The following is a 72,089-nucleotide window of genomic DNA, read 5'->3' on the forward strand; positions in this document are numbered from 1 at the left end:
AGTGCGCTTCAGCCGAGGAGCGCGCGTTTTATACTGTAGCTGCGTGCCCTTTTCCTCCAACCTGCGCGACGCGTTGTCTTGTCGGCGAACTCCGACGCGTGCCAGTTGTTGGTCCTTTAAAGAAATCTATGTAACGTCCGTCATTTCCATGTTTCCTGAACAACCATGCCTCTGCATAACAGCACTCTCTATATTTCATCTCACAAGCTAGTTGCAGCACTGTAGAAGCTACACGAATTCTTAGCCAATAGGAAGACCGAATGCCCCTCATGATGGGCCCAACTGCGCCACGTCGTCTGCTCAGCATCTGCTTGCCATCCTGTTACATGCTCCATGGTTGGTGGATTGACCCAAAAATTGTTTTGACGCCGTAACCCTAAGCAGCGTTTACACGCATGCGACAGCAGGGCTTCACTTTACCTGTACACTTTCCCTGCAGCTACCTGGTAGCCTCCTCAGCAAGTAGTGCGGGCGAATGCCCTTACAGATGTTCACCTGCGCCACAGCGTCTGCTCGGCGTCTGTTTGGCGTTTGCTCGTTACCATTGTCACGTACCATGGTAGAAGGGGGTAGTAAATTAATTACGCAGTGAACAATTAGGCTTTTATGGCATTCCGCATCGTCAAAGCTTCCCCAGTGTTAATACTGTGGCGCCGCATGCGAACTAGGAATTAACCCCGTTCTATGGTTCGGTGCCGTGTGTGTACTCTCAGCAGCGTGAAAACGAACAGCCGAACATGCCTAATGATTTGACCTCAGCTTGAGATGAGACATAGCAATGACAGATTTTGCCGCTTGTTTCTTGCTGACAGGGCGAATAGCCAGTAACAAGCTCGAATTCGGATCGAGGCAAGTGGTCGGCGCTGTATGGGAGCCATGTGGCCATGGTTAGGGTGGCCATGGTTAGGGTGGTTAGGGTGGTTACCGGCGGTAACTGCCACAGTAATTCTCGGTATACGATGTGCATGCGCAAAGGTGCTAACATGTCACATATCGCTCTACCGTATCTTACAGCGAGCAAAAATAAAACTCTCTAGTGCAGCCAATAATCAGCTAGTTACGCCCGGGACAGTATACCGCTGCGCAAGGCCTGTGTACGCCTCGCACCTTTCGCCGTACTGCGACCAGATTGTGACGTGGAGCATATGCGTCACAGCCCGCTGCTTCAATCATATATCGCTGAGGCGGCGGTGTGTGACGTTCGTCAGTTCTTTTGTTTTTGTTTTGTTTGATAATAATGCGCTTGTTCAGCGCATGTGTTAAGTGCATGCGTTGCCTTTTTACAGCTAATGAATACAATATGCTCCTTAACCAGCTTCCCACTTCCGCGCTTTGCACCATAATGAGAAAGCCCGAGTATATAGGGCAAGGTTGTACACACAATATAGAGTGTTGATTTGTAGTTATAGTGTATTGTCATTATTGCGATAGCAATTATATCCCTATTGCAAAACCCAGTACCCCATATCCAATGTCCAGTGCCACGCCGGATTATGGGCCCAGTGTCGCGCGCCGGATACTGAGGCGCTGGGCAGGCACGGCATACTGGCGCGAAAAGCAGGTCTAGCGCGTTAAATACGCGGTGCTTGCCCACTGCATATATTTTTTTAAATACAAGAAGCAAGCGAGAGCGCTTAGTGCAATATAAAGAATGCTTCGACCACGATTCGATTGTAGGCGCCACAGGTCCTAAGCCCGGTACCTTACAACTAAGCCACGCCAGCAGATGGAAATGGACGGATAATTTGCCATGTCAAGATTGAGAAGCAGTTTTAGTTTCACAGAGATATGTCTGGCACATACATGGTGGATGCGCTATCGCCCAGCAACTAAAGCTCACGCCTGTACCCGAAAGAAAGAGTTGCTGTCCGTATTCAGTAGTATGCTTGGAAGTGCCACAACATCGATTTTCACTTGCGATTGGTATTTTAACTTCGAAAAAGGTCCTTAATGAACCGCCGACCCGGGACGCTGTATATGGGCTGTTACTGCCGATTTCGATAGCCGTTTCGTGATCTTCACGCAAGGGATATGTAACGTTGTCTTAGTTCAGTGAAGCGTTTTGATCGACACGTCTGTCTAGTCGTATCTTCGTCAGAGAAGCGTAGGCTAGTGCTGGCAGCCTTCGGCGACAGTACATGAGCTGTCACAGCAATGAGCGATGACAGACAGCGATGAGCGCAGATGTGACGCGTCACATCTGCGCTCATCGCTTCTTGTGCTGGCACTGTAGACACACAAAAAAATGGTTTATTTCAGAACACCGATGCGAAACCTGAAATAAAGAGTGATTTATCCTTGTTAGACTTGTTGATTCCTGAGCCCAGACGCGCCGATAGCGCGCAGACGGACTCGGCGGATACGATAAGTCTAAGCTTCGGTGGGGACTGATCTCGGCGCAGATAACTGGCGAAAGCTAAAATGTGTGTATTTGAGCCTCAGAACTTTTTTAGTACAATAGGGAAAGTGGAAGCGCACCAATCGCCTCAACTCTGTTGTCGGTGCTATATCATCAACCAGCGGTAGGCTTGGAACTCGGCGTCCGTTCGATCTGAACGATTTCTGGATTTCATGTCCACTCCACAACACTGCGACAACGGCGACAACTCCCAGTCATATGTTACGTGCATACTACTAAAAAACACGGCGTCGTTTGCATTTGCGTGGTTTAGTTCAAGAGTTTAGCTATCCGCCCAGTCAAAAGGGAAAATGCAAAAAAGCGAAAGTAATCTTCTGTGTCGATCAAATGTGCATGCATAAACAGGGCAGCCTACGCGCCTTTATTTCAAGTTGCGACACGAAATGGAGTTTTATGACCCCAAGATATACCGTTATTTAGGACGAGAGACTAGTATCAAGCAATGAAATTGCATAAATCATTTAATATTCAGCAACGCTCGTCTTTGTGTACTGCAACCAGCGCGGCACAAACACAACCAGCGCAGTTTCCAGTGCGAACTACCGAACTGCAGCGAGAACCAGCGTCTATACAGCGCAAACTAGTGCGCCCCGGCGTCATAGCAGTGGAACCAGCGTCTCGTTCAGTATGACCCAGCTCTTATCCAGCGTTCCTTCTGGTGTCCTGGTGAGTCCCAGCGAGCGCCAGCATCCCCAGTGCAATCCTGTGTAAAAAAGCGCGCTGGCTTCACACTGGAAGGCACTGGGGGCCGTATAACGTAAAACTATTCCAATAAGTTTTATTCCAATATGTTTTATTCCAATCTCCTGACGTCAAATTTGCGTAAGCGCCGACGCAAGCATCGGACGGTCACCCGCAGGGTTCTCTGAACAAACCAATCAAATGCTCCCCTCGTTCATAGGAGGTCACTTTTGTTTCCTTGAAAAACGAATAACATTGCCTGCACTGTGCGGCTTATCTTATGTAATTGGCTCACAAGAGGTGAGGAGCATGCTTAAGTGGAGAGGGATTCGATGGGGCCGAGCTGCTGCATTGAATATCGATAACCGGATGAAGAGGGTGGTGCCGGCGTCTGTGATTGGTCCGCTTTCTCTTACTTAGCTTGCGCTGACTTGTCGACAATCGCGGCGGCATGCAATTGAAGCTTAAGAATGGCGCTAAAAAGGATCCTCAGCAAAGAAGAGTTGGCAGAACGAGGTCGTAAACGTTCCGAAAGTTCTCGAAAACGTTACACGGCCACGCAAAAAGTTTTATTGCACTCAAATAAGCCCATGCTCTCCGGCAGGAGCGAGTAGGAGTGCCGGAGCGATCGGCGGCAGCCATCTCTTATTCCTTTCGGAACGGGGTAGCCTGCGGCTATTCAGAGGAAAATTCAGTTTTGTTCGGCATATTCATGCATCTTTAACGCGTACGCGTGACTTTGACACGATAAGCTTTTGCGGTTTTGTGACGTCGCGCGAGAGGTAGGTAAAGTGCGTGCAGCACGAAAATTTTTACCCATAGCCGAGGGCTAATGGCAAAAAGCCGTCGAATCAGAAATAACTGTTTCTTTAGTCATGTTATGCATAATCATTATGTACAATCATATCAGATGGGGAGCTACCCCGGTTTTCGGGACGTCGCGTGACAGACAGGTGAAGTGGGGGTGGTCGAAAAACGTTTTTGACCAATCGCGGTGGGCTGATTGCAGAATTGGAATAGAAAAGTTTCGAATAGCTTTACGTTATAGTGCCCCGGAAGACGCTGGTTTTTGCAATATAGGGATGGACACTTCAGATCCATTTCTGCCGTTGGCGTCACCGTCGGCGTAGGCGTCGCCGTGAGGTTCCCGATAAAGTCCACTGGCGATAACGCCGTCGCCGCACGCCCTACGCTGTATCTGCGAGTGAAAGCCTGCGAGCGGAGCCGACGCCCGCGGCTCAATCTCGCTCGCTGGAAAGGGACGAATGCGAATTCAGAGCAAGTGCGCCGTCCTCTCTCGCGCGCCAGGCAGTCAACATTGCGAGGCGCCCGGGGGGGGGGGGGAGCGGAGGGAGGGGCGCGGCGTTCTCTACGGCTGCAACTGCGCATGTGGCGGCTGCGCTCGGTCGCGCGGCTGTACCTCGAGAGCGTACGGCGTTGAGGGGGGTGGGGAAGGGCATAGTCTAGGTGCGTCGGCGGCTCGTACCTTCGTGCGTTCTGTGTTTTCTCACCGCTTGCTTTGCGTTGAAGCGATAGACACCACGAACACGTCACTTCGCTCGCTGCTGCTGCCACGTTTACTCACGCCAGCGTTTTCACAGAAAATGTCAGCAGTCATCGAGTGTGATGTGCTCTTGTTTATAGTGCACGCTGACATCCTGCTTATTAATTGAATTAGCAAGCGGATGTTTACAAGTTAATACGGCCGATGAAAGTACTATCCTTAGTTCGTATGGCTGTTTGCTAGTTTGCTATCGTAATCGATGCTTCGCCTTTCGGGCGAAACTGCGCCTTTTTGTGTATTGCTAAGAGAAGGCCCGGTGTGAAGCTCACCACTTGCTTGCGCTCTCGGGCAATGGTCAGGCGTGGCATCTCGGCAGGCGCCGCTTTGCGCACCAAACTGCGAGACTTTCTGCTCGGCACCTCATGGCGTCTCGCAAACTCCTGGTCCGTCTCATGATCAATGACCAGCAGCTGCACTTTGGTCGGGTCCTCATGGATGTGGCCGAGTACTTCCTGGTACGTCTTGCCGTTCACCGACTTCCCGTTGACCTGCGTCCCGCATGCAGACTGAAATATGCTCGGAATTCTGGACATAGCTCTCATGCAACGGAACACAGTCAAACTCGATCCAACCACAGAATAACGCTCAGAAGAAAGTCAATAGGTCCCCTAAACAAGTAAGCACCTCAGTTGGTCCGGGATCTACATCCGGGACCAGTACGAGAGGGAGGTAGTCTCTCGATCGCCTGAGCTAATGAGGAGTTCAGAAAGTGGCAAAGAGAGACCGTGGACATCTGCTTGCGTCCTGGTCAGCTGAGGCGTTAGAACGAGTCTCACCGTGAAGCGGATGGATTGGTTTCATATCATGGCCAAGAATAATTGTGCGGTTGTGCAATTTATTTCTTTACCTTATTTAAAGTGGATCACTTACAGATGATCCACCGTCATTGTATATTTCTAGACACCGACCGGCTTTCGAAAAGCTTGTTGCTGGTACCTCTCGGTAGAATTAGCGCATAATCCAAAGTCCAACTCTAGAGTGTGTCAGGGCTGTTAAATATATGATCACAGGTCTGTACATTTTGTGGAGTTCTTTCAAACTTAAAGTAAATGATGAGGTTTGTCTACATCGTACCATACGTAACATATGATATCTAATTAACTGATCTCCACAATCACGCAAGAGCATCTTGATAAAATACGTACTTTTTCCTACAACTTTCCATCGTCCTCCTTACCATTTTACTAAGACCGTTTAGTACACTTGTTTTCTTCTAAGCGCATTTGTCCTGTACACATTGTTGTCCTATGAGAAGCAACAAAATATGGAAAAAGATTCGGCACAGCCACTCCACTCACGGTACCATAACTTTCATCTAGTATGTTCGCACAAAAAATAAGTCAAAATTAGGGTTGAGATGTCTTCCCGCGTCCTATTTTGACAGCCTTTTGCCGAAGATCAGTTCCATGACCACCGCCTCAGCGGGAACTTGGCGGACGATGATTATCAGCACGTCGCAGTACAAGAGCTTCTTTCTCGCATTTTGCCCGACGGTTGTGCGCCTTGTGCGTAGTGCGAAGAGACACCAAGGCGTTCGAAAAAGTAATTACGGTGTGTTCGATTAAATGGTGCGAAGGGAGGCTAAATTTTAATAATGCAGCAATATTTCAAGTAGAAAAAAAGTGCGGCAGAAACCATCGTCGATGATTACCCAGGTCAATACGAAGCATTTCTCCGCTTGTACGTGGAGCAAAGTCCGAAAGAAATTACGTTCTCCCGGGGAAGCACTCGTTCGAGAACCATGTGCGGGCCGTGACACCCTGGCGACGTGCGATAAGAACCAGAGGGTCGCAGACAACAAATTCCGGACCAAATTCGTCTTCAGCATATACTCTTGAAAGTATGCATCTACGTTCCACGCTGTCTAATCGGCGCCGCTTCGTCTCGGCCGCCTGTTCATTCACAGGCCTTTCGCTTGGTGTGCCGCTGTTCTTCGGCCGCACGTAGCATTTCTTGCTGCTCGCGCTTCACGGCCGCACGTATCTCGTCGATCCGTCGCTTCGGTACGCATCGGATACCTTTGTTGCCTCTGTAGAGCCTTTGCTTTCTTACGCTCGTCTTACGCATAATACTTTCTAATTCCAATTCTTATATTTCAAGGCACAGTCATATTTCCAACATAGCGCAGCTAGCGTAACCGAGCCACGTCTCTTTGTGGAGCGCGAACCCGCATCGGCGAGTGGAGCAAGGAGAGTAGGCGCCCAGAAAGCAGCGGAAGTAGCGGGGTGGAGGAGGGCGCGATGAAGAGCGCGTGCATGTGCGTGCAGCAATGAGGGGTCGAGCCAACAGCGGCCAGCAAGTGGCCGTTAGCAAATGCGAAAGACCTTCGTGCTGTTACCTCACCGCGGCGCATTGAGGCGCGTATTTCCATTCTTTTTTTTCAAGGACACAGACACGCGAGGGCTGCACCAGCTTTGTCCGACGTTTGTGCGCATGTGTGGTTTGTCACATATAGAGAATTCTGCGATGATTACGATACTCCCTAATGCAAAATTTTAGCGCAGCTCCATACGCGTTTTTATTTCGCGTGTCAATATTTTGTATTATGATTATATAGGTACGCGGTTTTGTTAGGAAGGGAACGCTATGAGTAGCGTAGGTGCGGACAATTCTTCTCGTGCGGCACGTTGCAGACAGGGCGACGTCTGGCGCCACTGCCTCGCTAATCAGGAGATCGCGAGAGGCAGTGCGTGGGCAACGCGTGGGCGCTATTCATCGCAGCCGCCGCAGACAGAGCTCCGCTCATTCAGCGCCTTGTTTCTATACAGAAGACGCACGCTACCCTGACGCCATATCGTAGCCGTCGCCTCCGCACAGCCCGCCTTGCGCGACCCTATACTTTTCTTCTGACGCTTTCGTTCCACCAACGACGAGAGTGGCCCGTCAACGCGGGTAAATCGTGCCACCAGTGTCAGCGGCAACAACATCCAGGGGAGCGTTACATCGAGCTTTACTCGCAGCCGCTCGCCATCACCCCTTTAAGGAACAGTGATCCGCGTTACACACGCTGGTACCGCAGACCGACCTCATCAAGCTGACGACGCGGACGAGCGTAGCGCTCCCCACCTCACGCCCCCGTGACCCCTCCTCCTTGGCAGCGTAGATGAGATCACCCACGCGGCTGCGGATGCTGTGGCCGCCGGGAACTCAGCGCATGCGCAAGCCATCTCCCCTCCGCTCCTCCTCCGCTTTCCACCTCATGGTTTCACTGTAGCCTCCTCCTCCGCTTCCCACCTCACGCTCTCTTCTTTCATCTATCGCTGCGCTCCACGTTCGTTTTCATATTTCGCTGTGCTCGTTGGCTCGGTTACGAGGCACGCCGACACTCAACGGAGGAACGGGCGCCCAAGAGCTACGCTATAAAAATATTCCGAACGCGTATTCGAACTACTCGAACGAGCTTGCTCCTGGGGCCCTATAACCTAAAACTATTCCAATATGTTTCTATTCCAATCTGCTGACGTCAAATTTGCGTAACCACCAACGCAAGCACCGGGCGGTCACCCGCAGGGTTGTCTGAACAGACCAATCAAACGCTCTCCTCGTTCATAGGAGGTCACTTTTGTATGCTTGAAAAACGAATAACATTGCCTACACTGAGCGGCTTGTCGTATCTATTTGGCTGACAAGAGGTGAGGAGAACGCCCAAGTGGAGAGGGATTCACTGGGGCAGAGCCAGTGCACTGAAAATTGATAACCGGATGAACAGAGTGCTGCCGGCGTCTGCGATTGGTCGGCTTTCCCTTGCTTAGCTTGTGGTGGCTGGTCAAAAATCACGGTGGCATGCAACGGAAGCTTAAGAATGACGCTAAAACTGACCCTCAGCAAAGAAGAGTTGGCAGAATGAGGTGATAAACATGCCGAAGGGGCTCGAAAACGTTACACGGCCACGCAAGAAGCTTTATTATACGCAAATACACCCATGCTCTCCGGCAGGTGTGAGTAGCCAGCACCTCAGCGATCGGCGGTAGCATCTTTTATTCCTGTCAGCTTGCGGCTATTCCGAAGAAAATTCAGTTTTGTTCGGCATATTAATGCAACTTTATCGCGTGCACGTCACTTTGACGCGATGAATTTGTGCGGTTTTGTGACGTCGCGTGACAGGCAGGGGAAGTGGGTGCAGCCCAAAAATTTTTTACCAATGGCCGAGGGCTAATAGCGAAAAGGGGTCGAATCAGAAATATTTTTTTTTCTTTTTTCTGTCAAATCATGCATAATCAGTGTGTACACATCATATCAGATGGGGAGGTATCGCGGCTTTCCTGCGGTCGCGTGACAGACAGGTGAAGTGGGCGTGGTCGAAAAAAGTATTTGACCAATCGTGGAAGGCTGATAGCAGAATTGGAATAGAAAAGTTTGGAATAGCTTTACGTTATAGCGCCCCTGCAACCGCTCCGCCACAGAAGACGAATGGAGGGATAGCTCATTCTGGAGTATATGGATCGCTTATTCTGGAGTATTTATCAGTGGCAGCGTTGTGCAGCTCGGCTATGGACAAACGGGCCTTGGCGTGTTTTCCTCCGTAGTACCTAGGCGCAGTCCCCACACTTTTCTCTCGCAGGTCACGCATACGCACGGGTGTCAGGAAGACGGCGCGTATCTTGCATGTCTGCGCCGTTGACAAAGCGGAAACACGCCACTGGCACCAAGCGCAAGATTGTCACCCTGCTCGTCCCAGCGCGTTTAGCCGTACAAGACTATGGGGCTCACGAAGTTAAGCGCATGCTTCATGATCGGCGGATTTCATTCAAGCTCAGGTCAATACAGCAATGTTCAATGCCTTCAGCGCCAGTGGCTTGCTGCATATAGAAATTAGGAAAGAAATCTGGAGGGGAGAGGAAACCTAGAAAGTGAATTGGAACCCACAAAATGCTACTAAGAGAACCGGCAGTCGTCGCTGTCCTTTTCGAAAATAAAAGGCACTGGAAATTACTATTCATTGCGTGCTTGTAGCATATATACCGAATGGATCAGGCACAAAACTGTCACCGGCCCCGCCTTAGAGACGTTGTCGTCAGAGTGCGACGTTAAGAACTATCCTGGCATAACCTCTACCCTCGATATAGCTTTCTTTCGTTTTTGTTTTTAATTCCTTTATAAGATACGAAATATTTCTATGAAAAGCAACGAAGCGATGTGTGGAGCGAGCAACGGTGACACTTGGAAGGCGTGTGAAAAAGCAAAGAGGTTCCGCTAAAGTGGTACAGGCTCCGCCGTATGTCGGCGGGCAAGGCCTTCACAAAATAAAGAACAGACGCATCAACCACCCGACTGCCATTTTAATTCTCCACCCAGTCCTCAGACGCATGCTGCGTGCTCTCCACCTCTCCCCTTCTTGGCATTGAATGTAGTCTTGAAACGAGTTTCAAAACAGTGATCAAACGTTTGCCGGCACTACTGAAATCGATTATTTCTTTCTAACGACATCGGTTACGCGTATCTGGTGCCCTTCGATGGGTTACGCAATATATGAGTGAGAAAGTTTTTTCAGGTTCTGGTCAAATGCCCCTGAAACGTTGTCGCATAACTGCGTAGTCATCGTGCCTTGGTTGGCGCCTACCTTCATTCTGGCCAACATTGCTAAAAACGCTCACCTTCACTGCACTTGCCAGCCTTCGTGCATTAACTTAATCGGTAGAACGTGTGGTATACGGACTACTACAGCTTGACATGCGACTTTTTGTGACGCAGTTGTCCGCGGTGGGTCATTAGTTTTATCCGTACACCTTAAGATTTTTCCAGAACTACGAAATCAACGCAATTTAACTGCATAAAGCGACGTATTACTTCTGAGCTTGCTAAGAATTTATTCCGTAAGAGCAAAATATCACGCTCTTTGTGCTGTTCTGTTACAGGCGACTTCAGGTACTGTCGCTCTGTAAATTTGCATTTCGCCATGCTGGCAGCGGTGCACGGTTGAAAACTACAGATAAACAGCTCTAATTTTCGCGACGTTGCTGTTATTTCGTCCGCTATCAGGGTTACTTCTAAAGCTATCGAACCTAAAACTACCTCTTTTGAGAGAAGGAGTTACGGAAAATTCCAGTAAAATGACTATCATCGGGGGACATATATACGCCTTGCCTTACTGTTATATTCCTTAGAGAGAAAAAAAAAACAAGGCGGGCAGGGGAACACGTAGGTAGTACCTCAATGATCCTGTCGTCGTTGCGCAAGCCGCCCATATCAGCAGGGCTCTGGATGTCGACTTTGGCGATGAGGAATCCGTGGCCCTTCTCGTCGGTTTTTACCTCGAAGCCGTAGCCTTTGAAGTTCGCCCATTTCTGAAGATAGCAGAGGCGAAGCCCGCGAACAACATCCTGTAGGCGCATATAGAAGAGAATGAGTAGGAATAATTCGTGCAAAGCGAAGAAAAAAAATGTTATCCAGATCCAGCGCGCACTTCGAAAACCTCTTTGTGCGAAGTTTTTGTGCAGTGGTTATTCAAATGCTGAATTTTTTTTTTTTAACGCGACAGCGTTAAGGAGCTCGTGTCGCAGAAAAGCCGGTGTCGTCGGCCGTGAGCGGAAAATGGCGGAAGGCAATTGATAAATAAAAACAACTTGCAAGATGGGAATCGAACCAGGATCTCCGGAGTGTGAGACGCTACCACTCAGCCATGAGCATTTTATTTATTTATTGCCTGTTTTGTACTACTATATCAAACAACAAATGACATTTGAGAAAACAAGATAAATTAGCAAGTTTTGAGCACCAAGTGTCAGCCCTACAGGGCTGACTATTTTAGCATTCCTTGAGCGCGGTCAAGGGTTCCACCCTTGACAGCCACGCAGGTACACAATCTTGTGCTTTCTGAATTTCTACAAATCTCGACATGCATTCTCGAAAAAGCATTCGTGCAGGGCGAGCATCTGGATCGCAGTGATACCCCGCCATACGGGCACGCCATAGACAGTGAAGGTCAACTAGCATAATAAGGTCAAAAGGTAGTCCATCATCGTTTCCTGTAGCTAAATATCTATTACCCTGTGGATCTCAAGGAAAGAGTTTTTTGATAGTCCTCTGAAGTACATTCCAAAATAAGACACCCGCCCAGCAATCTAGAAATACATGACCTATAGTTTCTGGTTTCTTACAGCTCAAGCAATGCGAGCCCCTGGGTAAGAAAAAACCACTATCTTCTAGAAAGGTTTTCACATTCAACGTACCCGTGTGAACCTTAAAAAAGAAAGACTTGGTCCCTGGCGTTACTCCAATTCTTTTCAGCTGCTTAAGCACGTCTTGCCCCTGGCCTCCACTGTATATGGTGTATATATGTAGGTCTCCCTGTGCATTGGCACAGGGAGACCTACATCGCATACACCTTTGTACAGTGTTTTACGTTTCACTGAAAAATGTACATTTGAAAATCTAACGGACAAGAACCGCGCACTTAAAATAACTTCTTTAAGAAATCCACAAACAGGACCGCTCATATTCTCTGTACAGACTGCAGAGCCAGGTAACGCGCTCCTTAGCCTCACTTGGCACACCGTGCCCAAGAAAGGATCGTTTAAGTCGTGGAAAAATAAAAACCGGTTTATGCCCTGTCTTATAAAACGGTGCGTCATTCCCAAACCTCCATCTTTAACTCGCCTGAACAAATTCGTTCGACTGCATTGTTCCCAATTCGAAGCCCACACAAATACTGCAAAGATTCGGTGCAACTTCTGTATATTTACCCTTGAACAATGCAATACCTGCATTATGTACCAGAGTTTTGCGACAAAAAAATAGATTGCAAACTGTAGCTCTTGCATACATCGACAGATGTCCCCCTTTTCACTTGTTCGCTTTTATCTGTTTCTCTTGTTTGATCTTTCCAATACTCATCGTTATTTTTGTAATATTCCTGCGGGACGCCTAGGTATTTAACGGGTGTCTTCTGCCACTAGACGTTGGCTAAAGTGGGTGGAAGGCCATTCTCCGTGCCAGAAGCCAAGGCACTTTCCCCAGTTTACCATGCTTCCAGTTAGCTTGTCGAAACCCTTCACTACAGCGATAGCTGCAGCTACACTCTCTTTATCTGTACGACAAACTGCGAGGTCGTCCGCATACGCCAGAATTTTAACTTCCGATACATTTGATCTGAAGCCGTGAATACTGCTGTTTTCATTGATGGCTAAGCACATTGTTTCTACATATATACAGAATAGAAGGGGATTCAGGGAGCAGCCCTGGCGTACAGAACGCTTTAGGTAAATATGGGGGGGGGGGGCGCACTGTCTTGATAACAATTAAACGCGTAGTGCAGTTTCGGTACGCCAAAGCTACCCCATCTCTAATGAAGGATCCGACGTTAATGTGGTCTAGGATGGCAAGTAAAATACCATGTGGTACACAATCAAACGCTTTCTCTAGATAGAGCTGTAGAATTGCTACCCCTGCTTGCATAATGTCGCAGTACTTCAACACGAACATCTTATGTATATTAGTCACAATCGACCGCCCCATAATGCCAGGTTTGGTGAGTACCAACCAATTCCTTAATTATTTCTGTAGCCGCCTTGCTAGCACTTTCATCAAGATTTTATAATCACAATTAGTGATATAGGCCTGTATCAGGAAACCAATTTTAACTTCTCTGTCTCTTCTGTCTTTGGTATTAATACAGTATGTGCTTCCCCAAATGAACGGGGCAGGACATCTAGTTTATAAGCCTCATTAAAAAGAACTGTAAGCAGATGAGACAATTCTTTTTTAAACGTCTTGTAAAACGAAGCGCTCAGACCGTCAGGCCCTGGCGACTTGCCAGGATTCAGGTCATCTACAGCCTTTTCTACTTCCGTTCGTGATATGGGTGATTCCAACTCTGTTCTGGTGTCATCTTGCCGCCGTGGCATTCTCTCAAGAAATTGTTCTTTAAACCTCTCTGCGATTTACAGGTCTAGAAGCAAAAAGCGCTTCGTAATATCGAGCAAACGCACGTCCTATGCTGTCATTGTCTGTCATTACTATCCCATTATCTTCAATAACATCTATATGGTTCCGCCGGGCGCGACTTTTTTCGAGCCCAAGTGCGCATTTCGTTGGACGTTCATCTATACCCATCGTCTAGAGGCCAGACCTCGAACGTCTAAAGTGGCGAGTGTAAAAGACGTTTGAGAAACCGTCGATTTCTAGAAAAGGTAGGTCGGAGCATGGCGCTTACATTGCGCGTCTACCTCAATGCTAGACGGCTCCGGCCCAAGCAACAAAAATACCGTGGCAAAAAGTCGGCCCGACGTCTCCGGCCGACTGCAAAACGGCTGGCCCGACCTCGGCAACCAAGGGCGGCCCAGCTTTGGGGATTGACATTGGCCTAACGTCGGCCGATCGTCGGCAATCGATGTAGGCCCGACCACTGTGGCCGACTTGGCCGACGGCGTCCCATACGAGGGCCTATCAAGGCTTTAGGTACGTAGTCAGTCGGCCAGCCGTAGGGCCATTCTATTTGGCCAACGCAGCCGAGCGCATGCCACACGCGGGCCAGCCATGGCCCTGACGACAATAATAGTCGGCATTGCACCGGCCCGGTGCTGAAAGCCGACGTTGCTTTTGACGCCCCGAATAATCGTAGCTTTTGCATCATGCATTTACAACAGCATGCGCATCATGCATCATGCTTGTGTGGTGGCCGGCATAGAAGTACCACACGAAAGCGAACGCTTTTTTGTACTTTTCATGCCACATAAATGCCAGGCAAAAGATTCTGATACAGGTCTTTATTTCTTGTAATTGTCTTAAATTGGATATGTACACCGACACGTTCACAAGTTTCAAACACTAGTTCATATTTGGTGGGCTTGAAGCAGGGTCACGGCGCCTTCTTTCATTCCGGCCTCCATCCCTGTCAGCTGCTCCAACCAACCAGCGTTTTGCGACTCCAGCCACTGATGCTAGTGAAGCGTCAGGGAACGTGCTCCTCACAAATGCTGCAAAAAAGCGGCACATATAAGAAAGCTGCCCCCGCTCTATAGTTCAGTTGGTGAGTCGCATTCCATTTGAAGAAGTGAAACAATCAAAAAGATCGTAAGTTAGATATTCACGAAACATTAAAGAAACGACAACAAAGCAATATTAGTGACGTGCAAATCAGTATCGAAGCTGTCAGGAAGAGTGGCTGGACGACACAAATCGTGTAAGTACCGGATAGTTGGTAATTTATATGTCGTTAGCAATAGGGGGAACTGAACACGGAACCATAGCAAAACACGCATACACAGTGGCTACTGTGTCTATAGGTAGCGCGGCTATTTACACCACGATAGGTCTTGTTGCTTCCCGTGAGCACTGCATAAAACAGCCGAGTTGAAACGCTGAGACAAAGAACGCGCCGGAGCCCGGAGCGCGCCAAGCGGCACAAGGAGGTGAATAGGTAAATGTGGAGAGGCAAGAGGGGAAGCTTATGGCATGATACATATACTTGCTGACATGATGGCAACGATTATAGGTCTATGTTTTGCAGAAAACAGTTAGCATACATGGGTTAAAGCAGAAACAGCATATACAGCATATATTATATGGTGAAGCAAAACAAACTCCTCAAAAGCAGTGGCAAAATATGGACGCCGCAAGTAGAACTCACTTATTACGGCATTATTTTATTAAAGAAAATGCTAATACTGGACGCAGCAAGATGCAATAAGCAGCAGCTTGTTTGAATGAAGAAAAAGAAACTAAGCATGCAATTGGTACCGATGTTCGCAACGTGCACTAGAAAGCTGATTGTTATGCCATATTTCTCACTTATATTCGTGATGGCCATGAGCTTCACGATGGCGTGCTTCCTCCCCTACGACCCTTTCCAGCTGAACTGCAGTGCAGCTTCATTTGTAAGTATGCCCTGCAGAATAGTGCTCACGGCACGACCGGTGTCCGTTCCTCCGTATCTGGAAAAAAAGTTCACCTGCACGAACCAGCGCACGTAGAGTTAAACCAGACATCCAAATACGTGGTTATCGTGGTCTGTAAAAAATAATGGCCAGGATAAGAAACGCTCTCGTTTTAAATGTTTTAACCACATAAAACAAATATATCTAGAAACAACGTTCTATGACAGAATGGCATATGGCTGCGGTATTGTATGAATGACAAAATGAAAATCAACCAAATATTAAACATGAATACATAGTTTCTCTAAAAAGAAAACACAGCATGTCATTCACCATCTGTTCCATGCTGGAATCTGAAGCTAAATATTCCTCTAAGATACGCTTTAGAGCCGCCCAAGGAAACATGAGGACAGGAAGGATAGGTTTACCGACTTTGGTCGGAATATCAGTGAAAAAAAAAAAACCATCCAGGCAGCGCGATAAATGAATACAACACATAGTTGCACAAACAAAATAGCACGCAGACTGCCACGAGACAAATGTATAGGTATACATAACGTCGAGACCGCGGTGACAAAGTATTACACGTAAACTACGAAAATGCAACAAAAGAAAAATTGAGGAAGAACTTACATATGGGCTATCCGCAGGGTTTCACATACGTGTCTTCTTGTCTGATGCTCCTAGGTCTACTCTAGTCCACATGCGGTGAAGCGCGCCACACACAATCCATTCTTACCTGCAATGCACCAGACGTATATCATACAGGTATTTACAGTTATGTTTTTTCATCTGTGGGAAGGAACGAAAGCAACTTCTAATTAATTATGACTTTTCCGCAATAATAACCAGACAAGCGTCTTACCCGATTTCTTCCCGAATGGTGATAACAGTTCCGAGCGTAGCAGGTCATTCGCACACTGTCCTTCAATTTAAGCAGTGTCGTTCCAGTGTTTCCTAGAGAAAAATTGACGAGCATACAAGACGAAAAAATAATATTAGAAATATATACATGAAAGTACGTCTCACATTTCCCTGTCCCAACTCTCGAACGCTTGATCCGTTCTCATGTAAAGCCTCTTTTTTTTTCTTCCTGTCAGAAAAAATAAGCCCGAAAAACAAGGAGTTTATCATACGTTGCAAAACCATTTACACAATACAAAGCGACCTTTGTTCACTTGAAAAAGACAGTCATGCATTACACAACGTGAAATTAAAATGCCACTTACGAGTACGCATATCTTGAACGGCGAGATACGGCGGCTCCACTGCATGGAAAGGGCTTGCGCTGTTCTTGTCCATGTCACTTTTGTGTAGTTTGCGTTTATATGCGCAGTCCATGATAGCAGAAATGCACCAACTAGTCTACCAAGAGACGCGGAACGAGCTGGCATCCAGAGCCATTTGGCGGCAACTCACGCAACTGCTTGCGCCCCCGCGCCATTTAACGGGAACTCGCCTGCGCCCCTGTGAGCAGGCGGCGTTGGCCTGACGAAGAAAAAATAGACAGCAAGGAAAGCCCCGTTTCGCTTTCTCGCCCCGTCCTCGCTGGTGGGAGCTGATGCTGACAGAGAGAATCGCCCGTCCCTGCTTTCCAAGAACCTCTTCATTCCTTCTGGGAGAGGGAGAGGCGACAGCCCAAGACGACCTCGGTTCCCCACACTTTTCCTTTTTTTTCTTTTTTCAGGCGCTTCCTGTGAGCGCGTTGCCGTTTCCTTTTGGTGTGTGTGCTGTGCACGTGCGTGCGTGCGTGTGTGTAATGAAAATCTGCGTTCTATATTTTGCAGGGATTGGTAGCTCTATACTAATATGTATATACCTTATGTGAACAATAATTTTGACCTCTTCAACGCGTCGAACAGTACTTTGGGTGCTATGTACGTTAGCATGTAGGTTCTGTTTTCTTGTTTGGGAGTATTGTACAAATATCGTATAATCTTGATTGGTTTCCTTTTGTACTTGCTCAGTATTGTATACCTGTTATTACCGGGTGCAATTGTCTTTGTTTTAAAAGTGTCGCTGTAAAGGCTCTGCCAAGCGAAAGGGGGCTGCGGCTTTGTCAATCTGTATCTGACAGCTTTTTCTGCGCCTCTGCTGTCTGTACCTTTACAAGGCAGAAATAAATAATTTGAATTTTAATAAGTATTTATCGTCAAAGCATCACGTCTATATGTGCACGAAGTTCGATAGGTGCATGCATGCATACACAGTCAATACGCTTTCCAGAGAGCTTTGCACGAAAATGGTAGATATGCTTCACAGGAGACGGCGCTTGAAAAAACACTCATGATATACCATGAATTTATTAATTCTTAACTGCTTGATTGTTGAACGTCATTAGTTAATTGAGCGAAAATTGGAAGAATTTGATCTAACTCTAGTTCTTCCCAATCAAATCCACGTCGACAGCAGAAATGCTCTATTTTATGATTTACATTGATTGGCATGCAGCCTTAATTATTCTTAGACGAATCGACAATAGCTAGAAAAATTGCAGATTTTGACATCTCTTCACAATTCGCCTTCGTATAATCGTTTCTTTCACCCTTCCCAGAGAAAACATCCAACTGAAATGTTTCCTAGAACTGTATAGTCCACGAGTCGCCTGCGCTTAGTTCGTTTGAAGATTTTTTCTGTGCTGCGACAGGGCCGTTTACAATTAACGCGCCGTTCGCGAACAATTTTGCTTGACTCTTTCTGCAGTTCAGATGACTATTACGAGAACTGTCTAATGCAATATCCACTTGATTAAATTTTGTTCCCCGTTAAATAGTTATTTTCTCGATAGTTTAACTACAAAAGAAGAAAGCAATAATGAACGACACAATAGTGTTGCAAACATATCCGTTTTTGAAGTATTGAAATCTTGTGCTTTTTGGTAAAGCAAATGTAATACTTACGCGATATGTCTTCTTCTTGCGACTTGCACACTGGTCTCCACGTACTCTTGCTCTCATAATAGTGGTCGTTGCATGCGCACCCGCATATATGGCGAAAATAAATTTGATTCTGATTTCATTATTCACTCTAATTACTAGAGTTCTATCAGTCCAGAACAAAACACAGAACCATCCTTTAGCCGGAAGGTGATCTAACTGCCAGATGAACTGTCACTAACGTCTGTATGTGATGGTTGCTGTTTTTCCCCGTGTGATGAACCGCCGTCATCGCTTTTGTATAGCTGGTATATATTCCGTCATTATATATGTTCGTCCTTCAACATTTGTTACGCAAAAGCAACAACAACAAAAAATTGCTGCCTCTCACTTCTTCAAAGCACTGCGCAGCCTGTCGGAACGCACTGGCGCGTGTGAACGCATGGCCTGAAGGTTCAATTTCAAAGTGTTGTTCAATTGCTGCCTGAACCACTCGTGAAGACCTTTCGTGCCCCGTTACTTTATTATGCTAGCTTTTCTTGTGACCGATGACAAGACATTAAATTTGGCGGCCTCTGCAAGACTAAGCTGCACCAACACAGCTTCTTAAATATACGAATTGGCTCAGCGGCTGTCGGACAGTGTGCATGGTCCCTTGTGGCACGTCACTAAAAAACTAATTAAACGCTTAGCGTACATGCACAAAATGACGCGACCACTAATATAACATGAGAGGGGACTTTCGGTCTCACAAAAAAAAACGATATATATATATATATATATATATATATTACACGAAGTGCGCATGCGCACAAGCATGATGCATGATGCATGCGCATCATGCATCATGCTTCAGGTATCACGCTGTTCCACCAGCTTTTTTGACTTCCTTTTTGTTTTCCAACAAACGTGTTGCTTCTCCTTCCTAATTTCTCTCGTCATTACATTTAGAAGCTCACTGTATTCCCACTTTTTGCTTGGCCATTTGCCGTGTTCTTTCTCGACTCCCGCGGCTATATTTGTTATTTGTTGAGCGTTCAAATTTGGACTGGCCATTCTTCGCTCCGTGCTCTCCTTCACAACTACATATCCCATTTTCAAAATGGTGCGTTTATGGCCAGTCCTTGTGTTACTACAGTCTTACTCGCCAATGGCTCAACTTATCTCAACTGATCTGAACTTATCATAAATATCTTCCGTCATCAGACAGTAACCAATAGTCGATTGCCTATTTCCAACTTCCCATCTGATCTGACCATCAGATTTACGGCCCGCAATTACGATAACGAGGTTACGTTGCTCACAAAGGTCCAGCAATAACTTCCTGTTGTTGTCGGTATAAACGTCTAGATCCTGTATGTGGGCATTCATGTCACCTAACAGGGTAATTTCGGCATTATTTCCGAAAACGCCTAATATCAGCACTTAGGCATTCCGCTAAGCCTTGGTTCTTCTCTCTGCAATGTTTTCTCGTTCATAAATACGTTAAGCCCAGCCAAGTTTTATTTCCACTCATTGTGCCTGAAAACCAAAGATGCCCTTGACACTTTGAATATGCTTTTTCCCATTTGAACATTCCGGCCCCCCTCCCTTTCCTTTCGATTTAGTTCTGTTGCAACCTTCCCAAACATAATTCTCAATGACTGGTGCATCTTTTAAGTCTCTAAGGTGCGTTTTTTATAATCGCATACACCCCGATTTGTTCTCTATTTAACTGCTCCTCAATTTAAAAGCGCTTTTCCTTTCTTCTGGCGCCCTGCATGTTTATGCAGCCTATTGCATGGCGAGCTCGCTTTTTTTTTCCGCCTTTCTCTGTGGTACTAATCTGAGGTACCGCCACCTACCGGCCGTGGCCACTCAGACAGACCTCAAATGGCAGCTAGAAAAGGGCTTTGTCTTTTAGTTTCCGCGTAACAGAATTATGTTTTCCCGCATACTCGATTTGCAATCCGAAGTTACCATGTCTGAAGCTTGTGCTTAAGTTGTATTTTACGCATTTTCTGACAATTTACCCTCAAAGATTCATTTAGTTCCATAAGGCTCTTGCGCTTGGCGGGGGCCATGTATGCTGCACTTCCGTATACATGCGTGCCCGCGTTACGTACGTCGCTTGTGGTGTAGTGGTGGTTGGTTTCTGAGTAACGTCGTCTAACGTCGGCAATCGTTTCGTTGTACATCCACTTTCACAGGGTGCAATGGAGGAGGGCTTTCTTTTTTCTTTTTTTTTTTTTGCTAAGAACACTGCAGGGAACCTGCTGAGAAATATGCGCACAAAGCCACAAACGTGCGAAACCCGCGCACAGCGTAGGCAGAATGTAGCTGTGATACCTTACGTTCACACACTATCCCACAATTTGGAAAAGGTGGCTCAGCGTTACGAGTGTTCGCTGCTCCCCATAAGCTGTAAAAGCTTTGTAGAATGACCGACCCGGAAGCAAGCCAGTAACTTGACTGCGGCATAAAGCACAGGCCGCCTTTTATTGAATACGCATAAGGGGTAGTCTATGAAATTCTTTTAAGGTGCGGAATAGTGTACATTGGCCATACTGGGAGATGTGTTAATGATAGGTTAAGGAAGCACGCAAACAATGTAAAAAAATCCACGTGAAGGAAAAGATTTCGAAGGTTTTCTGGCAAGTCATTGTCTGACTTGCAGGGACTGTTCGCCCGACCTTGTAAACACTTTCGTTATTAAGAAGAGTAAAACTCGTGTTATACGGGAAATCGCAGAATCTGAACCGATTTCTAGAAGTGAACTTGAACTTTATTTCCATCATCGATGGAGGAGAGAAAAAAAAGCTGTGTAAGCATGGGGATGTGTCAACATGGCATCCATCACGCTGTCAGACAAATAGTTGGCATATTAACGAATGCGCAGATGATTACACCGGGCTCGGACAGCATGTATATATTCGTGATTCATTCACAATAAATGTTTTTGGAAGTTCAGCACCCATCCTTGTCCTCTCGTCTCCGTCCGTGTCTTCTTGCGCTACCGCCTTTTCAAATTCTTAGGATATATCACGCACTTTCCACTGTGTGTTTTGCGGGGCAAGGAGTAGTATACGCGCGCCGGCGCGTTTCGGCGGCAGGGAGCCCGCTCCTCTCCCCAGCCCCGCTGTAACATGATCGCCGCCTGCACGGCATGAATGGTCCCCGCCTGCTCTCGCGCGACGTGTTGGTGGGGGGAGTGAGGGGGCTGTGTTCGTCTTTACATTCGGGGTCGCGGAAACCAGGCGGTTCGCTTGCCGCCGAACTCACAACTTTCTTTACCAGTGATCCAAGAAGAAGCTGAAAAAGAAAGAAAAAAAAGGCCAGAACAAGTTTCGTCCCCTCAGGCTCCGGAGAAAAGCATTCCGTCCGCAAGCAGCAGCGCGAGTTCGAAAAGAAAGGAGACTTCACAGTCTCGAGCAGCGCCGCGCCGTCCGTCACGAATCACCCGAAGAAGATGGCACATGCTCAGTCTGAAGGATTAGACTGAATTGCGCGCAGCCAGTGGCACATAGCGAATGATAAATCATGAATCTGAACATAAAGCACTATTCCATTAAGAGGTCGGTGTGCTGTATATGAGCCGAAATCATACGTGTTAGATTTTTTATGAAGGAACGTATTTTTTGTTGCACCGAAGAGAAACGCGCTTACTGCGAGGATACAGTTGTCTGTTATGTATGAGTGCCTAACAGAGCGCTTGCCAGCCCAACTGGAAAACCGGCAAGCGGCGTGCCGAGTGTCAAATCGGCAGCCCGCACCATGAGGGAAAACCTTGCATTGCTATTTGAAAATCGCCCACGCGGAAACTATGCGAGAAAACCTGGGCGAGCGCGAAGTGCTCCTGCAGAAGCGTGCAACAGAGAAAGTCTTGCTGGGACGCACTCGTAAAAAGGGATCCTCGAGCCTTTGGCAAACCATTTCTTGAAAGAAGAAACAAAAATTTAGAGAATGGGTAGTGGGACTCGGTGCCGTAGCAGATGAATTGCGCCGTCGTAGCAGCCAAATCATTTCTACTAAAAGGAAGAAAAGATTGGCTGAGAAGATTTCGAGATTGTGTTGCTGTAGGTGCAACACCGAAGTTATACTATTGATGCATTTACGTTTCACAGTCCCGTAGCAAAGCAGGAACAGAAAACCCCTGGCGCTCCCCAGTCATCTCCTGCAAAATGAAGACATCAGCACTTTTATTAGGGGAAGTTAATTCTTAGTATGTCGCATAACGTTTGCTTGGGCTATTTGGCTCATGGGAAACATCATGGCGTGAAAGACGAGGACACAGGGCTCATTCTGTTTCTAGTCCTCTTTTTTTCTTGCGCCACTGTTTTTTTGTTTCCAGCGGTTTCCACATAATATGCATTTTCCTAACCGTAGTTCTATTCTTGGTTCAATACAATTCGCGTTCGCCTTTTGGCAAATGCTCAGCGTGCGTTCAGTGTTATCACCTCGTCGCGCATGTTCTTCCGAAATTTTAAATTGTGAATTCATATCGGACCAATTCATTTTGAGTAAACAATATATCTGCGCCAGCTGTAGTAAATAGATGTTTAACTAGTTTTCTGACACTTTCCTTACGTCAAATATACAAAAGAGGAGGATACGAATAGTCTTGCCGTGATAAATGAAATAGAAAAAATTCACTGTGGAGCAAGGCCTGCATTAGTTTTTTCTGTTTGGGAATGAAAGCATCACCGCTCGGTACTGCCTGCTGAGCGGAATTCAAGGACTCCTAGCTCCACAGTCTGTAATAATTCGCATAAGTTAACTTCAGGCTGAGCATACGTATGTTCTGGTGCACTTGTCGTTCACACGAGTGAAAGCGCTATTAGTTGATGCAAAAAGGAGCTTGAGGGAGGCAAAGAAAGATGCCAAGCATCGTAAAACGCGTCTCTTTTTAGTGGTGGCTGAATGCACTGGGTGGGGAAGGCGCCTCTGTGTTGCACCTCTTGGCGCGGAGGCGAAGAGTCCGGGTGGAAGAGGGGGGTGACGTTTGTGGAGAGGAGACGCTTGTGGGAGGGAGTAGGAGGAAAACTAGCAGTGCAGCGAATGTGGCAGCGCGCCGAGGGCAGCGGTAACAGAGCGATGCGATGTCTGGTCGCACTAACCGCTTCAGCGCTCCGCCCCAGAGATTCGTCGGCGCTCTATGATGGCATCTCGGAGGCCATGTTTAGGGCGGTAGGTACAAGTTTAATTTAGTGACGTTTGCTTTGTTAAACCCCAAATATTTCTAGAAGTTTAGTGTTTAAATTACAGTAAAAAAGAATTAGCGAAAATTCATAATATATACCACAGCCCACGTGAAATTCCGCATGTTTACAGAATTAATCCTTGCAAGCATCCCGAGAATTTCCCTTAAAGAAGCATGGCAGGTTAATTCACATATTTACGCGTTCAACGAGTTTCATATTGCTTCAGAAAACGGTCCCGCACACATATGTCGCTGTTTCTGAACGCATTGCGCTATAATGCAGCTGTGTATATGTAATAGTCACGAAAAGTATAAATTCTGTAAGCATAACAATGTATTACCTTCACCTATAATAAATTTCCCTAGTGAGAACTTTATAAGTATAGACCGACAGACAGGAATTGATATAAAAATTAAATTATGCTACTCATCGGCCTCGGGCGTCGGTCCGACGCGTTGCCATCGTACCGAGCCGGCGACCAACTGGCGGGTCGGAAGTCAGTCTGACAGAGAGGTTGGCAAGACGCCCTCTGCCGACTGCCCGCCGGTAAAGGCGGCGGCCGTTGTCATACCGACCTCTCGCCAACCTTCGCTGGCCAATATAGTCGTTTGACGATCATTTCCCGACGATCGGCCAAGCAGCGGCAGTTGGCCAAGGTTGCTTGGGGGGACTGCCCGGTGAGACGGTCTCACCACTTTGCGAAAGTGGCTTGTCGTCAACTTTTCTATCCGCCGTGGCCCCAGGCCCTTGCCCTGAGGTTCGTGCGCCTACCCATTGGTGTCTTCGCAGGCGGTCCCTCGACGCTTAGCGCGCCGACCTTGTCTTCTTGGCTTTTAACTGCCGAGCTGACGCCAGTACTCCCCGCGACGCCGTTGGCGTTCGGTGACACGCCGACAACGTGAGCACTTGAACTATGAGGGACGCTTTTCGCGGCTCCCCGTTTAGACACTTCGAGTGTGGGAGCTTCGGCTACTTGAGAACTTACATCTTGTGCAGAATCGTCTGTTCCCTCAACCGTTTTTGCCGCAGAGTCCGGCGGGCTGTGCACTGTCTCTGATCGATTTTCACTTGCTGGAGATGAGCATCGCAATGTGGTCCAGTTGTGATCACATCCCCGCTACCCTTCGCTGCGTCCTCCGCCTCGGTGACGTCCATAATGTGCACCGTTGAATCCTGATCACCGGCTGTTCCGGTCACCGCGGCGTAGGAACGAACGCAGTCGGCGTCGACATGACCGAAACGCCGACAGCGTGAGCAACGTGGCACCTTTCACTCGCGACGCACATGTCCCGAACCATGGCGGCGCAAGCACTGCATAGGCCGACCTGGTGCAACCAACAGCGCTAGTTCACCGGCGAGGCGAATCTGGTGTTGTAGGTCGTCAACCTTGAGACCACTCTTGAGCTTCAGGAGCACATTCCGGGTAGTCTAACCTTTCTTGTTCACTCCCTCCACACGCCAGCGTTCCCGAGTAACCTCGGTCACCTTGCCAAACGCCGCCAACGCCGTACGCACGTCGGCGTCCGCCACGCCGTGTAGCAACCAATGAAGCCTCACCTGCTGCTCCTGCGGGTCGATAACGAGACAAGTCGCCCCTTGACCTGAAGTTCTTTCAATCCAGCCAACCGCTTCGTCGCCTCTGCACTGTTTAATGTCACGGCCCACACATAGTTGATCTGGTAGACAACCAAAGCCACAACCAGTGGCGTAGCAACAGGGGGGGCCGGGGGGCCGTGGGCCCCGGGTGCAAGGGGCCAGAGGGGGGGGGGGGGGGTGTCATATATACGTCTGAAGATACCCGGAAATTGTCGATATCCTCGCCTTCCTCGACTACAGCCGGGGGGGGGGGGGGGGGTGACAGAAGACCTATGGGCCCCGGGTGCCAGACGACCTAGCTACGCCACTGGCCACAACGTCAGGGAGCAGCCGTTCCTTGTGCAAAGCATCCCGGGAATCTTCGACCCTGAAGGGCCGCACTCGAACATTTCCGTGCAAGAACAATGTGTTCGAAACGACTCGTCCTGTTGGCAAATGCGGCAAAATCTCAATATCCTTGTCGAATTCAGCTACCATCCTATCACCGCGTCTCGGGTGGGCCGCTGAGACCGCTCGTGAAGAGCCGACATTCCGCGTCCGCTCACCTCAGTGGCTGAAGAGGAAGTCACTCAGCCATGAGTTCGATGCTTCAAAGCGGGACAAAAGCGCCTCTAGTGAATGCGGTATTGCCTTAGAAACGTGCCGTATAAAGTTATACGGCGGTGTATATTGGTAATCATGAGCATGTAAATTACAGAAGTTGCAGTTAAACGCGTAGCGAAGTACGTTTCCGCTACATTTCTTCTGCACTTGTCGCGCACGCAGAGCCATCTTGCGGCAAACACAAAAGACCCCTCTTCGCAAAGTACGGCGCTGCTCCGACCGGTGGCGCGCCACTCGCCCGCGCGACGCGGCTCCTCTTTCCGCTCACAGCGCGATTCCTAGGTGCAGCGTCCGATGCGGGACGCCTCTGACATGAACGCTGCGCCAGGCCCCGCACACTCTCAAGTTCAACAAATGGCCACAGAGGGCGAAAAATCAATGGAGGCGTGTTTCAGCGTAAGCGCGCAAGTGGAGCTACTGTAATTTGGTCGCATCGTTTAATTTGTGCTTCTTCTGCTAGGGGCGCTGAACATACTAATTTTTTTACTCTACACAAACCATTGACATAAACAATCGAGGTGTCTAAGGATGTTTCTTTACCTCAGGAAAATAGGCAGTTGATTTTTTTTTAAATTTGATTGTTGAAGCTGCTTTTTAGTCATAGCGTCAAGGTTTTTGTACTTGATTAACCACCGACAGCCGACAGCCTATTGGCATCGATGTGTTTCCTGGCCGTTGGCGTTCGAATACTACGGCGGTAAAACATTTTCGAAAGCATGCTGGTTTCGTCTGCGAGTCATTACATAGACTTGCTGTAAAGAGGTCTACTCTTGGCAAAAAATAGTGCCTCATTTTGTTTAGGCGTTGATTATCATAAGGAATGCGGCGGAGGTTGAGGAAGTACGCTTGAAGGTACGTTTTTATGCCGTTGATCTCCATAACACCGTAACTACGCAAACCGATGTCACAGAACACCCGATGCATCATTGTGTGTTCTCCGTCATCCCTTGTTTGCTGTACGCCTACTAATTCTTCATTTCTTCTTCAAGTGTTGTATCCTCCTTTTGTCCTTGTTCTCTTGTGCTTCACTTACAGTATGTCGTTCCGTCAGCTGTAATGCGCATTTGCAAAACCAATACGTTTGATAAGACGCAGTGGTTATGATAATTTCACTACACATGTATTAAGCTGGCACATATGGTTCAGATACAGATACCTGTATGCGGACTTGCACGACGTTGATGCGGAGATTAGGGTAATTATGACACCCGTAAGGAAGAGGCAGCTGACGGCCGTAAGCTGTTGCGTTCTTTCCGCCAAACTACCCGGCCTGGTAGTGCTGTAAAGATGCTGTATAAAAGTGACACGCGGTGACAGGGAAATCATTATACTTAGCAGCCGACCGTACGTTTTGTAGCTTAGGTCTTCTTGTGCGTTTGTGGTACCCTTATTAATGAGCCATTTCTTGACTATGTTCTTGACTATGTAACCGGGTTTGTGTGGATGCGTAGACGTGTGCTTTTTGTTGTACTTGTAAAATGAAAATAAAATACTTTCAAGCTTACTCAATCTTTGGTGTCGAGTGCGTTTATTCCAGTCGAGGCCATCGTGCCACCTGGAAACCGCATTCTGTCAGTAGCCCTACACGAAATGCAACAGCTGGAGCGCGGCGGCACAACTCGGGGTAACGGCGGCGTAATAAACGAAAAACCGCTCGGGATGCCCTCAAAAGTCAGTTCAGAGTGTGCCTTAACTCGATATGACTTAGCGCTACATGTATTCTGCTGCGCCTCGATCGTGCTCCCGCCAGTTTGGTTGCTGTGAGGCAAACGTAGCGCCTACATATATATTTAGGCGCTAGGTTTGCCACATAGCAACTAAACTGGCGGGAGCACGATCGAGGCGCAGCAGCCAGAAACCTAGTAAAGCCACAGAACACCTGGTAAAGCGGCCATACCGTGCAAAACCCCGTTTCCGTTTCCGGTTGTACAGCGCCACCTGTGGTCACATACTTTAGTTCACGACGCCACCGCTACGCTTATTTCCGTAGCACTGTGGAAGGTACAGTTTCCCTTCTCTAAGTTTGTATAGGTGTTCTGTGGCTGCGCCGTGTCGCGTCTGGGGGGAAAGCATCCCCTGCGATGTGTGCCGGGCAGCTGGCGAGGAGTCATGCGTATGCGTGGTGCTCCCAAGCGAGATAGAGGACGATCCCATCGAGGCGTCAGCCCCATGATCGCGTCCGCCTTCATGGCGCGTCGCGGCCCGGCTGTCCGTGCCGATCCCGACGTTTGGCTCGCGTAGATCGTTTCTCCCTCCGAGACACCGAGTTCTTTGGTTCGTTCCGCTTGCTCAGGCGCAAGTTTCGTCTTTGTGTGATTCAAGAGCATGCCGAGCGAATGAGTGGGTGGTGCGAACGGGGTGCGATAACGCTATCGCGTTCTCCTCTTGAAGGCAAAGCTTAAGCGTCCTCCAATCTTTTTTTCATTTCATACCTGCGTCTTTGGAGTAAAGGAAGCTGGCGCGCGCGTATGCAGTATCGCGCACCCATGCTACACGCAATGTGACAGCTCATATTGGCTTGTTCTTCTTCATTTCACTTTATTTTAGTTGTATCGCCCGCCTCTTGGTCAATCCTTTATTGTGGTTATATGTGCCATCTCCGTCCACGAGCAGCGATCATCTCAAAGACGTAGTTCACATTGGTAGGATAGAAGTATGTGCTACATCCGATTGTGGCCTAATGTTTAAGAAAGTAGGTATAGAAAGGTTACAAATGTTATAAATAAATTGAGCTCTTGACGACGTGTATTCGTTGCAATGAGGATATTTAGCCATTTCTTTTTCTGCCCTGAGCAATTCCATAGAAAATGAGGCGAGTAGACTGACGCTTATGAAGGTATTGAAGATGGTAGCCCTGTCCTGCGGAGTAGCTATTCGGCACGACAGCACCGGCAGCGCCCAGCCAGCAACCACGCGGTAAGGAAAATACGGGGGAGTTTGCCAAGAAATCTCCGACTTAAAATAAAACGCAAATGTAAGACTATATAATGTGACCGAAGTACATGGTCATTAACAGCTAGACAAATAACAAAAATCAAATGGGCAACAACAAATACGCTTCCGTACTTTTTAGGTAATAATAACGTTCCGCAAGCTCGACCAGAATAACTTTTGCTTAACCCTTAATTCAGTTTCGCCCCACATTTATGTGTTTCGGCGCCTATGGCAGCTCGATGCTGAGCCCGAAGTCGCCAGTTCGACTCCCGCCCGGCCATGGCGGTCACCTTCTTTTTTGTGAAATCGGAATGCAATGGCATTCGTGTATCTTAGAGGCGTGAATTGCTCGGGCAGCTGGTTCACGTTTAAAGCGAAAAAGCAAGCCTTGCGAAAACCAAAACGCAGGACCAGGAGGCACACGCACGCGCACTTACACACACACACACATTCGACGAACGACTGATCCTGCGTCTTGGTTCTCGCTGTGTTTTTTTTTTTCGCTTTAAACATTCGCGCATACGTAGATTTAGCGAACGTCAAGGTCACAGCCATGACCTCTTTCATAGACAGTTGCTTGCTCACGTATGCTAATGAACCCCATCAGTCAGTCTTACGCTGACAGCGTTACATAATTGTAAAGCACTCCGAACGGAGCCGCCACACTTAAGAAGCAGCTCATTCTACGTTGAACAAAGGCGCGCGAAAAATTCTCAGCCTATTTACAAAACTGTTCCATTGTCAAAGTTTCTACCACTTGTTGGCGCTCCGAGCTCTTTAACATCACAGGTGAATTCGCTGCTCATGTGCAGAGGGTTCATGCAACTAACAGCCTGAGAAAGCCTTAAAAGAAGAGTGCAGTGATGCAACCGGAAAGGAGCGTTGTATAGTAGAGCTAGAGATTGTCTTCTGCTTTAATCTTACCCTATAACAAATCTCAAAAGTCATGTTCCTACACTTCTCAATATGGGTGCTCCACCTACAGCGCGAAGCCATATAATGGACGCAGAAACCGCACTAACCGCACACTCACTTGCCTTTGTGCTCTTGAGGACAACCACGAATTACGAACGAGCCTAAATAAGCGCGTTGGTGAAGGTCACTGTTGCGTGCGCCAACGCGCATTGTGTCGAATGCATTCATCGCTCCAACACGACAAGAGTCAGCAAATGCCGCATATAGCTTCGTGACACAGTCACACCGCCAGCTCTAAAGGCAAAGGCCACAGGTATTCTTTTACTTATTTATTGTTTTTCGTATTTTTAATAGCCATTGTTTCGAGATTTCAGAGGCGGAGAACTATACTGACCTGCGATGCAGACAGCGAACTAACTCCCTTTCGCGGTTTTGATCTTTGTTCAAATGAGAACGCTTCCGCATGTTCTAGTTGAGTATTTCATGCCTATACACGTTAAAAAAAATTGCAGTATTAAATGAGTTATTTTGTCCCACGGCTGTTTTGTCCTTACGCATAAGGAGTACGATCGAATTGTTGCAGGGGAGAAACTATTTAAGTATATATTTTTTTCTTCTTTTTCTTGTGGCAAGGTACTATTTGGTATCTGCAACAGGCGACTCGTAAATCACATGAAATAAACTTTGATGGCTGCTGCTGTCGTGTCGGATATTTCGGAGTCCACCGGGCGGTCAGAATTAATTCAAAGTTCTAAACTACGGCTTGTCTCATCGCATGTATAGTTTGAACTGGCTGTCATGTACAATAAAAAGTTATTTTACAGGCTCAAGAATAAAGATAACTTTTTGTTGTTGTTAAAGCGATGCATAAGCAAGGGGCCATGTGGATACGAGAACTTTAACATGTATAATTCTTCCGCACGAGTTAAGCTCAACAGTGTGTTTTCGTCAGCACCCACAGCTATAAGGCCACATTTCGAAGATAGGCTCGTTAGCGCTTCAGGCTTTTAACCATAACCGAACCTTAGGCGATCGATCTTAAAAGAAAACATGGTGCCACTACTAAACGCGCCCTGTGTGGTGTACGGCAACGCTGAAGGCGTGAACTATATGGTTACGAATCCTGCACTCACGGTTGGCGTCAGTGTTTCGGAAGGCGTGCCCGTCACTGGCGGGCGATTGCTGACCGGCTTTTTCTTGCGCGAGGCCGCCATGACGCCGCTTCGCCGAAAGAAAAAGAAAACGCGGTCCTTTCCAAAATGCGTGCGACGTCCAACGTAACGACGCACGCCTTGGTGCTCTTTTCCTGCGATTTCTGAAAGTGCCGCGCACATCACAAGAAATGTCAAAACCTAGCAGTTCTAGCACCGCGCCTAAGCCTGGTCGTTTATACACTCATATGGGCTTAGCGAGCAATCGACTTCTGTCGTCTTGTTCTGTTTATTTATTTGGTTAGCCAGCTTCACATTCATTCATTCATTCATTCACTGACTTACTTGCTTACTTAGTTATTGCATATAAGATAAGTATTGCAGCTACACAATGATTGAGCATAAGTAGTGAACCAAGAAAACAAATGTACATAAGTACGTAAACATACAGAATAGTGCACACAGGCACGCAATGTAAACATACGAACGTGCGCCACGTGATGATGCGTGAATATGATATTGACTGTGTATGTATAGAGGCACTCGTGAGGAGTCTCTCACACGAAAAAAAAAGGTGAAGATTATTCTCTAACCTGAAACCACCTGCATGCTAAAAGCGTGTTCTCGCTGAAGCATGCATTCTCGCTTAACTACATTGTGATGGGGTTTACGCATAAGCAATTTACTAGCTTTATTAGCTAATACTTCGGTCATTTAGCGGGTACCTATCTTTCACGGTGCATGTAGAGGCGAGATGTTAGCCTGTATTCATTCTATAACTAAATTGTAGATTAATACTGCTTTGAAGTTTACCTCGACTTCTCCAGCAACCCTGTCTTTATTGCAGCATAAATAGTGCTACCGAAATAATTTCGCTGTCAGCCTAGCCCCCAGGCGGACAACAACCAACAATTTCGCGGCCAAGTCAGGTTTGCTCTCAGCGTCTTACCTCAAGAGGGATCCTTGTTCGCCGTGTTTGCTCCGCCGGGGTAGCTAAATCGACGTTCGGGTGGCCACACAATATCGTTCTTTTTCTTCTCCGTCTGGAGCTGCTGATGGTGATCACGTGCATGAACATCTTTTTGTCTTCTTCTCAAGTCCTATTTCATAACGATTCTTTCACTTCGGATGATAGTTACGTTGTATCATGTCGTTCCGAATGACCTCCCTGGTGATCAGCAAATGGCGAAGGAGTGCGCGAGACCACGATAAAGGACCTCACTGTAAATTCTCGCGGCCGATGTTCTGCAAAACTCACTGTAATGTGGCCTATCACCGTTTCATGTGTGTAAACATTACAAAGTTCATTCCTAGAGATACTGGCGTCAACGATGATGACAATTTGTTTGTAAGTTGCGCGTTGTTGCATGGTTTATGCGTATTGTACGTTTATGTGACGTGTAATAGGCATATAACTTCATTTTCCTCATACCCATCAGGGACAGTGTGATAGGTATGCCACCAGGCGAACCTCTCTAGGATTGATTGATTGCCTCTCTGTCTCTCCCTGATTCTCTCTCTCTCTCTCTCTCTCTCTCTCTCTCTCTCTCTCTCTCTCTCTCTCCATAGCCAGTTTACCTATCGGAGTTGTAAAAAGAAAACTGTCGCTACCTCGTCATTGCATAGCAAGTGATATCTTCTTTTTATCACAGAAGTGCTGCTATTTTTAGCATAAAAAGAAATAGAATTTTTCATTCTAAAATATCCCCTGCGCCATGGAACTTTTGAAGCATGGAAGATATATATACGTGACACTGTATAGTTGGTTTCTATCAAGATGTTTCAGCAAATTTTTATCAACGATCTAGAATGTGGACATTAGATCCACAGATGGGAGTCAGTGGGGCCGCTTGGGTGTAGCTGTACTTCTGAGTGCAGTCCGGGACAATTCCACAGCTGTGAATACTGCTGTGGAATTGTCCTGCTGTGAATTGCCTGCTGTGAATACTTTGAGTCCGAAGGAGCAACTTAAATAGCTTCATCACCGAATAAAGAAGGTTGTTTGTGCTTGCTATTGCGGCTGGACTCTGAGGAAAGAAACGGTGACAGTTTTGTACAGGAATCGCTCAGAGGTCAAGGCAGCTACGATAGTACAGACAGCATGTAGCTCGTGGGCGCTTTCACGAAGGAATAAATAAAGGGCTGTGTTCATGCCTCGGGCTCAGTATTGCTATCATGTTGGTTTCGGTTTCCACGCCGACATCACTCCCTACTTATCCTGCCAAGAAAGTGGTTTCTATCCGCCTCCATTGTTGTCCAAACGCAATTATCGATATATCATTGCTTAGGTTAAATACATAGTGGAGATCGATCTTTACAGGGACACTAAAGGCAAATAAGAAGTCGACGTGAACTGTTTAAATACCATTCCAGAAACTTCGCAACGCTTGTTTTTCTTTGATGAGCTTGCTTTTCTTTGATGCCAGCCACTGATGACTCCCCGTTGTTTAGCGTTCTTAATGGTCGCCTTTCAAAACGTAAATGTTATCCTTGCTTAAGATACGAAGAAAGGCAATACCATTCAGTCACTTCGGAAATCGCGCTTTGACATACCGCAGTTCCTCAAGACTCGGCGCTTGTTGATCGCTGCTGGTGCATCCCGTGCGCATCAAGCATTGTCACCACAGCAGATTAGGTATGCCGTTACTTGAATAAGTAGCCAGAAAGAGTCAATAACAAGTGAACTGATGATGATTTTAATCTGTCCAATCCTTGAACGCTGGCGAACAGCTCATTGTACCGGAGCAACGCCGGAGCCTATTATTACAGATATCGCAGATAATCGGCAGTTGAATCGGGAATTCAAAGCGAGTCCGACGCAAGAAAGAAAAAAGGCCTCACCGAGACTTGAACGAGGATCGCTGGATTCAATGTCCAGAGGGACGGCCATTACACCGGGAGACCGAAACTCTTCGATTGAACACGGACCTCCTGGGTGAACGGTCAGATATACTAGCCACTGCACCGTGCGGGAACGCATTCCACCGCAGTTGCGGAGGGAAGGGCTCGGACGGATATAAAAGTCGGCAGCGCGAAGATACCGCAGCGACAAAAACAACAGCTTGCCGAGCTAAACGCTTCCGTTTCGCGAGCGGGTCGCGCGGCTTGGTCAGTTACGGGCTACATGTGCCTTCCGTCGTGCCTGCGTGGTTTGGTGACGCCATTCTATAGCAACGATGTTCACATTGGGTTATTTGTGTTCTCAGAATACTAGAGCCAAATCTGGTGCTATTTAGCAGCCTTGATAGCTAAGTGGCTATGGCGATGCGCTGCTGCAGAAGCGATGTCGTGAGTTCGATTTCCCAGCCAAAGCGGGCGCATTGTGAGGCTGAACATCGAGGATATTTGTGCGACGTTGGCGGCGTTTCGCAGCTTCATACGAAATCTCTCGATATCTGCGATCCTTGACTTTTTTTGTAGCAAATATTAGCTGTACAAGTAACGGAACGCCATTACCGACAATCCATTTCCGGCATGAACACATGGTACCGCTTTTCTTTAGTTTTCTTACCATTAAAAATTATTAACTTTAAATGTCGCGCTAGATCAAGATACTGTAACATGCAATATGATTCAGGCATCTCGGATATTTAACTTTATAATCCTACGGTTTCGCAATAAAAAAAAAACCTGGCGTACAGCTGATGCATTACGTGTCCGTCAGAAATTGCCACGACGAAGAATTGGCCATACTGTTCCTTAAAGGGGCCCTGAACCACCCCTGGGGCTTGGTGAAATAACATAGTCCGCGGGTAGCGTACGTGGATGTGAACATCTCAGCCAAGTTCTGCTGTCGTACGCGGTCCGTGGAGCGAAGTCACCTTTTTCTCAAAAGCTCTCGTTGCAAAAACCCCATGATCCTCGCTTTTTTCTGCGTGCTTTATTTCGTCATAAAGCACATTCCAATACGCGGCTGCTACTGGTCGCTGCGCTCGGCTACGCCGCGGCCGCCGCGAGGTGCCGCCACGAGTCCAGTAGCTAAGCGCACTGCGGCTCTCTGAGGACAGCCACGTTTGGCTTACGCTTAGCGCCGCATAGGCACCAAATCGTAAACTTGGACTGCGTGCCACGGTGACGTCTCCGCCGTAGCCTTCGCAGTGCAAGGCATTGGAGGAGGAAGGGGAGCACAGCTGAGGCCGTGTTTGCCGATAACTCCGCTTCGGCTGAACGCAATGAAGTACTTTTTGCGGCAAAGTGGTTCGGAAATAGCCTATCTTCACTTTAAATGTCTTTCTCCACTTCGATAAATAGTGGTTCAGGGCCCCTTTAAATAAAGAGGTTCGACTCGTCAGCTCACCGGCTAATGGCGTTTCGCTGCTTAGCGCGAGGTCGCGGGTTCGATCCAGGTCGCGGCGGCGGAGGCGGCTTACCGAGGGGGGAGGAATTCGTAAGCGCTTCTGTTTGCGTAAATTTAGGTGCACGTTAACGAACCCCGGCTGTTCAAAATTAATTCGCACTGTTCCCGCCGCGGCGTGCCTCATAATCAGTTGGTGTTTTTGGCGCGTAAGACCCTGGAATTTAGAGCCGAGCTAGAGCAGCGCGACTAAAACGAGGACGCACAAAGAAACAAATGCCCCAGTGCATAATTTTAATTTAAAGAACGCCAACATTCGTATATCCTTTCCAGAATGCGTATACGGATGCACATACAGGACAAAACCATAGTATATCATGCAGAAAGGCAAGTTCCTTTTCCGATATAACAAGGGAGGGTGCGCCTACACAGCTATCTTCAACCATTTTAATAAATAAATGCCGCCATTATGTCTCTTTCACTTCTAGTTTTTCTTTTTCGTTCCCAAGGAACTTCGTCAGCTCAAACATTGGATTGCGTGCACACTTATTACAATGGCTCAGTAAATTACTTCCACGCTCATTCTTGACGCTATTGCAGTGCTGACGCGCTCCATTCAACCAGCATGCAGTGGTTGAACATATATTTATGAATGATAGTGCACAGGGGCCTATTATGCTTCTTCATTCTACGGAACGCTGCAGATATCTTTCAAGGGGCACTGAAAAGTAAATTACTATTACGTCTGTTGTATTATGTATTAGGTCGCGTGATAACTTGTGGGCGTAGGGTACCACGCGCACTGGTCTTTCGTCTTATCCTTTTCCTCGGCGCGCTGATTCAAAACGTATCTTTCTGCGGGATTGTTTCACGTACTGGAGTGATGAGAGGATGAGGAAAACCTGCTTCCCTTAAGTGCGCTGTCTGATTCGATAAACTATGCTCAGCCTCGTGCTCGCATGACTTCTTCAGTGCTGACTTAACACACGAGGCTGCATTAGCCCTTTTAATCAATTTTCAGTGTGCACTGTCATATATGGCAACATGTTTCTCTTGGATCTCGGCTGTTGCGTCCAGCATGCCACATGCGCATCCGAAGAAAACCCCAGGTTAGGTCAAGGAACTGAATTTTTGTTCAAATTTAGGTGCTTACCTAAATAAGTCGTCAAGGCGAATTACTAACAAAGCGGTTGATGTTGATTTTGACCCGCCGTGGTTGCTCAGTGGCTGTGGTGTTAGGCTGCTGAGCACGAGGTCGCGGGATCGAATCCCGGCCACGGCGGCCGCATTTCGATGGGGGCGAAATGCGAAAACACCCGTGTACTTAGATTTAGGTGCACGTTAAAGAACCCCAGGTGGTCTAAATTTCCGGAGTCCTCCACTACGGCGTGCCTTATAATCAGAAAGTGGTTAAAACCCCATAATTTAATGTTGATTTTGATCCAACCAATTTCCAACACTGTCGAACAGCTAATTATTCATAATCAATGCGAATTATTGAAAAAATTCAGCAGGCATTAGCCGAAAAATTGCAAATGACTGTCAGATGAATTAAAAGTTCAAACGCGTACGCCACTCAACGAGAAAATTTCTTAGCGACGCTCAAACTCGGGTGGCTGAATTCAAAGTCCAGAGTTCTGACTTTACACCACACAACTCTTTCGACACCGACGCCGGTAACTGAACCCGGGCTTCGTGCGTGAAAACCAGATACTCTATCCACTATAGACCGCGCCGGAAGCCGTTCCCCGCAGCGGCGGAGGGCCTTTGGGCTAGGCACGGGCGCACGCAAAATCGGGTGCAGCGCAGCAATGAAAACATACATCTGCCGAGTCTCAAGTCAGCGGTGCACTTCATGCGTCGGCGGCAGTTACGAGAGACACGTGGCTTTTTGCGATCTAAGACACACCATTGCACCTAAGAGGAAACGAATGCTGTGAGATTGTCGAAAACCGACATTTTCGGCCTGCCAAAAGCAGCTAAAAGTGACCGTACGGCACCCTTGGTTGCGTAAATTTAGCCTGTGACGTCACTTGCTAATGTTCCCGCGTCCGCATTCTTGTGTATTTATCTAATGTGGCTGTAACTCCAATATCTGTTGCACACACCGCCACCCATAACGAAGCTGAAACAATAAATCAGCGCGTGGCTTATATGCTTCTGTGCATGAAAATCTGCATCCTCCTTCAGGTTGACCTCGTATCTTTGTTTTCTCTCTCTCTCTCTCTTTCTCTCTCTTGACCCAGCAAAAAAGAAATTTACTTGGCGGAAGTTACTAAAAAATGCTTTAGACGACTGTGTACTTCTAAATTCAGGTGGTCAGTTTTTAAAAGGCCGCAAAACAATTTTTTTTTCCCCAAGTTCCAGCTAAGAATGTCCAGTAGAGGACGGTTTTCCGCTTTCTAACAAGCGCATCGCACTGACATCCACGTGCCAGCGCGACCGAAGACAAAGAAGAAAGGAGCGTTCCTGCGCGGAGGCTTCATTGTGCTCCTCCGCATTGACTGGAACATTTACTGTCTACTCCTAGCATCCCTCTCACGGTCCTGATCCCTTGTAGAGTGGCGACGTTGTTCCTGTTTGGTTTAAGGAGCACGGCCGGTAAAAGCCATGGCCACAACGAGCGCCACACCCCAAACGATGCAGCCAAGCAGCGAGGGATGCATTCCAGGTGATCGATGACTGTTCCACATGTGTCGCTTTCAGCAAAGTTCAAACAGAGGACAGAATCGACTCTTTGCGTTGGAGCTTGTCAGTCGGGATGGTGTGAATGCTATAGCCCACTTCGAAGCACCATAACTGTGATGATAGTGCCGCCCTCAGATGCGTTCGGTCCGGCTTGTTCGCATAGAGTTTGCATAAGTATAAAAATCATACTTTCGCTTAAGTTCAAATGGACATTGGGCTTTTTTGCCCCTCCAAACTTGTCAAACAGGTTTAAGGCCTTAACAACGATAAGTGCAATTCTTGAGGTATACGTTATGGGACATTTCCTTCATAGATTTCCGATCAACTGGCAGGACACAAGAGGTAGCAAGAGAAGGGAAAGTTTCTATATTGGATGAGAACTGTGCCATGCTGTTATATCTCCTGTCCGTTGAATTAGAAGGCTATTCTGGATTGTCTCGGGGGGCTACTCTTCGGTAACAACGCAAGGGTCTAGACGCTGCCGGTCAAAGTGAAGGTCCTGCCTAGCTTAGTCAGAACGCCTGAATGGGGTAGAAATCCATCCATCTCGAAAATATAGGAAACTCTAAAGTTCTTTAGAGGCGCGAATTGAACTCTACTGAGGACAAAGGGTCGATCTCGCAACGATTTTCATTCGTAAGTGTTATTTGCTATTGGCGGTCCGCCTTTGCTAATGGTATGTCCAACGCGACGAATGCTTTCCACCTACTTTTAAGAACAATTCTAGCATAAGAACTAATTCCTTATCAATACGGGCCCATGCTCGTAATGCGCCTTGTAAAGGAATCTATACAGGAAAAAAAAAGGTAGCAACGTGGCGCGACGAATGCTTTGCACCTACTTTTAAGAACAACTCTGGCATAAGAACTAATTCCTTATCAATACGGGCCCATGCTCGTAATGCGCCTTGTAAAGGAATCTATACAGGAAAAAAAAAGGTAGCAACGTGGCTGCCCACTCGCAGGCGAGACGACGAAGAAGAGCTCGACGACACCAGAGGCGGAGCTGCAGCTAAACAAACGCAGCTTCCAGGAGTACCTCGAGTTTCTCATGCCCGTCTACCTGCTGCCTTTCGTTTTCGCCGATAAGGTACGCGCGTGCGAAAGTTCTGAGGCACATCGGCACAATATACTTGAGAATGTCATCGGCAACCATTACCAGCTTTGCCCTATATTCTGAGATAACAATGAGCGCTACTGCCAACGCACTGAGCCTCCTATCCTATAACTGTCTGTCACTGTCTTAGTCAGGAACCTATTCTCGAGGCAGACGGCGGGAGGAGCTTCAGAACGAGACCACTTGGGGGATGCCCGGTATCAGCGCATACAGCAACGACGTGATTAGACCAACAGCCAAAACAATTAAAGTAGGCCTAAAGCTGAGCAATCAGAATAGTTATCAGAATGACCCACCGTGGTTGCTCAGTGGCTATGGTGTTATGCTGCTGAGCATGAGGTCGCAGGTTCGAATCGCGGCCATGACGGCCGCATTTAAATGGGGGCGAAATGCGTAAACACCCGTGTACTTAGATTTAGGTGCACGTTAAAGAACCCCAGGTGGTCGAAATTTCTGGAGTACTCCACTACAGTGTGCCTCATAATCAGAAAGTTGTTTTGGCACGTAAAACCCTATAATTTAATTTTCAGTTATCAGATTGCATGCGATAAGCATAGCGAACCGCTTGACGTCGCTGCCTTGATCACTTAGCCCTTGTATGTTTGAAGGTACTTCAAGAGAGGCAGAGAAGAACCGCGGTATCGACGCCACGCAGCAGCGCCGCCTCCGCGACAACGGAGCTCATGCCGAGGAGCCCCTGCGTCGCTTCCTGCCAGCGATTAGGGCGGTTTTTTTTTCAGTTTCAGTATTAAGAAATTCGGAAGACGCTTAAGCTTCGCCTTTAAGAGTGGAACGCGCTAGCGTTCAAAGATTCCTTACTGCTTTTCATGTTTCCCGGCAACTGCCGCTTATGTAACCATAAGGTTTCCCGGGAAACGCTGGCTGCGAACGGTGTGTACAAAGACGAGCTTCCTGGTACAAACGCGGCCTCTTGCGTGGGTCGATCTCCTGTTACTGTTTCGCCATTTTAATAGTTCATTCTGAGAAGAGCTAACGTAAAGGACATGCGCTGTCGGTTCTCTTTTTATTAATACATTTGATTGCATGCTGCCGTCCTCAATATTCCGAGGAATAACTTTGTAAAGATCGAAAGACATGGTATGAGCAAATTTGGTGGCGGAGAAGTGGTCGGGTATGCGTGGTTCGGAATTTGGTCCGAAATTGTTTTTTGGCGAAGCGACGTCCAACGCCGAGACGGGATGCCGCCGTCGGACTTTCTGCGACACGGGCTCCTTAACGCTATCGCCGTAAACCGGTTATTCTTGAGGCGTTCTCTGACGCTCCGGCTCGCGTTTAAAACGGCAAACGTTACACGTAGACTCTTCTGTATCTACATTGTCTTTATGTTAAACTAAGATTTTCACGCCGTCCAATATCTTGCTGCAGTTCACCTTCATATATCTCATATCTTACCACCACATAAACTAAGAACAGCTGTTAGAACCACTAATATCCACGCATATACTGAACTACAGTCGTCTTCTCTTATACTGTGCCGATTCTGTAAAGTGTGCGTTTCAACACGAAAACTTTCACCTCGTCTCATGCAGGAAGGCACCTGCATCTACTGCATCCTGCTGACCGTGGTGGGTCTCATGGGCCGCCTGCTTCCGCCAGCCGTAGCCGCCATGCTGCCGATCGCCATTCTGCCCCTGGGCGACGTTTATGACGCAGACGACCTGGCCGCCGAATACCTTGGCGTTAGTGTCTCGAAAGCAGTTCCGCCTATCGCTACCGGTGCTCTTGCTCTCACGGTTTCCTGCCGTCACACGTCAGCACAGCCAGAATCCAAAAACTGTTAGCTTCTATCGCATGGTACGCACACGACAGGGGCAGAAATGTAGAGGCCTTTGCTGCGACTTGGAATACATTTCGAAAAGTAGGTTGATGCTCACACTCTGTCTTTATATGCGTTTGCCATTGATTACATCTTAAATAAATGACAGTGCAATTAGAAAAAGATGTTTGCACCTTCACTCACTAAAAGTCTGAACTTTTGTACCGAGGCAGAACTCAGCAGCACTAGCAGATTTTCCTGTGTGCTTACCATACGAAGAGCCCGATGACTCATAAGAGCGAGGTCCGACCAGACATACGAATCGGGGGTCTATGCAAGTGCAGGTTCTCGGGCAACGACTTCGAAAAAGGCTTAGCGGTTGCACATTCGGCGTACGCATTTGGGTTATATCACTCGTGCCAATGACAGCTTCACGCATGATCGATATGGCAGTTGAAGTAGTGCTATTGAAAATCTGAAAACAATCATCGAAATTCGACAGCAGGAAAGTAATTTATAGAATAAATGAACTGCCCAGCCCAGCTTTCTTAGACGTCGCTGCTACTCTTTAGCAATACAGTATTTTTTTTTTGCGATCCATAAATGACGAATATTTTTGTCATGTAATAAAGTGTCAATAACACCTCTTCTTTTCCCAACCGGCACAGCCTGGTGTGCTGACGGCGTCTGTACTCTTCGCCGTCGCCTTCTTGGGCGACGAGACGACCGTGTTCTTCCGGCTGTGCCTGCACGTCATTCAACGCTGCGCCCTGCGGATGCAGCCGCTCTTCCTCTACCTGCAGCTGCTGGTGTTGGCGCTGAGCCTGCTGCTCCCCAGCACCCTCATCGCGATCTTCATCACCGTCTTCATCGACCGCTTCATCACCACCGTGCACAACGAGATCGTCGGCGGCGACCAGCGTAGCGTCGTCCGTATCCAGACAGCCAGCTCGTCGCCGAACTACGTGGAGGAAGTCCGGCGTCCGCTGGGGCGTCGCGGGAGCCGAGTCGCGAAACCGGAAAGGAGGGCCAGGAGCGTGTCCGTTGTCAGCGAGGTGGCAAGCGAGGCGTCTGGCAACAGCTCCTCGACGAAACAGAGCGGAAGGCGCGTGTTGCCGCCCGCGCCGACGCGGGATGGAAGGGATGGAAAGGCAAGCTCCGCCATTGCGTACCACGTATGTTGTTGCGAACCGCTGCGATGTAAAGTCGGAAGATTTGCGTGACCATTGCCTGGTGGGTGGCAGAAACTTGGGATTCAATTGTTGAACTTCTCTTTCCCCGCACGCCGCGGTTAGTCTAAAATTAGTCGTGCCGAATCTTACCGTACATGTGTGCACTTCTTTTGTCAGAGAGAGGCGCTGTCTTTTCGCCATTATCACGTCTTGCCAAAACTTGCACACCGTTACAGGGAAAAAAAACCAATTACAATTAGAATTGCTTGATTTAAAAACGTAATTGATTACAGTGGCCAATTACTCGCCCACAAAAGCATTGAAAAAGATTAGGTATAATCATTACTTTTACGTTACTTTCCCTTTACTTTTATTAACATTGCACAAATACAATAAATAAAGGACGAGAAGGCCTGCACCTTTCGGTGATCACTCTGGAGTCCTTTACATCTTGCTTGTCTTCACTAATGATTGCTTTTCAAATTTTTATTTGATCATCTTCCGTAGTTTTATAGACACATCAGCAGTGACACAGAAAACTCGCGCTCAGTGTGCGCGCTGGAGGAAACGTTGTAACGTGTAGAAACGTTGCACATTAGTGGGGTCGTGGTTACTCAGCGCTACTATGTGCGCGTTTGTGTCCCCTATGAACCACGGCGCTTCATTATTGCTGAGATTCGGAGAAGCCGCTCCAGGTGGGACCGATGAAAAGCTGAAAAAACATAGGTGGATCCCACGCAGCGTGGGAATCGATCTAAGCGAAGCTTTCTGTGCTGATTGCTTTGATTGGGTATAATGAGTGGCGATTTTGACGCTGAATGTTTAATTTATTCGACGTTTAGTCCAACACCGGAGTGGTGAGTTGATGTGAAACGTTATCTTGCGTGCACCACTGCTATGCACACAGAACACACAGGGAGATGTGTTCGCACAGGCGCTGTTCGGTTGAGGATTGAGCGTCGTCATTTCCTCACGTGGCACATCGCATCGTGGCAGAAGTATTAAACTTTAATTTTATTATGGTGCTGTACATGCTAAAACCCCAATTGGGTTATGTGGCATGCCGTAGTGCTGGACTCCGGATCAATTTGACACCGTAGTGTTATTTAACGTGGACCTAAATCTAAATGCACAAGCGTTTTACAGCGGAGCTGTATACCGCTACCGTCCAAGGAAATTTTCGTGTCGTAAGCAAACAAATTCCTCATACGTGAGTCGATCCCGGAGACCATGCAATGTCGGCCCGACCCGCGGCGGAAATGAAGCAGGCGTTAGCCACTCCCCATAAGTGGGCAGATTCCAAAGATCGTGCAACACCGGCCCGACCCGCGGCGGAGGTCAAGCAGGCGTTAAGCTCTCCCCATACGTGAGCCGGTCCCGAAGATAGTGCAGTGCCGGGCTGACCCGCGGCGCAAGTGTAGTTGACCATTGTGGGTTCACATGCACAGCTTCGCTTGTCATCCTGCTTCACAGAGTGGAAGGGCACTAAGATTTTTTTTTCGCTCCCATTGAAATTCAACTGCCGCGGTCGAGATCAAACCCGGGACCTCGAGCAATGGCATAGCCGCAGAGCTACCGCGGTGGGCACAGAAGTGTTGATTTGACGTGCACGCGACCGCTTCCGTAGTCTCTCCTACACCCTACGGAGCGCTTTAATGCGGGTCTGATTCTGTACAACCTGTGTAACTTGTAGGCCTGACAAATTTGCACGGGGCTTATTTTTCAGAAATAGCAAAATCACCCGTACCTTGAGCTTAAATTTATTGAGTTTGCCCGCAACCGCTGTCATGTCTATAGTAATAGCATTTGCTTAATTGTCTTCTCATGTCACCTTCTCCCTGTATTCCCCCCCCCCCACACACACTTCTTGTATGGGAACTGCGAGCGAAGAGTAGCAAGGCTGTTATTCACTTGTTTCGCGACTGTGCTGGTTCTACCCATTCTCTGCCCCATGTCCCCCCCCCCTCCACTCTACCATCATATCTAGCTCGCCTCTGGTCTTGCACGTTACCAAAAAGGTGAGGTCTGCAGTTTCTGCAATGCTTCTGCGGGTGGTCACGGATAATTACAGCTGTAAAGAGGCTAATGTGGCGATGCCGAGTGAGCTCCTTGTGCACATGCGACGCGATGGAAAGGTGCAAACGAGTTTCTTTCTCGCGTCGCTTTTCCTCTCTGTCGTGCTTCTGTAATGCATACACACCCTCTGAACCACCCCTCGACGCCGTGAGCCAGACAGCAGCAGCAGCATCAGCAGCAGCAGTAGTGGGAAAGTCAAAGGAAGAGGCAAATACAGCTTCGCTTTAAAATCGTCCGTAGAGTACCTTCTAACATCAACGTCAGAAGCGGCCATTGCTGCCTAGCAAGGGAAGCACCGGTTTATTTGATAGGCTAACAACCGGTAGACCGTCAAGATGATGAATCAGATACATAGCGCCTGGGTTTGCCTATCTGAACATCTCGCATCCGCGAGGTTACTGCGTAGCGCGACCGTGGGCATTCCAGCGTAGAGCTCCCGCCAAATTGAATTGAAGCGCAAAAATCCGCGTCGCCCGTTACAGCTTACCTGTCATCAAGAAACGAACTGGTTACATGTAATTGGTTGCTGAAATATGTGAAATTTTAATTGCAGAGAGCCTCATTGAGTAAAAGAAATAATCTATTGGAAGAGTAGCATAAAATGTTATTTATTGCGAGTAAATGTTTGCATATAGTTCATTACGTACAAGTCGGCTTTGTCCACTTAACGCAGAAAACTCCTCGCAAGCCTTCCTTCGGAGCTTTGGGGCGACGGTGGCGCGAACACAGCCGCGAGAATGAATGGTCTCACTACGTTCCCGTGCGCCTCATCCACTCCTTCAGTTCCAAGAGCAAGCCGCCGTCGTCCATCCTGAAGCGCAACGCCAACACGCCAGAGACGTCGCCGCTGTCGTCGCCATCGCGTCCGGGACAGTCGCCGGAGTCCTCGCCGTTGCCCGCCATCTTGAGGACGGGGCACCGAGAGGGCAGCTTTCTGAACGGAGCGCTCTCGGCGACCGCATCGCCGCAGCCCTCGCCGGGCAGAGAAGTCTGCCACGATTCTCGCGTCGAGCCGACCTCCGTTGGGACGATGCTCACGGCACCGTCGTCCCCGTCCTCTCCTTTCTTCGGGTCTCAACGCGAAGCGCCGCTGTCCAGTTCGTTGACTGGCCCCGGCACAGCGGACGATTCTACAGCTCGGAATGGCAGCGTCGCGTCGTCAGCGCAACGGCCGAGCTGCCCGAACCTGGACGCGATGGTGCCATCGCCGCAGAAGGCCAAGTGCACGAAGAGCAATGACGCGGCATCTTCTCCGACAAAGTTTATACCGAAAGCGACAGCGAAGCATGGGCATGGTCGAGGCGGTGTTTCGCTTCATGCGGTACGCGAGGGCAGCCTGCAACCATCGCGATGCTCTTTCTTTGCAAACAGCCGCCGCGGTTGCTTAGCGACTATGGCGTTGCGCTGTTGAGCTTGATGTCGCGGGTTCGATCCGTACCGTGGCGCCAGCGTTTCGATGGGGGGCAAAGTGCACAAACATAGATTTAGATTGACATTGACAAACAGCAAATGGTCAAAGTGATCCGGAGTCCCCCAGGAAATTGTGACTGTGGTGCGTAAAATTCAAGAATATTTTTCCTCGTTACACGTGCCTTGCTCTATAGCCGTATGAATTGGCGCATCACAATTTAACGACATCTTACGCTGGTCACTTCATAGAGACCTGGTAGCCCCAACAATGCGGCGTAAAGGCCCTAAATAAGCTTCAGTACTATAAGGTAAGCCGGCTTCAGCCGGCTCCGGCAATATTGCATGTATTTCGTGGGCTGTTTTCAACACCGTCAAAACCGCGGGCTTCTAAAAACCGCCATACTCAGGCAAGGTTTCAAACGGTCTAGTCATATACGGGCAACGTATTAAAGTAGCTGGTTTAATTAAAGACAAAAGGGATCCTTAATTTTAACTGCCCAAAGAAACAGCTTCATTCAAATTTGTGTTGTGATTCTGGAAGTTCACACAAGTCTGTATTCCTTTTCACGCAGCGGGAATCAATACACTGCGAACGCTGCTGGAGCCTCCGGTCCGAATTCTTGTTTCCGTGCACGCTCAACCTAAAACGTTTTCCTGTCGACTTGTGCTGCTTTTGATGAAGATGATGTAGTAGAAAACAACAAATAAGAAAGAAATGTTCTCGCATTTTGCACATGACATGATATTTTTACCGTAACCTATAAGAAAAAATGCAGGCAAATATTCACAATGCAAAATTTCATCTTATACTGACGCAAATAGGTCGACGTAATGTAAACGATAGCGCGGCGCCTACAAGACGTCTTACCTGCAAGCACTGGCGGGCACTGCAGCATCTCGAACTTTGCACGTACCCAAAGCCCTCGATCATTTTCAGGCTCGACGCCGGCGCCATGCGTCATCGGCCAACGATAAGCGGAAGACAAAGCGAGTGGCTCGGCCGTCATTCGACACGAAGACCGAGACACAGCACGAATTGCGGCGGACGTCTCAGCCTAAGAGCGAGACGGCGCCACCGCCACCCAAGGCTGCGGCGCCAAAACCCGACCCGATGCCCGAGCCAGTGCCGCAGGAGGCAACAGCGAACCAGCCCCAACCGGAAGCAAAGCTGGAAGTGCGCGGTGTTCTCAAGAAACGAAGTCCGCAGTCTCAGCGCAGCGACAGCGTGCCCACCAGGTCGCCGGAACCGATCACGCAGGTCGAGAAAGACTTTGTCCTCGGGGCGCCGTGTCCGCTCCCCGAGGCAGGACCCGAGCGATCGGCCACCAAGGGGCGGGGCAACCTTAACTCACAGCGCGCTTCCATGAGCGACATGAAGTCGCCGACGGAAAAGGGCTCGAGTTCCTGTGAGCGCTCCTTCTTTCTTGTTTTACGCTACGTTAAAATTAAATTATGGGGGTTTTACGTGCCGAAACCACGATCTGATTATGAAACACGCCGTTGTGGAGGGCTCCGGAAATTTGGACCACGTGGGGTTCTTTAACGTGCACTGAAATCTAAGTACACGGGTCTTTTCCCATTTCGCCCTCATCGAAATGCGGCCGCCGTGACGGGGATTCGATCCCGCGACCTCGTGCTTGGCAGCCTAACACCATAGCCACTAAGCAACCACGGCGGGTTTACGCTATGTTTTAATGATCGTATTCCGAGCCCGAGGTCGCAGATTCGATTTCCGGTATTACCTGCCACTGTCTGATCAGAGCAAAATGATGTAAAGGTGGTCATGTAAAATGCTTTGGGTGTACATTGAAGAACCCTGTGTGCAAAAAGTTATTCCGGAGCACCTCACCACGCCGTGTCTGATAGCGCGTACGTTGCTTCGGAAGGATGCTTCAATGCGATATCAAACAATGTCAATTAACGGTGTTTGACGTCTTGAAGCTATGCGCGGGCTAGAAGAAATTCTTGCTAGACTAGTTGGTGTATTACAGCAACGTTCATATTTCTCGCCACCACCCCCCCTCATAAAAAGATCACTTTCGACACGGAAGAGACAACACAATCGTTTGTCTTTTTTCTCATCTGCTATAGTTGCCGTTATTTATGGCGCACAAAAAAGACCATGAGCACCAACGTACTACGCACGGCCATTGGGTGGGCCCTCATTAAGCGACCTCGAAATAACAATTCTCCACTCTGAATTGTTTGTTGTGAGCTGCAGTGGGGTAGCGCTGAATTGTTTAAAGCTCCCCCCGTCGTTGTTTCGTGCATTTTCTGACAAGTGAACTGCCCTTAACAACATGCTGAAAGAAAGTTATCCGATCGCTGAAGAGCACAAAGTACTGCCAACGCAGTTACGCTGTTGCCTATTGCTTGTCGGAATTCAATGAGAACAATCGTATCGACTTTGCGCGGAAATTTTTAACCTTTTACGCCATCTTCAGCTGATCTTCTACAGTTATGCATGGAAATAACCTCGACGATTTCAGCCACAAGAAGCTTTCTTCCGTCCGGTAATCTCGCCTGCCTTTGTGTTACTTGTTTATAGAAAAATAAGCTCAAGACAACACTGGCATAAATTAGGAAGACTCGCACCTTTCGTACATAGGACAGAGATATTTCTCGAAAAATATTCGCACAGTATGTCATTATTCAGCAGAACAGTACCTTTAAGAACTGTACCTCGGTTTCTTAGTCCGTTTGATTCTCTGTAGAAGATGGTGGCACCTGCGTCTTCGCAGTTAAAAAATTACAAAACAGCTTCATTCCACAGCCGAGCCGTCTGAAATTCAGTCGCTAAAACGAGCGATGAGTGTCGAAACAAATACCGCTGCATGTTACTCTACGTATGCAAAAGCACGTAAGCAGTCGAATAACGTGAGCCGGCCAAACTTTCTTTTTTTTTTTTTTGCAGCGCGATATGGGAACCACTTTATACACTTTTTCGACTGTTCAGAGATCATACAATAGCAACGTGTTCTGGCGCGGTTTTGAGCAAGTTTCATATTCTTGATCTGCTGTACTTGGGTCGCTTCTCTCGATGGCCGTAATTTGTGCCAGAAGCCTATAAAGTCTTGCAAAAGGCATGTGATTATACGATTTACTTTTCGTTAACCATTCGTCATTATTCGTCATTTGTCATTATTTTCGTCATTTCCTTTGCATTTCAGTCATCACGGGAGCAGAGCAGCCGACGTTGTCTCTGCGCGTGCGAGCGTAAGTTCGCCACTTGCTTTTGTGACCTACGACTGCGCTCACTAATTTTCTTCTTGTTTTTTTTTTCCTTCCCGCTCGCGCAGCCTCACCACCGCTGTGCGCCCTGCGTTCATCGCCAGCGCCGCCTACACCGCCATCCTTGGGAACATCGCGAGTTTCAGCACGCTTCCCGCGCGAAAGACCGTCCTCGTCGCTCTCGGCTGGCGAGTGCCTTCACTAGCTATATAAATTATATACAGGGTGTTTCAAATGTGTTCTAAATGCTTTGAGAGTAAGGGAAGGTATATATAATTAAGCGCTATCCTTGGGTTCACCTGCACCACAGAGGCCTGTATTTAGAATGAGTCGAGGTAGTGATTTAACAATTCCGAAAATTAAACTAATTTTTGTAGGCTTGAGGTGCCAAAGGGGCACCTGCGTCGAAACCATGCGATACGTGATCCGATGGATCAGAAAGGTGGCCACTCCGACTGTTGGCCACTCCGATCGGGGGGCAGGGGAGGGGGAGAGGTTGTGCGCCTGATGAAAATGCTGGAAGCCTAATGACAACTCGCATGAAATTTGCCGAGTCGGATTGGTCTTACGATGGGTCGATGCGGCGATGGGTTGTACAGTAAAACACGTTGTGGGGCTAGTTGGTTCATAGCTTTCGATAGAATAAGCGCCAAAATTGAAATTGGTTTTCGTGTTTCCGCCACGTGTTCGCAGCCGCGACGAGCAGTGCCCGGTGAGCTGGTTGAGGTGGCTGGCCGTGTCGATGCCAGTGGTGCTCACCTGCTGCGCCATTTCATGGACCTCCATCTACTGCACCAGCCTCGTCAGCTAGTGAGCGCCGATTTCTATATAGCAGATGGCTCCCTTCTCTTTTTGTGCGAATGACTACACATTGTCATCGATGAGTAATCATGATTAAGAAAGGTAAATACACTATACTTGATAAGTTACAATTGACTTAATGACGACGCTGTTAAGGAATCACGATAAAGCAAGGTTGATAGACCAGTTGAAAATGACCTTCTTGCATCACAAACGTTGTGATCACGAAGCAGGGCAAATTATGTTCTCGTTTATTTCTTCTAAAATTTATTGATGGAATGTTTCCTATAGATATTTTTTATCTTTTGTGCATCTTCGTAACCACAAAATTTGCCAATGTTCTGTCAGGTTTCTTAAATGTTAAAGTATAGGTCGCTCCTGTCAGCTCCCTCACAACAGATGTGGGAGGAGCTGCTCAGAACGCCGGATCAAAAACTACAAAACGCCCTCGTTGCCTGGGCCGAAAGGGTCACTTCTCGTGAGGGGCCATCCTAGGACTCGGGCCTGCCAGATCATAACTGAGCAGAATCTCAATAAAGTTGTTACCACCACCTTGTTACCAAACGTATCATTTTTGGTAATTAGAGTTTGATAGCTCAATATGTTTTCTTAGGCGCGGTAATCTTCGCCTAAAGCCCGTAGTAGCGGCTTTCGTACACTGGAGTGGAGCTTGAGTTGTGAATAGTATATAAAACCAAAGAATAATCATTAATCTTACAAACCTAACTTATATGTAACTCGGACATCATTTTACAATTTTTATTGTCCTTTCTATGGCCGGAAGTGAAGGTGAAGACGTTGTTCTAATTTTTGTCTATATGCAACGGTTTTCGAGCTTTGTGTTCTTAAAATTTTCATGCATTATGGAATTAATGGCAATGCTTTCATATATGTTAATACTTATGTCATCTACACCGCGCGAGCAAAGGAAGACTCGCCCGGAGCCACCATTTTTGCAAGTAGGCTTGACTTCTTCAGTGTCTTTGTCAGGAATGCTCATCAGGGATATTCGTCATGGTCAAGGGTTCAGAGTCTTGTATTCAGTGTCTTGATGAAAACAAGGGCCATTGCTGAAACGTTGTGTCCAAGCTGAGCTTTCCCTTGTTTGCACAGTGTTGATGACTTTCTTTTCATTTTTCTGCGAGCCCTTCGTCTTATTATTACGTTGTACGCTCTTATTCTTCATTGTGAACGGACATCTTTTCTTTAAAGAAATATCATAGCCAGCTTTCACGGCAAATTATACATACTTTTCTGTATGAGATGCGCAGGATTTTTTTAGATACATGAATTCTGACAATGATTCGTAGTGCGACTCTGCACGTTGCTACGCGCGCGCATGCCACTTTTTCACTTCAAATGCATGTAATTTCAACGCTACTGTGCTTCTGCAGGCCGCATTTTAGTTTTCTTTTACACATGCACCCTACAACTTTCATTTAGACGCTCGTATATGTGGCACTAGGCAACACATCCGCTCGGGTGGCGATTCGCTGCTTCGTAGCTTTTGTGCTTCATAGCGGGTAATCTATTTCGGTCACTGAAGTGAGCGGCTACGTCTATCGTATTTGACAGTATCTACGCAAGTGCAGCTTGTTCTGAGACCAATACTCGACAATAAAAGCGGTTCGTAAACAACAGCACCGTTTCAGGGTCCCTAGAATGCCCTTAGACAGAATGCGTTATTGCTCGTACGCTCTTAAGAAAACGTCGTTGTGGTTCTTACTTCGTTGTCACACTATTTACTAATTTGGTAATACTGCCGTGCGTAACGGTAGAGTTAGTAACAATACTGACTAAGCAAGATTGTCACTGTTACTGATGGGTCTCAGCTATCAATTACAAAAGCAGTTTGCACCCCCCCTCGATACAAATTTAATAGTTTACAACGCGTATGTCGGACCAGCTCAGGTAAATTTCAGAATGGGTCCGATATATGTCTTATAGGCTAGAAACTTTGTGTCCGGTGGTGCTAACTGCATTTTATAATTGGTAGCTTAGACCCGTTATTCTTTTAGAAAATATCACCTATCACATAAAGAAGTATTGCAGGAAACGCACAAGGTGAACAACAAACATGTGAAAGTCGCAGTAAATATGTAAAGAATACTAAATAAAAGTACATAATCTGTATAGCCATCATAATTAGTAGTAACATCAAAGTGATAAATATAAAGAAGGGTTAAATATGTATATCTATATATTCCCGCAATTGTTACAAAAACGTTGCAAAGAAGGTTAGCAATTCGGTGCAGTAACATCAAGTGAAGAGGCGCGCAACAATATTTCATAATGGAAAACAAGCAGTTTTCAAGAAGCGACAGACCTATTGGTAATAAGGGGAGTTATGGCTAGCGGAAAAAAAAGAGTATATAAAACAGCCAGATTAAAAACGATATACCTCTAGGGTGCACGAATGTTGAATTCGTGTTATTCTGGTGCTTGCGATGGTAATGTATTTGGAACTATTAACGTTTAACTTATTATGAATTAACTAGTGCAGTAATTCCAACCGTTGGAGTGTGACTAGGTTTCAGATTCAGAGTATACCGGCAGTCTTTAGTTGCGTACTTGGAGAATCTGTAAGTCTATATTTATTGAAGATGTGTCTAATTGCTTTTTTTTTAACTCCTTTCGGCATGTTAATTTCTTAGTCGACGGAAACCAAGCTGAGATAGCGTATTCTAGGGTTTATGTCACAAATGCTTTATAAGCTAGCATTTTGTTTCGCGTGGAGCTTGGCGTAGGCACGAAAGAATGAAAAGAAGAAAGAAAAGTCAATTTAGGGCGGTTGAAGTAATATGATTAACATGGGAGCCCTATGTAAAGTCAGACGTTAGTGTGAGACCGAGATGCCTGTGCTCTGGGACTGCTGGCATGGGGCCTTCGTTTAAGGTGCAAATGAACTCCTGTACGTGGTGGTTTCTTGATATTCTCCAAAGAACAGACCTTCTTAATATTGAAGGTTATTTGCCACTTCGTACACCACACAGAGACTAATTTCAGTGCATTGTTTAGGATTACACGGTCATCTGGCGAAGTAATTGCTTTATATAGTATACATTCGTCCGCGAAGAGTCTTATTTTGACGTGATTATCAGTGGCTAGAACACCACCTTGGGGCACACCAGTGGTAACCTGAGTTTAGAATTCGAAGGGTTAATCTGGACAAATTGTGTCCGGTTAGTTAGGTAGACCTTCATGCACTCTCTAAAAGGCCTCTTCGCGAAAGTGTGCTCAAATTTTAACATTAGTTTCTGACATGAAACGCAATCGAATGGCTACAAAATCGGGAAAGATAAGGTCTGTTTGGTTTTGGTTGTCTATGCCACTGGAGATATCATGTATTATTTCGATTACTTGAGGGACTGTGGATGAATATTGACGAAAACCATGCTTAACCGGAGATAAAATGCGGTTTTATTCGAGCTAAATCTTTGTGTTTAAGGATTATGTGCTCAAGTACCGTTAGTAACTGTGACTACTTTATTGAGCCAGCAACGGTGTTAACTATATACCGTTACCAAGTGGTCCCAATACACGTCCCGATACAGTCTTTGACTATGGTACTATGGGACCTCCTTCTGCATACTAAACACCTGTTGCGTGAGCCAACTTCTAACAATAAATTCTGGTTCCGATTCTGAATTCTGAAAGCGGCAATACCAAAGTAGTAAATATAGGTGACAATTAGGTAGTAACTACAACCACCGTCCTTAAAAAAACTTCAGGTCATCTTTTGCTAAATAAAACGGTTGGTGAAAAGTCAAACTGGCACATGCGGATGCTGTCCCGAAACGGCCGCACTTTCCGCTTTACCAACAGTCAACTTTTTGTACTCTTTTTGCACTAGCGACAACAGCATCGACGAGCAAACGCACAGAAACATGTCCAAGTGCGCCAAGGTCCGTCACCAGAGCATGAAGAGGCACACGTGAGTAGATCAACCTAGCTTATTTTTCGCGCCTGTGCACTGCAAACTTCATGTCATCGAATTGGTCCTTACAGTATTCGGGAGGCGCTGCTCTTCTACTGGCTGGTCGGGATACCTGTCGCCTCCAGCGCCTATGCCGCCCAGCACCCCGGAAGGTTAGTAACAGCAAGTTGATCGCGCCATAAGCCGTATACTAGCAGGAATACATTTCGAATAAGAGCATGGGTGAATCGTGCAGCAAAAAATACGAGAAATGTCCCACACCGAGGTAAAGCGTTTCTACCGCAAACGCACCCCTTTTCCCCGCTTTCCCACCGCCACGGCCTGCGTTATTCGAGCACGAAACCGCAGCTGTATTCTCAGCGCTGGCGAGCTCGCGCGTATGTTGTTAAAGTGCCAAAGCTTTTATTTAATTAGATTTAGGTTCACGTGAAAGAGTACCAGGTGGTAAAAACGAATCCGTAGCCTCCCCATATGAGTCACCTTTCAAAAGCGCTCGCGTTGCCTTCAGAACTATCATTGACTAACTAATCCGTTCGACGCTGCTCAAAATTCGCAAGATCGCCGTTCTGCATTAAGAGTGTCGGTAGGTTCCCTAAGGAAATGACAAGTACTGGCCGGCGCAGGTACCTAGAAGGCCCCTTCCTGGGTCTCACACTGCTGGTGCTGAGCACTGCGCCAGGACCAGCGTGGCGCCGCTGCTGGTCCCTTCGCTTGCTGTGCTGGCGGAACCTCTGCTCTCGCATGCCGTGGGACATCATCCTGATGCTCGGGTCCGTCATGGCGCTCAGCAGGACGGTGGAGGTAAACGACTGCTGCAGCTTCTCGAGTCTAAATCGACCAAAGCTCGTGAGTTCAGTGCGGGTTATTATGGCGCCTGCAATGGTCCGGACACTCCAGGTGTCTGCGCTCACGCCGTCGAGTATTCAGAGTGTGACGCCGCACGCGCGGACCAGCCGCCGTGTGGTGGAGGTCACGTGATCTGCTGAGTTTCGGAAGCGGGACGTAGACGATTGGAAAAGGGAGCGGTAGCATAGAACGTTCACTTGGGATAAGCGAGCGCATGCTATGCTGCCGGCGCTCAATGCGCTGGTGCTGTGACCGTAAATGGTCGTGGTTATTGAGTGAAACTCACTTCGTGTGTGTCTTTGGGCACGTGATGCTCCGCGTGTTTATATAGTATGCGAGTATTTACTGCGCTACAGCCCAGTGTTTTACAGCCCATCAAATTACGAACCTCACTTCATCGTATTATCCTAGTACTTTGCTATTGCTGTTACACTTCGCGTTCCTGTTTGTATTTATTTATCGGTTATATATTTTTTAAAGCACGCGTTTTCACGTTCAAGTGTAGCAAGCGCCTTATTTTTTATATTTGGTTATTTTTCTTCATGCGTTAGAGTAACGTCAATGGGATGGAAATCGACGGGAGTAATTCGGACATAACGACAGTGTTTTAGGTATTACGTACGCAACAGACTATGTAATACGAGCACAAAACGTGCACAGCACGTCTGTAACACGAACGTGGCAACAGGCGTGGCGTTACACGCGGATACCTTCGCGAAACGCGCTAGAACCCCGACGCCTTTTGCATGGGTTTAGAAGAATCAAACGAAAAGTTCAGCAATTAGCAGGTTCCATTATTAGACAGTACCGTAAGTATTATTTGTGTTTGAATGTTCATTGCGAGAACATGTGGTAATACTCTACGTGGTAAGATCCGTGCAGAAAGCACGGCCCATATCAACTCGAGTCGGTCTACCAGCAAAGATGATAAGCACCTCTCAACGAAAAAAAAAACTTTGAATGTGTCTCAGAGGTGCCTTTTATTTTCTTCTAAAGCCTTAATATTTCGGTTTAAGGATGTTAAGATTCCGTAAAACTTTGCCAAATAAAAATGCAGATCATGAGGTGTAGCCGACCATTGCATTGTTTTTGCTTTGGAGAACAGGAATCAGATAGCTTCGCATTGCTTTTGATTGCATGAACAAGATGACGTTGTGAACAAAAAATAACAGCCAAATCCACAGGACACAGCTACCTAAAACATGAGCGATAACTTGCAAATAAACATGTGGCATTACATTTCTCGTGTCAAGCCTTAATAAATCCACGTCTGCATTACCAGGGTGCAATCTAGTTAGTATTGTTATTTGTCCACTTGGCCGACACAATGTATTTCTGGTATGAGCTTAGCCAAATATTTTACGATGATTAATTACCCACTTTATCTAGCGCTTCAAACTCAAAATTTTAAAAAATGAAGTTGTAGAGCCTATTCAGAAATATCTACACAATTTCTTTCCGCGATGATAGCTGCTGCCATATAATTTTTTTTTCTGGTTTAAAGAAAGCGAACGACATCAGAAAAAAATAACCCGTGACAAGTGCTTGCACGCAGTGACAATAATGCCATAAAACATACTACCAAAAATATATCAAAGCTACGCACAGACCAAATAGACTCACAGGCTGAGTAGGCTGCAATAAGCAAAAATGATAGGTGATGGTAACACCCCTCGTCTGCGTTATATCGCCATCCGCCGCCAAAATACCCTCACCCCTTACGCTGCCATTCCAGAAAAAGAACGCTTACAGAACTTCAAAAATCGCGATGAGTTATTTATCGCATATCGCATGAATCCATTTCGTTCATTGCTTCAGCAAATAAGAGCGGAAAAAATGTAAACTAGGACTGTTGTATTGGATACCTCTCCGTGGCTCGAGGCTTGTTCACGCCTTCGGTCATGGCTGGGCATCGATCATTCATTCGTACCTTGCTTGAGGGCGCTAACGTCGCTGTCCCCTAGCGTCTACTCATGTCGTAGTTTAGAAAGCTCACTCGCATTCTTTCAAGGCCGGAACAATTAAAATCACAATTAGTATCAACACAGAAATAAGTTATCTGAGTATTTCTCAGTAAGCTCAACAACTTCTATATTGAATATTTTGCGAATAATGCAATACATTAAAAGCTTGCTATTTAATTATTGTTAGTCGCCTAAGTTTAGTAAAAAATAGTTTTAGTTGCTCACGAGGAAAGTTAATAATGCTAATTTTGTTGCGTTCTCGTAACGCACACGTGAATTCAAGGATTGGCATAAGTTAACTGAAACAGCCTGTATATACTGGGAAATCCAGTCCATGTCCTGGAAATCATTGCAAAACCCTGTCTATTCATCTGCCCGTTGTATTATTGATTTATTATATGCAACTGCTACACCACCTGACCAGCACTTCTACACTTTTGAAGCCACCAATTTTGTTAGGTGTTTCACAAAAACTTGTTTCTTGCACTCATACGATGTTTTCTGCGGCAGAAGTACCGACTGGTGGAGGTTGGTCTGGCCCAGCTGGATGACCACTTCTGGGCGCAGCGGTCGGCTAAGTCCAGCCAGTTCATCCTGGTCAGCGTGGCGGCTGTGCTCTCAGAAGTCGTGGTCGGCGACTCTCTAGCAAGATCCATGGCGACCACGGTGGTTCGGGTGGTGAGTTATACGTTTTTGTACCTTATCTGGTGGATCCTGAACAAATGCAAAGTGACCACTTGAGTGAGTTGGTGCAGACGCACGATAAAGAAAAAGACAAAAACACGTGCTGAGCAAGAGCAGAGCACGACATGTGCCTTCACTACAAAGTAAAGGTTCCGTGACGAAACCAGATATAAAGTAAGCGCGGGCGCAAGTTAAGCCCGATCGGCAGCAGAAAATTGTGCCACTGAAACTAAGTTCAGCGGTATTGAGATCGTACGTCATTGTCAAGTAACCGTGGCTACGAGTTAAGGAAGACCAAGACAGGAACACGAAATTGCGCCCGTGCGCATTTGTCCGGTTCAGTGCCAGTCCATTCCCAGTGCCCGTCCTCTGCACTTCGTGCACCTGAAGGGCTCTGAACATGAGAGCACTTGCGCCACGGATGTATGTCTTGCTCATGCGTTTGCCTTCCTTAGCACTGTAACCGTCTCTACTGGGGCAAGCGACCAAGCACCACTTATTTCGACAGAACGTCTGTCATGAATTGCAGCAGACATCTTGGAAAAAAGTAAGCAAGCTGTAACATATGAACAAAGATTTCGTATTCTTTTGTGACTGATCACGATGCCTAAAAGGGATAAGAGAGCTGTGTAGCAGCGATTAATAGCCGTAATCACGGCGTTGTACTGTCAGGTGCGAGCAAGCCACGGTCTTCATTTCCCAGTTCTGCTCCGTTGAACGGACAAGAGGACAGAGCCGTGTCTGCCCAAAGTAAAGGCACGGTAAGAAAGTCATGGGATGTACGTAGGATCTGAGCACAAGAATATTTCCTGTGCCTGGACACACAGTCTAGAATTCGGGGCTTGTTTTCACAAAGCGCTCTTAACTTTGAATTGCTCGTAAGAAGAAAGGCAAGCCAACTTTGATGCTGGATATATAAGGGAATGACAAAGAACACTTACAAATGAAAAGCATTGTGAATTCAATCCCATATATGTTATGCCTATTAGTCTGCGCGATCAATGTAGTGTTGTGTTTGAGTGTCTGCAAGCTAAACTAGGCTGATACTTGACCTTTTCGCAGAAAATGTATTCATATGCAATTTCCTCGAATGCAGAATGTATGCTATTCGCTGTTGAGCAATGTACCGGTGACAAGGCCTACGTGAGGCAGACTACTCTCTTTCTTTAGCATTGGTATTCATGATATTCACTGCGTCTAATGCAAACCTAAATAAATAGGTAAAAAATTTGACCATGCTTGTACATGTAGCCGCATGAAAGCGGTATCTTGTGAGAAGCTCTTAACAAGAAAATTTAAGTTTCGTCAGTTACATAGGTCGGCGTACGTACTCACGACTGCATTGACTCGTCATCGCTCCCCACGGATTTTACATGCACGAGGTAGCACGAGTGCGAACGTCAATGAGTGCCGACGTTTCTAGCTGAGTGAAATTGACTACGAACATTAGTGAGGGCCCGTTAATGGGAGTCTGACCACAAGCAGGGACGTTGATTTTCCTAGGACGTGACTATGAACTTGGCTAAAAGTCGATGAGCGGGAGCGGACGTATGTATGTGAGTAAGTGTCGGTGAGTATGACTGATTGTGCGTACGAACGTGACCGAGTGCCAACGTGTGTGAGTGCGCATGAGTGTGAGAAGCAAATAGACTGCGAAAATATTGTGTTAGCGGGTGAGTATGAGGGAGCAATGGCTTATTGTGCCGATCAATAATAAGTTCATACTGCCGCCTTCGCACACAGTTAAGTCGCCGGCAAGCACACTTTGATGCCGATGAAAGTGCCACGTCGTTAGAAGTGTATGCACAGGCAAAGGGTTTTGCTACTGAAATGCATTCCAGAATTAATTACAGGCAGAAACTCCATTTTGGGCGTTAAAGCATTCAATATCGCTTAATGTGGTCTGTGTTTTCGCCGCAAAGATTGCCTTTGCGAGAATTTCTCATGTCGTACCCGGGAAACACGCACAATTACCAAGAAAGAACCTATATGGCCATTGGGCGTGTTATAAGGTTTATAAAGGTTTTCATGTAAACCTACAGATTTCAGTTAAGCCTCCAAGGTCTTTAGCTACAGAATACATAGGTAGATCATCACGGGCCTTCAGCACTATGCTCTCAACTAGCGTGGTTCTTTGTATAAACCTATAAGAGGTGGAATAAATGTTTGCGACATCCTTAGTCACGATTAATTAATAACAGCCACTAAAGAAAAGCATCCGTTTGTGCATCAACGCCGTACGCAGGCGGTGGTAACGGAGACCCCGGTATCGTTCTACGTGGTACCGGTGAGCATGCTGGCCTCCATCAACATCATGCTGCCCGTATCGCTCCCGGTGCTGATGATGCGCGAATACTTGCAAGCCAAGGGCACGCAGATGGTGAGACTGATGCCGACGGGTATACATGCTTTCACCTTCTTGCTTCTTGCGATGGGAACCACATAAGGCTCTATTCTGACGTACTTATGGCGTCGCTCAGACATTGGCGCACCCATTTCACGCTACACCGCAACCTTGCTGTCATGGTGTCCAATATGCATATCATATATTGCACTCTATGCTACACAAAGGGTAATTTCTCTTTGCCTCGGAAAAACCCACTTTTATTTACACTTAAAAACCATGACATGGGCAAGACGAACTGCTTCTTGATTTATTTATTTCATATGTTTCATTGCGTTGCACCGTGATATTGTGCTGCAGAAACGGCCGAATATATTGAAGAGTAGGGAGAACAGTGTACGTTGGCCCATGCATAAATTCTGCAGTCATGTAGCTGTCGATGCATTTCACAGGAAGACACCGCAGAACCTGTACGTGCTGTAATCCGAAGGTTAACGAAATTTTATTGCGAGTGCTTGGATGGAAGATAGCTTCTTTTCACTTTATCGCTTAAAGATCACCTCGACACCTTCAACAAAAAATCAACAAAATTAACAAACAGGTAATTAATTGGTAATTTGTTAACAATGCTTCCGCTCTCTTCCGCAGCTGGCCTACGGCGTTCTGCTAAAATGCGCCGCCGTTGTCGTCATCTCCATCTCCATGAACACCATCGGCCTCTTCATGTTCCAAGGCGACCAGCCACCCCTGGCGCAAGCCTTCTACGTTATCCGTAATGCCACCGACGCTGACAGGGCAACCCTGTGATACCCCGTTGTGCGATTTGTATAACATCCACTGTTCGCGTTTTTATTTACTCTTTGTGATTAACTGTTCGTATTGAACGCCTTCTTTCATTGGTGCGAGATGTGTCGCTTTCGCAATGAGTTCACTAACGCGGTCCAATTTGTATTCACGTGAGCCCTTTCTTTATTTGTTTATTGTTGATCGAATGTACGAGAGTAAGGTAGGCTTCAGGTGTGCCGCACTGGGGCAGCAGTTCTTGTCCTTCTCCTTGTTTCATTACTGTCCGCAAGCTGCAAATTTTCCTGGTTTTCTGTGTGCTTGAACTATGCGGCGCCATGTTAGGCAGCACATGAAATGTGGACGCCGACTGTGAAAGCAGTAGCCTGATAACATATTGCGTCATTCCCCGTGATTCTGCAATACGGCAGCCTATTTCGTTGCTGTTGTAAAACCAAATGCTCGAATCGTCACCGAAACTTCGTTTTCTGTAAAAGCTGCAGAGAACACTCTGAGTGCTTGCCCAGGGGTCAAATACCGTCCGGACAGTGGTTCTGGAACCCGTGTTGCTGCTTCAAGATTTGCATCGGTGTGAAACTGCTCTGGAATCAATTCGATTACTCAAGTGCATGCGTTCCGGTGACGCACTCTTTGAATTCGTTGGTGGAGAGTACGCGCTTGCAATAATTGATTTCCTTTCGTTTTACCTATATGCGTATACCAGAAATGGTACGTTGACTGGCTGAATAAATTAATTGCGTTCGTGAATGAAAAGTATGGTGCCATGTCGAACAGTTTTCAAGCAATTTATAGGCATACATCTTAAGCAAACGTTAGCATCGTCTCGGTACAAGCTAAGCAACTGTAGTAGTCGGTAACAACTTCCAACGCAATGCAAAGACAAGGAATGGCTCAGGGATACATAGTTGGTGGACGTGAGTCCGTGCGTGCAGGTTTAATTGCGGAGAATACGTATTGGCTGACGTACGTGTGCGCCTGTTCCTGTTCACTGTAAGAGTGGGTGTAAAGGTGATTGTGCGCATTGTTGGCCAAAACGAAACTATACAGCTTCACCTGGACCACACAAGACTAATACGGACTCGCAATGGTGCAGTGCTGCATAAAAGGAATTACAACGCTCAGCGACGGATTCATATTATAGTATTTCTGTGCGATTATGCCGCCATGTCAATTCATACAATGTATCCAAGCAGGACAGAAATAGAGCACGTTGAATAAAATCAACCGAGTGTGCGTAAAGCGACTTTCTATTAAGCATAACTGCGAGTCGGCCCAGTTGGAACAGATTCATTTTCAAAAAAAAATTTGTGCGCAAAACAAACAGCGACGAAGAAAAGGAGCAACACAAGGACGAGCCCAACACAAGGAAAGCGTTCGTCCTTGTGTTGCTCCTTTTCTTCGTCTTTTGAAGCCGTTTTCATTTTGTGCACGAGTGGTTTGTCTCATCGGCGTACTCAGCCTATGCAATGTTGCTTTCCGCAAAAAGACCATGACATGGGAAGGAATGCTGACTAAGCTACAGAGACGACACCAGGGACGTTATTTGGCTTAGTTGATTTGTTTCGTTACGCCGTGACAAAGCCCATACGTGATTATTGTTGTATGCTTTGATCGGCCCGTGATCGCTCTCTCACACCGTGACCTTGAGCGCCTTTCTATAGATGCAACTGTTGAGAGTGGTGGAGAGGCGGCGGATGTGGCGGAATAAAACTAACAAGGTGGCTGCTCCCCAACTTTAGCACCTCGAATCGCGAATTGTGTCGTTGCGTTTCTTTGAGTGCATGACAGTGAATTTACTGCGTTGCGCATATGTTACACGTCAAATATCGGCAGCTTAAAAAAAGTTACCCTTGTATCTTTCGTTATGTGTCCCTTCATGATGCACCTGAAGCTACAGAGATGTATAAACATTTATTATGGTAGAAAAGGTGAAACTATAGAGCGTTGCTGCATAAATTATTAAAATGCGATATCGTTGTGATATTTGCTACCAAGGACTCTGAAGAAAGACATAATTTTTAAGAAGCTCACCATCCGATATTTGATTGCACCCCATTATGATGACGTGTCATTTCACAAGTTTTCCTAAATTGCAATACATGGTTAATTAAATACGCGCACGTTGGACCGATATGCTGAGCGCACCGTTTCTTTTAAATTTAGACAAATGATAGTCCATTTAAAGGGCACGTACGACTTTGCAAAGCTACGATCGGACTAGGTAATCAGTTGCTTGTGGCTGGCACTTTTTTAATTTAGGTGCAGTATCTCTTGTACTTTTATGTGTTGCATGGTGTACACATCGTGCTTCAATCGGTCCTTTTCGAAGCATCCGTGTGTGATGTGTTGCCTAGTGCTTGCACTCACACACAGCGTTACATTCCATAAAACAAATGCCGAGACAGAAAAGGATATTCGCATTGCGTCCATAAACTTATCATATACAAGCCGCTTACGAGCAGCGTCAGAACAGACGCAGCTTTAATATTTTTTAAGGAGAAGAACAGCACAAAACGCTGATCATTCTCTCAAACTACTATTTGTTTGTAAATATGAGTCACCCAACCACCACAGTGCATACTAACAACCATGTCCTCTTTCACAACGTGATGCGAAAGTCCGGTAGAAATGAGCAAATAAGACGCATGCTAAACATTTAAAACGCCGCCATGCGTGAAAGGGTTCAGAAGGGCTTCTTCTATTAAGTACCACATCCATGATTCGATTTCACGCTATTTGTACTTGTTGGGGGGTGCAGCAGTGGCGTAGAGGTAGAACACCCGCCTCGCGTGCAAGAGGTCCGTGGCTCGAATCCCGGTGTCGCGCAATTTTCCCCCGGATTAAAAAAAAATATCCGCGTGTTGATAAAATTGCATACACAGGCCTAAAGTGTGGCCTGATCCCGGTGACCATAACCGGTAACGCACTCGCTCACCAGAGCAGGATTGGCCACCCTCATGCAGTACTTGGCCACAACCTCCTATATGAACACAACAATCAAACCCCGGCCCTCAGTCCCCAGCATCGGCGAAGCAACTGACCACGGCGGCGGTCAGACCTGCGACGCAGAAGAGCGTGCTAAGAATCCCTGGCTCTGGACAGGCCGCCATCGGAATATGAACCTGGCAACGTTTAACGCTAGAACTTTATCTAGTGAGGCGAGTCTAGCAGTGCTTTGGAGGAATTAGAGGGCAGTAAATGGGATATAATAGGGATCAGGGAAGTTAGGAGGCCAAAGGAAGCATATACAGTGCTGAAAAGCGGGCACGTCCTGTGCTACCGGGGCTTAGCGGAGAGACGAGAACTAGGAGTCGGACTCCTGATTAATAAGAAAATAGCTGGTAACATACAGGAAGTCTGTAGCATTAACGAGGGGGTGGCAGGTCTTGTTGTGAGACTTAATAAGAGGTACAAAATGAAGGTTGTACAGGTCTATGCCCCTACATCCAGTCACGATGACCAGGAAGTCGAAAGCTTCTATGAAGACGTGGAATCTGCGATGGGTAAAGTCAAAACAAAGTACACTATACTGATGGGCGACTTCAATGCCAAGGTAGGCAAGAAGCGGGCTGGAGACAAGACAGTGGGGGAATATGGCATAGGCGCTAGGAATAGAAAGGGAGAGTTAATAGTAGAGTTTGCGGAACAGAATAATATGCGGATAATGAATACCTTCTTCCGCAAGCGGGATAGCCGAAAGTGGACGTTGAGGAGCCAGAACGGCGAGACTAGAAATGAAATAGACCTCATACTCTGCGCTAACCCTGGCATCATACAAGATGTGGACGTGCTCAGCAAGGTGCGCTGCAGTGACCATAGGATGGTAAGAACTCGAATTAGCTTAGACCTGAGGAGGGAACGGAAGTAACTGGTACATAAGAAGCCGATCAATGAGTTAGCGGTAAGAGGGAAAATAGAGGAATTCCAGATCAAGCTACAGAACAGGTATTCGGCTTTAACTCAGCAAGAGGACATTAGTCTTGAAGCAATGAACGACAACCTTGTGGGCATCATTAAGGAGTGTGCAATAGAAGTCGGTGGTAACTCCGTTAGACAGGATACCAGTAAGCTATCACAGGAGACGAAAGATCTTATCAAGAAACGCCAATGTATGAAAGCCTCTAACCCTACATCTAGAATAGAACTGGCAGAACTTTCGAAGCTAATCAACAAGCGTAAGGCAGCTGACATAAAAAAGTATAAATGGATAGAATTGAGCACGCTCTCAGGAACGGAGGAAATCTAAAAGCAGTGAAGAAGAAACTAGGAATTGGCAAGAATCATGTGTATGCGTTAAAAAACCAAAGCTCGCAATATCATTACTAATATGGATGAGATAGTTCATGTGGCTGAGGAGTTCTATAGAGATTTATACAGTACCAGTGGCACCCACGACGATAATGGAAGAGAGAATAGTCTAGAGAAACTTGAAATCCCACAAGTAACGTTGGAAAAAGTAAAGAAAGCCTTAGGAGCTATGCAAAGGGGGAAGGCAGCTGGGGAGGATCAGGTAACAGCAGATTTGTTGAAGGATGGTGGGCAGATTGTTCTAGAGAAACTGGCCACCCTGTATATGCAATGCCGCTTGACTTCGAGCGTACCGCATTCTTGGAAGAACGCTAACATAATCCTAATCCATAAGAAAGGGGACGCCAAAGACTTGAAAAATTATCGACCGATCTGCTTAATGTCCCTTGCCTACAAATTATTTACTAAGGTAATCGCAAATAGAATCGGAACACCTTAGACTCCTGTCAAGCAAAGGACCAGGCAGGATTCCGTAAAGGCTACTCAACAATGAACATATTCACACTATCAGTCAAGTGATAGGGAAATGTGTGGAATATAACCAACCCTTATATATAGCTTTCATTGATTACGAGAAAGCGTTTGATTATGTCGAAACCTCAGCAATCATGGAGGCATTACGGAATCAGGGTGTAGACGAGCCATATGTAAAAATACTGAAAGATATCTAGAGCGGCTCCACAGCCACCGTAGTCCTCCATAAAGGAAGCAACAAAATCCCAATACAGAAAGGCGTCAGGCAGGGAGATACGATCTCTCCAATGCTATTCACAGCGTGTTTACAGGAGGTGTTCAGAGACCTGGATTGGGAAGAATTGGGGATAAGAGTTAATGGAGAATACCTTAGTAACTTGCGATTCGCTGATGATATTGCCTTGCTTAGTAACTCAGGCGACAAACTGCAATGCATGCTCGCTGACCTGGAGAGGCAAAGCCGAAGGGTGGGTCTAAAAATTAATCTGCAGAAAACTAAAGTAATGTTTAACAGTCCCGGAAGAGAAGAGCAGTTCACGATGGGTAGTGCGGCACTGGAATTGGTAAGGGAATACATCTACTTAGGGCAGGTAGTGACCACGGATCCGGATCATGAGACTGAAATAACCAGAAGAATAAGAATGGGCTACGTTTGGCAGGCATTCTCCGATCATGAACAGCAGATTGCCATTATCCCTCAAGAGAAAAGTTTATAAGAACTGTGTCTTGCCAATACTCACGTATGGGGCAGAAACCTGGAGGCTTACGATCTGGGTTCTACTTAAATTGAGGACGACGCAAGGAGCTATGGAAAGAAGAATGATAGGGGTAACGTTGAGGGATGAGAAAAGAGCAGATTGGGTGAGGGAACAAACGCGAGTTAATGATATCTTACTTGAAATCAAGAAAAAGAAATGGACATGGGCAGGACACGTAATGAGGAGGGAAGATAACCGATGGTCATTGAGAGTTAAGGAATGGATTCCAAGGGAATGGAAGCATAGCAGGGGGGCAGCAGAAAGTTAAGTGGGCGGATGAGATTAAGAAGTTTGCAGGGAAAACATGGCGACAAATAGTACATGACCGGGGTAGTTGGAGAAGTATGGGAGAGGCCTTTGCCCTGCAGTGGGCGTAACCAGGCTGATGATGATGATGTAGTTGTTGGGCTTGTCGTAGGATCAAGGTCATCGAATGAAGAAGCGTCGATACAAAAAAGCGTTTGCAGAACAAAGCTCGGCGCCAAGCTGCTAACGTTATTCCTTATCAATTGCAACTTCTGCGTATCCTTGATATCATCATAAGCATTCTATCGGATTTGTTTAGAAAGATCGGCACATGTTATAATTAGCATTCGCGCAAATTTGTCGACAGCGCCAGGGACTTGCGCAGAATTTTGATGATTGCATCTTCAGCATTGCTCATTGCCATTGTCCCTAGTTCAACATTGTTCTATGTCAACTTCCTCCGAAACTAGTTGGTCATCGTGTAAATGTCCAGAATTTTAAGGTAGCTTTGGTGTTCGGACCCTATCAGATACTTCAGCGAATGCTATAATTTATACTTGCTTCGAAAATTGAAAACCTTGCAGCAATCATTAGGTTCCTGTATGACTGAAACTCACCAGTCAACTTCTTGTTTAATTACTTTTTGTAATTTACACGCACGACAGCTCAGGAATACAGGAAGCTTTGCATAAAGGCATACGTACTCCTTCATCAGTAACCACGAGACCACCAACATTATTTTTGAGACAACAGTCCGCAAACTAAAAGTGAAACGTATAGGCGCTCCTTTTATTGTTTTCTGTGAAGGCTCTCCTTACCTAGTTCCACAAAACGACCTACAGGCGTCACTTAAATGTATTATCACGCCCCTCTCTTCCGAACTGCCGAAACGAACCGCAGTGCACCAGTGTGTTTTACGACAGACTTTGGAGACGGATCGTTTGAAACTGGCGGCCTAGAAAATTGGCCGCTCCAAATCCACAACTGTATGGTGTGACGCAACCCGAAAAAAAGGATGTCGATTCGCGAACTATGCTCTTCAACTGAAGACTTAATCATTTATTATCATACAATTTGGGATGTCCGTCAGATTTAATACTCTGTGGCCAATAATGCATGGCTTATAGGAATTACGTACGGTATTGGCTAAGGCATCACATTATTATTATTATTATTATTATTATTATTATTATTATTATTATTATTATTATTATTATTATTATTATTATTATTATTATTATTATAGACCAATATAATTGACCAAAAGTCAATCATTGTATTTTTAAATATTGCTTCTTTTGCTCATTCTAGAATAGGTTAAAGTGAAACCTGGTTTTTACATGAAATAGCACCTACTATGTATTTTCCTCTATATTATGAGGTATTTCGTAAAGGGATCGTCATTACTTCAGCTGGTAGCAGAAATATGGTGGCGTCCTTATTGCTGTTGAAATCTAAATAGAATGTGCCCGTTCCTTGTATCTACAATGAAATCATGAAGCTCTTTACATAAGCATGCGTTGTTCCGGTGATGAACTAACGGCTCTAGCTTGGTACAATTTATGTAGCACCTCAGAAACGCATACAGCATCCGGTCTTATCCTGAAATCATTTGAAACCGCCATAATTTGGCATAATAACTGCAAAGCATTAATTGTCGACAGCAATGTACTCTGGATACAACTCTTTTTACATTTCTCACAAATGCCACTCCATCCTCGACTTTTTTTCTTTTCAAGCATGTACACAGGGGGGTACGTGCCTGAAAATTTTGGGAGGGGGGACCCACACACCCCTACGGCCTATGCCACCACTTCTCACATATATTCCTAAAGCGCCGTCATATCAATCTTGAGACTTGAGACTTGTTGACAGCTATTCGCCGGTCAACGTTGGGCTGCTGTTACAGTATTGTTAAGATATTATTAAGCAATCGGGATCGGGTCACGGGCAAGGATACTGAACTGAAGGCGTGAAACATATTGATATTCGCTCAGCTAAAAAATTAGGCAATGTTTTCGCCTTTCACAGCCATCGCCTAGGTCATTCAGGACGCCGAGCGCCAAACCAACTCGGTTGTAAAATTATCCGACTCAAATGGCTTGCCGCCTGTTTCCTAATGGAGCGGCATCCCAATCCATACTCAACATTTTAGGCAATCAACTAGAAGGGCACCACACTATCATATGGTGTCCGGCACACGAGGGACTGGCAGGAAACGCGAGGGCAGACCGTATTGCTCGAGGATTAAACGTCCGAGCAACGGCATGACCTAGTGCCGACCTTCCGCCGAATTCCCGTGACATCCTCCTACAGCAAAGGCAGTAGCGGAGACGTTTTGGACATCCTCACTCCAATTTAAACAGTCAACCGGAGAGGAACTGGCGTCGTATTCAGACGGATACATACTCCAGCCTTCACCACCTACGCTGAATACACCCCACGAGGTTCACTGACGAGTGCCTGCGGTGCACAGACACACCCACACTAAAGCACATCGCATGGGAGTGCCCCAGGAGCCCTCCGCACATAGACAGCCCCATATTACACCACATCCACTAATGAGGAATAGGCAGTGGGAGGCATGCCTTGCGGATCGGGGTCGGGAGAGCCAATTGGCTCTTCTGGACCAAGCCCAGCGAGCCACTCGTGCCAGTTGGGCCCTGGAAGGGGGGCGCCAAACATTGCGCCTTACTTTATTTATATTCAATAACGTTTTCACTCACTCACTCACTCTCATTATTTCGATGTTTGTTTCGAAAATCTCCAGGTGCTGCCGCTGGAGAGGCCCCAGTGATATCATTTCAACGATATACGTGCCATAGCCATCCCGAACAGTTTCAGTATTTCAACCAAACCCTGCAATAACCGTTAAACTCATAATAGTAATGTCACCCGGGACATCTTCTGGTTTTTCCCTAATAGTACGGCACTTTTAGTGTAAAATTGACAACGGAAAACAAGAGTCGATCGCAAGGAGTTGAGAAATGAAGCGATCTACTAAAAGACAGAGCTGAGGCAACAACGAAACAGAAAGGAAAAGCAAAAATTAACAAATTTAACCGTTGTTTGCGGAAAGTACTTATGGATCAAAATCTTCATTTCAAAAGGAAATAGTGAAAATGCCGCCGGAAGGGGAGAATGGTCCCGTCTGTCTTGGATGATGCGTTTAGAGTTATCAGTCGAGCCACCCTACGTAAGCACTTCTCTGCTGTGCTTATGTGGTTGTCTTTCTAACCTTCTGCCCTGAACGCAGTACGTCTAAAACTGCAGCGTCCTGAGCTCTACGTTGTTCTACGGGAGTAGCCGCCATGCATCGTTACTCAACTTCCCGAATAACAATACGAGTCTGTTTCGGCACTTGGTACAGCAGTAAACGAGGGATCCGAAAGAGCTGTAATACGCAAATATATATTCCTCTATTCTCCCAGAGCTAATTAAAAAAACCTATTAGAAATCTTTATTTTACACTTTCGCTTGTTTACTAGATCTTGGCAGTGTTCTTCCTGCGTTTCTTTTCTACGCAAGTCCATTTGATGTGGTTCCTTGTGTTCCTTGTTTGCCAAGTAAAGGAGAGGCGTACCTCACAGGTGTACCCGTGAGACTCACCTTATTTCATTTCTCTTTCGCAGGCTTACACACCTTTTTGGCGAATGGTGGGCTTTATTCGCGTTTGTATTAGTAAAGATACCCCCCTCATTTGCATAGAAAAGTCAACTTTGGTGTCCCCGCCCCTAAAAAGAAACCCTGGCTACGTGCCTGCTTATTTATATTCCCTGCAGCAGCTTAACTTCACTGGGAACTCATATGTGAACATTTTATATCTCTGTCTAGCGAAAATTTGTAATGTTTCCGTCATGCGTATCACGTTGATCTGGTTCCGCCAGACAAATTTCACCCTGTTTTAATCGTTTCCTTTACACTGGCAGCGCAGAAACGCCGCATTCACTCCGAACAACACGAAGCAAACTTCAACTTTTCCCTACTACGTTGGCTTGAAAGCACTGGCTGATACTTTGTAGATGGCACAGATGAAGTTGATGAACAGGTTAGCTTCTTTACGAAAGTCTTTGAAGATAAAATGTGCATATTCATACATACAACACCCATAAAGCAAGAATTTCCTCATTGGTTTTCTAAATAACTAAAAACGGCTATAAAACTGATGACCGCGCACACAGAAAAACAAGTCGGGTCTGTTACAAAGACGATCCCTACATCCGCGTTGAGTGTGTTGAAGCCAGCAGGATGCATAATTCAAAATATTTCTGGAACTACGTGCGGTGTCACTCTTCTAAACATTCGGCAGAACCCATCTCCCGGTGACTTTCGACGGTAATAGGTTTAGCATTGAATCAACGTAGCGGCACAACGTATGGCCACCGTCGAAATCGTATAATCGTGCCCATGCGTGCGAACGCTCAGAAACACGTCATGCGATGCCTGCGCCATCTAGTGGCGCCGCCAAGAAGTCTGCGCGTGGCCTCCGAGACGAGAAGTACGGCGCGCTGGTGTATGGGAGCACTGAGAATTGTTCCTTCACTTGGCTGCCCACCCAGTCACAGGTACTCAGAGACCCAAGTTGTAGAGGTTCATTCAAGAGTGGCACATACACAGTGCATTTATGGCGCAGCTCGCTAAAGCGTTACCGCGAAAGACGGTGATTGAAAGGCACCACCCACCCAGTTCTATAATTCAAAGTGTAGATTTTTCAAGTAACCCGAGACCACAGAGCGCTGTTTTATTCTTTGTCGTGTCACACTTTCATTTGCGCACATTTTACAAAGCAGTATTAAGAAAGAACTTCCTCTCACAGCTTACATTATCCGGTTCCTTCCTTCCAATAACGATCAGTAATACGCCATATGATATGTTCATGTTATCAGGACTTTGTTCATTATGGAGTGGCCGCATGATCGAGAGACATGCCGAGCCACCTCAGTCGACAAGGCCTGTCTTTCGAGAAGGGGCTGCTCAAACGCGTAGAATGGTTTGAAAGCTTCGATCCCGTTCCCGAGTGGATTTCGCATCTGGATGCATGTCTTTGTTTGCCTAGTTTTTGAACTTTCACAGGAGTGTGTAGCATTTATGCACTTGATTTTCGGGTATGTGTCTAAACGTAATGTAAATAATGTTGCCATGACATTACTCATATGACCATGCAATAGAGAAAGAAAGAAAAATTTTGGCGCAGCCTGCTAAAGCGTCCGGCTGCTGTCCTAAGGAACCCCCGTGAATTTGGTTCGATTTCGCCCAGCATCGAATAAATTCCAAGGATTTTTTTTTTGTCATTGTATAGCGGCACGTTCAACCTGTGGTCCACAAGTTGAGCAATATGTTAGCCTATAATCGGTAGGCTCAAAATATGTTGGACAGGTTCTGTGTACTTGATCACGTTTGGACGCGTGCCCAGCGGGACATATAATTTCGTCCATTGCAGCGCATGGACTCCGTGAGTGGTAGTCTCTCTAAAGTGCAGCCCGCTTCATACTGTAGGAGGGGCTATTCAAGGACAAGTGACTCTGCACATTCCAGGATAAGTGCTTCTTATGCACAGCACAAATACAAAGCATTCACCGAGTACCCGCCTTTTTCGGTGCAGCCGTTCAGCCACCATGACACAACCTACACGATGCTTCAGTAACACAGCTACAAGGCAGCGAGGCAAGCCTCACGCAGAGGAAAAGATATTGAAGCTGAAACTTGGTTATCAGGGTTGGCTAAATCACATGGTAAACATTTCTTTGATTAATAGTAATGACGCCGATTCATCCATGCCCGGAACGAGCTGCTCGTGTGTAAAGAAGATGAAGAAGAAGAATGCCATGGAGGCTTCTTGAACCCAGCTGTAGCAAATTTTTCAGAATATCGACACCTCCTATTCCCTTGGCCTAAAAATTCCTTTCACACCAGAAAAACTGAAGTCATCTTTACCCAATTACGTTGTCGAATACCAAAATTAAACTTCTATCGTCACAGGGCAGGTCTGGTGCCCTCCCCTCTGTGCCCAGTCTGTGGAGAAGATGAAACAATAGATCATTTTTTCATATTCTGCCGCCGTTTCACTTCTTTAAGAAAAAATCTAGAATCAAGATTTACACAGCTTGGTTTGAGCTTTTCAATTATAAATATCCTTTCTCTAGGAGCCTCCTCTCTTGGTCAGTGCCACAGGGATATTTGCTCAACCGTGGAGGATTTTATAATTGCTACAAAGAGATTGTCTTGAATTCTTAAACATTTTATTTTTGTTCATTTCCTCCAGTTAGCTTTACCATTTTCAGTTTTTTAATAAAGATAGCCTAATTTCATCCAAATCTTGGCCAATCCCCCACAGTGGGTGTGCGCCATCGCATAAGGAATACCATACCATACCATGGAGGGTGCAACGTCTGTCTCCCATCCTTGGCGTTTGCCCGGTAAGCAAAG

The 72,089-nt window shown here is 46.8% G+C and overlaps 1 protein-coding gene and 1 long non-coding RNA gene across 5 annotated transcripts; both read right to left on the minus strand.

Annotated features, from left to right (window-relative positions):
• Positions 1-4,843: 4,843 nt before the first annotated feature.
• Positions 4,844-24,367, minus strand: LOC142574617 (Na(+)/H(+) exchange regulatory cofactor NHE-RF2-like). The gene is made up of 3 exons (XM_075683660.1): positions 24,306-24,367; positions 10,814-10,984; positions 4,844-5,152 (listed from the first exon to the last, which is right to left on the minus strand). Exons 2-3 carry the CDS (start codon positions 10,847-10,849, stop codon positions 4,844-4,846), a joined length of 345 nt encoding a protein of 114 aa, XP_075539775.1. The 5' UTR covers positions 10,850-10,984; positions 24,306-24,367.
• LOC142576026 (uncharacterized) lies at positions 14,206-16,898 on the minus strand. Of its 4 annotated transcripts, none has more exons than XR_012826758.1 (5): positions 16,708-16,898; positions 16,508-16,571; positions 16,112-16,435; positions 15,393-15,552; positions 14,206-14,578 (listed from the first exon to the last, which is right to left on the minus strand). It is a non-coding gene; the product is annotated as an uncharacterized LOC142576026 (long non-coding RNA). The 4 variants fall into 4 exon arrangements; XR_012826759.1 differs by having other exon boundaries at positions 16,112-16,217; positions 16,344-16,435; positions 16,508-16,898; XR_012826757.1 differs by having other exon boundaries at positions 16,112-16,270; positions 16,344-16,435; positions 16,508-16,898.
• Positions 24,368-72,089: the final 47,722 nt, after the last annotated feature.

Source organism: Dermacentor variabilis, chromosome 3 (assembly GCF_050947875.1).
Source record: "Dermacentor variabilis isolate Ectoservices chromosome 3, ASM5094787v1, whole genome shotgun sequence".
Lineage (NCBI taxonomy): Eukaryota > Metazoa > Arthropoda > Arachnida > Ixodida > Ixodidae > Dermacentor > Dermacentor variabilis.

Excerpts from the sequence above, each read along its gene's own strand:
- LOC142574617 (XM_075683660.1), bottom strand. The coding sequence starts at position 10,849 with ATGGGCGGCTTGCGCAACGACGACAGGATCATTGAG. Across the intron at positions 5,153-10,813 it reads ACGACGACAGGATCATTGAG|GTCAACGGGAAGTCGGTGAA; the intron begins GTACTACCTACG and ends TGCGGGACGCAG.